The sequence below is a fragment of the Lacerta agilis genome, chromosome 16, assembly GCF_009819535.1.
Source record: "Lacerta agilis isolate rLacAgi1 chromosome 16, rLacAgi1.pri, whole genome shotgun sequence".
NCBI classification, from domain to species: Eukaryota; Metazoa; Chordata; class Lepidosauria; order Squamata; family Lacertidae; genus Lacerta; species Lacerta agilis.
In genome coordinates, this window is record NC_046327.1 from 20,262,191 (window position 1) to 20,323,138 (window position 60,948).

The window sequence follows — 60,948 nt, forward strand, 5'->3', positions numbered from 1 at the left end:
CGCTCCGGCGGGAAGGTAAACAGCGTTTCCGTGCACTGCTCTGGTTCACCAGAAGTGGTTTAGTCATGCTGGCCACATGACCCAGAAGCTGTCTGCAGACAAACGCCGGCTCCCTCGGCCTATAGAGTGAGATGAGCGCGCAACCCCAGAGTCGTCCGCATCTGGACCTAATGGCCAGGGGTACCTTTACCTTTACCTTTTTAATAAGCAGTTCTTAGGTTCTTAGCTTCAACGGAGCAAGAAATGGGACACAATACGGCCTTTAGGCCATAGTTTTAAAGTGAGGCCATGACACAGAAGAGAGGCTATGCCCCACTGTCAAATATAATGAACAACCCTCTGTTTCGGGTGGCAAGGAGACTTATTTTGAAGGCTGTGCTTCAAAACCATGTATTTTTGCATTTTATAGTGTGGTAGTTGCACATGTGTTGCATGCTGAACAGATCCAAGCCTTGGAATCTCCTGTTAAGTGTTCTCATGGAAGAAATCTGGGAAAAACCTCAAAAGTTCAGGCAGCTACAGCCCAGCAGGCAGACCATGCCTGGGCTAAACAACCAACCTGGTGTTCGGAGTGAGCACATGCCATACATTTGTACACCACTGACCCCTACTGGAAAGGATCCGGGAGGAGATCATCGGTATCAGACAAATGAACACATGCCATAGCTATATTATTGCAGGCGTAAGTTCATGGGGAGAGGCCTATGGGAAGGGTTGTAACTACCCCCACATTGTAAATTTGAAGGGGGGAAAGTTACAAAAAGAATGTAATTGGGATCAGGGAAATGATGAGATGTAAAAAGGCAGGGGTGCAATGAAAAGGAGATAAATAGGAGTAAGATGAGGAAATAAGAGAAGAAAACATGTCTATGGCCTTGTGGCAGGCGGCACGTGATGCACTGGGGCGGGAATCTGTGTTGCTGTTCATTTGAAAAGATGGCGCTGCAGATATCGCTTGCAAGTTGCGCTCTGAGGGGCACAAAAATGCTTTCTCTCACAGGAGCCATTGAAGTGAATGGGAACTGCGCAAGAGCACAGACTGAGGGGGGTAGATAGACTCTTCCTTAGGCCTTGGAGAGCTAAAAGTGTGGACCATTATCAGATTATGTGTCTGCCTTGGTAAAATATCTTCATCCATAAATGTACAAGCTCTTGCACAGCCCCTGTTCATTTAAACAGGCCCTGTGCAGGAGAACTTCCTGATAGATAGTGTCCCATGTTACATTACGAAAAGCCTGCCCCCTTGCATTTTTGTTCTCGGCCTGCAAGATATATTCAGGTGGTCCTGTTTCATGGGAAGAGAATTATGTTTGTCTTCCTCAGCTGTTGTCTCACTGTGTGATCTTGCTTAGCACAGAAGTAGGTGCCTGTGTCTGCTGGCTGGGCTCCCTCACAGATCAGAGACAGCCGCTTATTCTGTGTCCCAGGGCTCTTGAAACGGTCTTTAAATTCCTTCTCAACATCAGAATTCCCTGTTGAATAAATCACCAGCTGAAGCTGTGCATGCGTCTTCCGTTCTTGCTTGTACCAGTACATGTTAACATAATTGGAATTTTTTTGGGAACAGTCTAAGGTTACATTGTCCCCTTTCTTGACGACCATGTCTTGAGACTGATCAAGAGCAGAACCTAATAGGACAAAAATACAAAATAAAAGAGTTGAAAGATTTGATTGTGAATTAGAAGTATAAAGGGAGAATTGAGTGGCATAAGGTTCCCCCAAATACATGGATCCATTTGTGCACTGCAAATCTTTGTGTCTAAGTTGTGCTTTTGTTATCACAACATTGTAGAAAGTACAAAAAAGTGATACAAGTGATTATTCAGAAGAGGCTGGAATTAAGAACTTCTGTTAACTCCTTTCCAGCTTTGATGCTTTCGATATCTATAAGGCAAATATCTGCAAGCATATCATTCATATATATATATATATATATATATATATATATATATATATATATATATATCTCATATCATTCATATATATATATATATATATATATATACACACACACACACACACACACACACACACACACACACACACACAGTGATATTCTCTGTGGGTTAGGACTGAATGATACCAACACCACTTTCTTGTTTTAAAAAGAGAGGGAGAAGGAAACAGGAAGAGAAAAACAGACAGAGACAAAGAAAACGAGAGAACAGCAGAGAGCACAGAGGTCAGAGAAGGGTGGACAAGGGCTGGAAACATACAACAATTTTCTCAGAGAATTGACATTGGAAGCATTCCGCATGGCATGTGCATTTATCCTGCCTTGTCACTCTTCACCCATTTGAGATCAGTATGTACAGGTGAAACTCGAAAGATTAGAATATTGTGGAAAAGTCCATTTATGTAAGCAATTGTTTTCATTAGCTACTGGAGTTTAATATATGAGTTAGACTCCTGACATGCAAAGCGAGATATGTCAAGCCTTTGCTTGTTATAATTGTGATGATTATGGCGTACAGCTGATGAAAACCCCAAAGTTGAAATTGTTAATTTGGGGTTCTCATCAGCTGTACGCCATACTCATCACAATTATAACAAATAAAGGCTTGACATATGTCGCTTTGCATGTCATGAGTCTATCTCATATATTAGTTTCACCTTTTAAGTTGAATTACTGAAAGAAATGAACCTCTCCACAATATTCTAATTTTTCGAGTTTCACCTGTACAGCAACTCCCTTTAAAGCTATTGTATTTCTTCAGTCATTCCAGCAAGTGGAGGATTAAAACTGAGCCCAGGGTTTCCGGTGAGCATTAGAAACGAGACCCGATCTGGAAAAGTCTGGCTTTATATCATGGTGACTGGACACTTACCTGATGAGAGCAGTAGAGCGACAAGGAGATGGAAGCTCATTGGTGACAAGGAGTGTCTCTGCAGACATTGCGTGACTGAGCCAACTGGAGTCATAGCAACATCCTTGACACCCATCAAAGACCTAATGCAGCAAAACACAGGTGGGAGAACAGGAAGTCATGTGGCAAAGGAAGAGGAAACCACCAGATGACTGTGAATGCCTGAGTGCCTGAACCAGTAGAGTACCACAGTAACTTTCTGAACAGATCATAGGGTCTGAAGGGCTCATTCCCCCCCCCCCCAGTGCTTTGGCTTCTTGTTCTTCTCCAACCTCCATACCTTTTTCTCTGAGCAATAGGAGCTCACGGTTGGCAGGACGGCTTTTATTTTACTGATATCATAATGTCTCTATAAAAAATGTAGGTGCAGCCACACTTTGAATACTGTGAAATGTTCTGGTTGGCCCACCTCAACAAGGCAGATGGTTGCACAGCTGGAAAAGGTTCAGATAAAGGCCCAACAAAATGATGGGTGGGCTGGAGCATGGGTAGGCAAACTAAGGCCTAGGGGCCGAATGTGGCCCAATCGCCTTCCCAATCTGGCCCACAGACGGTCTGGGAATCAGCGTGTTTTTACAGGATTATAATGTGACCTTTTATTTAAAATACATCTCTGGGTTATTTGTGGGGCATAGGAATACATTATTCTTATTTTTTTTTTAAAAAAAAAATATAGTCCAGCCCCCCACAAGGTCTGAGGGATAGTGCACCGACCCCCTGCTGAAAAAGTTTGCTGACCCCTGGGCTGGAGCAACTCCCCTTGGAAGAAAGGTTACATTGGGGGCCATTTAGTTGAGACCTGTGGTTCCCAGCCTTTTTGATATGCCAACCCACCAGTTCAAATTTACGTGTTATGGTGACCCATTGTTTTATTGTCACGTGAATTTTGGATTTTTTGCTCTTCAGCCATCAATTATGTGCATTTCAGCTGCAAGTTTGCCTATTTTACAACCATAGCGTGAAACATCCAAGGAAAAGTAATAAATTGCCACATATAGGGAGTAGTTTTGAGTACCGGTAACTATTGTAACTTCCCTCTGATGTGCAGACTCTGCCATTGACACTTACGCATCAGAGGAGAGCTGTCATAGCCTCCCTACGTGAGCACCTTGTGGCTGATCCAGGTGTATAGCTCAGTTGGTTAGAGTGTGGTGCTGATAATGCCAAGGTTGCAGGTTCAGTCCCCGTATGGGGTGGCTGCATAGTCCTGCATTGCAGGGGGTTGGAGTAGATGATCCTCAGGATTCCTTCCAACTCTACAATTCTATGATAATTGCTGGATCTGTAACAAGAGAGCAGTTTCCAAGTATTCAAAAGTAGGCCTCGAGCCTTTCTTGTGTTCTGTTGCAAATGTCAACACAGCATTATTGTCATATGCCAACAAAACAAATAGTCGTAAGAGGTAGTCATCATATCAGTGAAATATTAAAAGCAATGATTGTTTGGGGTTTGTTCATAAAGCCCTGTGTAGAACCAAAGGTGAACTGTCCCAGAAGCTCTGCAAACACCATCTTGGTAGTCAAGATAACCACACAATTAATTGGCAGTTGTAGCAATGAGCTCATATATTCACTTGCTTTGATAGAGGCTAATGGGCTTGCTTTGATGCTATCCTTATCTGCGGGCTTGAGGGGCTGGGCTCTGAGCCCAGGAAGGGGAATCTTATCTGCAAGATTTGGGTATTTGCCACCTATGCCCTCATCTGGTCAGGTGGAGCAATGGGAAGTCCTGGCCAAAGTGCCATATGCTGTTTTTTATATAAAGAATGTATGAATGTTTGCTTGAGTGAGGGCAAGCCATATACTTGCTGCAGTGTCTGTCCCATGTCTGTAAAGGCTGGGAGACCTGGCAGACTATCTGTTGTAAGTCTACACCTTTCTTTTAATAAAGCACCAGAAGTGATCACTCACTCCCACAAGCCCTCCTTTGGGCCTGCGGTTCAGAACAAGCCCACAACCCATTCACACAGGCTTTGCAACCTACAGGTTGGGAAAAGCTGGTTTTAGACCCACCATCTGAGCACCTCATTCATTCTGAAGAGTGCAGCACCTCCTAGTGGACAAACACACCTACAGCCACCAACTGGCATCTTTCCTGGAGCAAAAGTTAATCAAGTCTGCAAAACGCCTCCTCATTTTAATTGCAGGTTGTGCATTTTTCCTATCTAGCAACTAGGGATGGAGGAGAAATAAAATTCAGTGCACATTTGAAGTGGAAACTTATTGAAATCACACTTAAAAGGGGGGGCTGAAACGCAGCTATCATTATTGAAATTTTCACTTACCTGAATTTTGCAATGCTGCTCCGCAACTAAACATTTACAAAAATGTATATAGTAGGGGAGAGTGTGCATAAACATGAACATATTAGGAGAAATAGCTAACAAAAGTGCACTGTATTAGGGGAAGTTGCTTGCAAAAATGTGGACACTCATCAAAACTTCATATAAGAATGTATTTATTTGAAGACATTTGTGCTAAAATGCTGGTGAATTTTCACGAGGAATTTTTATGTAAATGCAAATTGCTGCAAAAATTAGGGAACTGAATTTAAGCTTGGAAAAAAGAAAGACTGAGAGAACTGAAAGGGGTAGACCCTTCCATCCCTACTAGCAACAATGTTTTCTCTCTACACCCCCCCCCCATATATTTGCTTGCTCACTGCCTTATGTAAACTGCTTGGGTTTCTGTGTATTAAGCAGCGTATACATAGTATTAATGAATAAATGCTACCTTGAGACTTTTCATTTATTCTCCATAATGGTATTATGTTACTTATATTCCACTTTTCCTTCGAGTTGCTCAGGGTGGGCGACAAGATCGACTCCCCCTTGAAAATTTATGTGATTTAAATTAATGTGATCTGAAAGTACTTAATGCTGACAGGATCATGCCTTTGGGTTGTTAAAGTTATGTAAATGCCTGTACTGGACATCTGAATAAAATAGCCAATTCATTTTAGCTTCTGTTCTTTGAGATCCACCAGGGCAACAGGTATTTCAGGAATGTCCAGGTTGTCTAACACAGTGTTTTTCAACCACTGTTCCGTGGCACACTAGTGTGCCGCGAGATGTTGCCTGGTGTGCCGTGGGAAAAATTGAAAAATGACTTTATATATAGTCAATATAGGCACAGAGTTAATTTTTTTAACATTTTCTAATGGTGGTGTGCCTCGATATTTTTTTCATGAAACAAGTGTGCCTTTGCCCAAAAAAGGTTGAAAAACACTGGTCTAACACACACACACCCGCCCCAGTTTCTGTTCCATCCTTTCCTCTGCCTGCCCACCTACCTCACTATCAGTTCCTGTCACTTTATTCCCTTTCACAATGAACTGACTAAAGCGGCTGTCACTCACAACCACTGGCTCCTCCCCATCTGCGTCAGGGCACGTGCCACTCTCCCCTTAATGACACGGATTCTCAATGCATCCATTGTCACGCAAGCAGAGTTATATTTCGTTGTTTTTCTTCACTCTCCGTTCTGTGCCAGGTCTTAAGTCTTCCACAAGTGCCTTTTTATTATTTATCTCCTTTAATACATCTTAATCTCTCCCTGTTGTCACATAGACATCTTCCTCTTCCTGAAGGCATCTCAAATGCCATTAAAACACCAGAATGGAGACAATGAGCCTTGCTCAAGGTTTCCGTTTTCCAAGAACCATGTTATCCTTATCTCTTCTTAAGTCATTACTGCCTGTTATTCTTCAGTATTCTCCCTTTCCAACATATCAAAAGCAGCCCCCCAATCCAATGCATGCTTTCCTCTGTGGTGTAGCTTTTCTGCACCTGAATTGAGACAAAAGAATAATATGACCAAGAAGGAGAGAATTTGCTGGGCCTGGGGGTTCATGTGTGATCAAGGAGTATTCCACCTGGTTGCTCAGTACATAGCAAACATTATCCTGCCTTCCATTCTTCTGGCCAATGCTTACAAAGGCACTGGGATGAACTGACAACCACTTGAGCACATGGCACCATTTTTTCATATCGAGGTAAGCTTGTATCGATATTGTATCACTATTACTTAATGAATTTCATATCTTCAAACATATTAGACTACTTGTATTTAGGAGTTCGCTTTTGGCTCTTTCTCACTCATTTATATTGGCTCCTCCACACTCATGCTCATGCAACACACAGGCACACAGTGTGTACCCTTAAGTCCAAACATGGCCACATGCCCCTAATATTATTTGGCTTTCCTTAGCCCCTCTGAAATAATGAGCAAAGGAAGCTAAACATCTAATGTGTTGGTGAAGCTCTCAACTTCACAAAAACAGGACAGAATGCCAAATCCATGGACTAGCGAAGTCCTTGCGGGTCTATCATCTAAGTAAATAAAATCCGAGATAAATCCGAGATGATGTGAGCCAATTGAAATCCTTTCCTAGGACACAGATTAAGTGTCCTCTTCTCAGTTTTCTCCTTTTCCAGCAGATTAGTCTGATCAGCCTGTGATGGCTCAGTTAAGAATTAGTCAGTGAACAAGCACACATTCTGCATGCTAGCGATTGAGGGGGCAGGGCTGAGGAGGGAGCTTTGATTGCATTATGTAATGAGACCCAACGAACAAAGGGAAGCACAGGCCATTCACTGCACCAAAGCAATTGGCTATCAAGGGCCAATTTTCCTATCAACTAGTATTCAAATCCTGGAAGCTTTGCATCCTTTGGTGGTGCTTCCTGCCCCAAAGGCAAGATAATTTTTCTCTAATTTATATTATAATTAATATGCATGATACATATATTAATATGTTGTTGTCTTGAATAACTGTACTGACATATACTTCATAGTGTGAAGATATGCCATGAATAGAACAGTTTCTAGGTTTCCAATAGAAAACCTACAAAGCAAAGAGAACAGGTATGTGGTCATGATCCAGGATAGCTCAGTTACCTCTGCAGTCACTAGAGCTTTACACAATCAAATACTTTCAGAAGGTGTTTTATATGTTTTGCACAATGTCTGTGCAAGGAGAAACACACACACGCCCAACCTGCAAAAAGGGGGAAGGGGTAATAGCACCAGCAACAAATATCTATTGGGAAAGGTGCCATTTCATTATGTAAAATGATGCACTTATCCCACCTTCTGAATCTGATACGGAGAATAAAAATCACTGCCCCTCCTCTCTGGCACTGTTCCCAGCAAGTCCCAGCTTTTCATATAAACCGGGTCTCCACAGTGTAAGTAAGGTGCTAGCTAGCTTGAGGGAGATCTCACTGAGGGAGAGAGAAGAAAGGGTGCCCTCCACTCTCAAGAAGATGAGCCACCCATGTATGAAAAGCCTGCTGTTCCTCTTGTCCACCTTGTGCCTCTGCTCCAGCCATTCCCCAGTTCCTCCACTGCGTTTCTCGGCGTTTCTCGACCCCACACACCAGATCTACCTGCGGTGGGACCATGAAGACAATAACAGCTTGATTACTTTTGAGCTGGAAGCCAAGACAACGGGATGGGTGGCTTTTGGCTTCACTGTTCACGGAGAGATAACCAGGGCAGACTTTGTGATTGGCGGAGTCCTTCCCGACGGCAGCATCTATTTCTCAGTAAGATGAAAATAATATGAGCTGTTGCTTCCTCTTTGCGAGGAGCTTGCATCTGCACATAGCGGGGTAGGGAGAGGGAGGCTGCTGTCATTGTGACGGAAGTTACAAATGGATCTAGAGGTGATGATTTCACGGGACTAAGAGAACCTGTTGTGTAGGCTTCCTAACATAACAGACCCATTGAACACCAGTTCAGCTTGCAGGTGGGGCCACACTTTGCTGCCCAGTTGAAGGTAAAGGGATGGTGTAGCACTAGAAAATGGAGTGTGCAACCTGTGCCATCTGAGCATGCTATGATGAGGATGGGGGCGGGAATAATTAAGCCCTGTCCATCTGACTGGGTTGCCCCAACCACTCTGGGAAGCTTACAACAAAAATACAGGAAAAACAGCAGCAGCAGCAGCAGCAACAACAACAACAAACATTATAAGCTTCCCAAAACAGGGCTGCCTTCAGATGTATACGAAAAATCATATAGGTGTTCTAACTCTTTGACATCAGCTGAAAGGACATTCCACAGGGTAGGTATGACTGCTGAGAAGGCTCTCTGCCTGGTCCCCCATAGTGTCACTTCTTGCAGTGAGAGAACTGCTAGAAGGCCCTCAGAGCTGGACCTCTGTGTCCAAGTTGAACGATTGGGGTGGAGATGCTGCTTCAGGTATACAGGGCTGAGGCCGCTTTGGGCTTTAAAGGTCAGCACCTGCGCTTGAAAACTGGTACTGAATGTCTGAGCTGCCTCCATTCAATAGCCTTGTGTTTGGGTAATACAGTGGTACCTCTGGTTACGTACTTAATTCGTTCTGGAGGTCTGTTCTTAACCTGAAACCGTTCTTAACCTGAGGTACCACTTTAGCTAATGGGGCCTCCCGCTGCCGCCGCGCCTCCGCTGCCTGATTTCTGTTCTCACCCTGAAGCAAAGTTCTTAACCCAAGGTACTATTTCTTGGTTAGCGGAGTCTGTAACCTGAAGCATCTGTAACCTGAAGCATCTGTAACCTGAGGTACCACTGTACATATGTCCTATCTGTAGTGGCTTGTTAGTATTGCAGTAAAATGGTATGCATACATAGATGTTCCAGAGCATGGATATACAGATTGACTAGCTCTCAAAACAGGGAAGGTTGTCTGTACAGTGTTTCAGGTGAGTCTGGTAGGCATTTTTCTTACTTTCCTAGCCTCCATATTTTACTCATGGTCCAGCACACTATGCCTTGTCATAGAGCATTGATCTGAAAATGGTCATTTTTCACTATTGCTGCTGCCCTTTGGAATGCCCCTTACTCTGCCACACATGAAGCATCGTTAATTACTGGCTTCAGGCGGGCTTTCCTGGATTCCTGTTTTTAGCTCTGTTTTTATTTCTGCATCTTTTGCACACTGCTCAGAAATTCTTAAAGTATTCCATAGTTTAGAAATACTTCTAAAGAAGATACAGTATGCCTCTCAGCTAGGGATGACAATAAATTGTGCCCCAGAATAAAAATTGAGATGGATTTGGAATTAGCATGGACATGCAAATTAGTGACCAAAGGCTACCCCCCCCCCAAAAAAAAAAATGTGTTACTGATGAGGAATTTGAATGCAGGTGTCCCTAGTTTACATCCACCAGACTACACTGGCTCTTTTGACTTCCTGTGTTTCCAAAAGTTTGCTCTCCCTGTTTCACTCAGGACTGGCATGGTGTGGATGAAGAAACTGTATTGGAGGACGAAAGCCAAGACTACGAGCTGCTGTCTTTAACCCAGGATGAGACAACCACCACCATGGCATTCAGGCGATATTTCCATACCTGCGATGAGCATGACCTGGACATCACGGTAACCAAAGCAGCCATATCCAGCTACACTTCACATCGAAGTTCAACAGGCTTTAGAGCGGATCGTGTCCTAGCACTTTTAAAAGTCTCGTTTGCTAAAATGCAAGAGACTGAAGTGGGTGCTTTGCTCTCCCAATAAAATCAGTGGCACTTAAAAAAACACGACCTAAAATATTCATGCAATGGTACTTAGAGGAAAAAGTTTGTAACATGAGGTTCCTAGGTTGGGTGGGTCTCTGGGGAAAAAATGGAATGACCCCACATATTCCCCTCTCCTCCCCCCCCCAGGCTGTTCTGGGGGGCGCATAGGAAGGAGAGAAGAGGGAAGCCCTGTTGTGCAAGCAGAAGTCTTTTCGTAGAGCTTCCACTGGTGGGGCTGCTTAGGCGAATCCCACCAAAAATATAGCAAATGAGCGGATTTTACTTTCTTTATCTTCTTTTTTAAACATCTTTATTGAAAATTCAAAAAAAAGTACATAATTATATGTGCACTAAACATGGTGAGACGTAAATAAAAGAGAAAGAAAGAAAGAAACAGCATCCATGGAAGAGGGAAAATAAAGGGGGGAGGGGAGGAACCCCAAAACTGTATATTTTACAAAGTTGTTATTGTACCTCGCCAGATCTTAACCTATTACAATATTTGTAAGAATGGATTCCAAATGCCATTGAATTTGTCCATTGCAAGTCTGTGTTGATATGCAAGTTGTTCATATGTTGCGACTTTGTATAAGTCTTCAATCCAATCGTAGAAGGGAGCCGCATTTTTATTTTTTCCAATTCATCAGTATCAGTCTTTTTGCCCTGGTCAGGGCGAGGAGAGTACACTCGTACTGTCTTTTAGTTGCCAGCTTACCTGCAACAATATGATAATGGAGGGAAGATTTTTCTTTTTAACTTTTCCTTGCACAGGGTGACACACTACGACTGATTGCTGGCTACGGTACGGATGACACAATTGACTTCTTCAAAGGGAGAATAATCCACAAATCTCTCTTCTTGATGCTGCTGTCAACTGAAGATGAATTGCACTCACCCAGTGTCTATAAGGTGTATGACCTGAAGCTCAACGATGTGAGTAGTACCTCCCTAGCTGCCTTACAGCAAAGTGGGTGGATCTTGTTGGATGTTTCTATTCAGCATCAAAAAGTCTCAGTGTTTCCCATTAAGACAGATTTCATTCATTTATTCAAACTAGTGATCGTGTTATTGACACGGGCGTTTATTTTACACTGTTTGCTTTTCAGCGTACGTATTATTGCAGCTTGAGGTAAAAATACAAATTTGCAAATCACTTAGACAAATAATAACATTGTATTGCAAATAAAATATATTGACATTGGTTTCTTCCACGTGATTAAACTCATTTTAACCATTTCAGAAGAGTGGGTGATTGTACCCAACAAAGCTCCTTCCTTCACTGTTCAAATCGCCCTCTGCAACATTTTTTTTTATTTCTCGCACTGTTCCTTTTTGCTTAAAGCAAAGGAAATTCAGTTGCTCAACTTTAAGAGAGTTAGGCACTCATCTTCCCCTAGAGCCTTCTCAGCACTAAATGTTGTCCAACAACATTAAACATATTTGCAAAACCTTAAAAAAAATTCAAACTGATGAGTAAGCTTTTCCTATAGCAGCAATTTCCCCAAAGCATTTCTGGCAAGGTAACATTTTAAACCTAAATGTGTGAGTTAGAAAACCTCCTGATTTTATAGTGGAACAGTTTCTGAGGATGTGCTGCTAAACCTTAACACGAAGCATACAGAAAACAGAACACCAGAACAAAGAGATAGAGAGAGAGGGAGAGAAAAGGAGACCTCTGGGATACAATATTCACCCAGCAGATTTCCCAGACGTATGGCAGCCCTATCTCATCTGAGTATTACAACCATTGAATACAACCCAATGTATTCAACCATTCTGGTGGGTGGGGAGACTGGTCTCCCACTGACCCAGAAGATGAGCATTGTTGCATCCTGCTAGTGCAATGGGTTCAAGAATACTGTAGTCATTTGCTCAAAGGAAATCAAGTATTCTCATGATCAAACTCTTAATAGCAGGATATCATAATAGGGTGTCAGCAACATACAAGCACTCTTCAAACTTGAGCTTCCTTTTTAATTTAAAAACTGGTGTACTCATGTACCTGAGCGTTATGGATATGCAAGAATTTGTCTCTCTGTGTTGGACAATATTGCTACCCTCCTGTCCAGTATGGTGGTCCTCGCTTTTCTCTAAAAAAGGTTGACACCAAGCGGTCCACAACCTGCCATCCCTTCAGTCGCAACCTCCAATCTGCTGCCCAAGGCAAATTGAGTTATCCTACCTCATGTTAGAGATGCGGGTGGAGCTGTGGATTAAACCACAGAGCCTAGGGCTTGCCGATCAGAAGGTCGGCGATTTGAATCCTCATGGCGGGGTGAGTTCCCATTGCTCGGTCCCTGCTCCTGCCAACCTAGCAGTTCGAAAGCACATCAAAGTGCAAGTAGATAAATAGGTACCACTCTGGTGGGAAGGTAAACAGCGTTTCCGTGCACTGCTCTGGTTCGCCAGAAGCGGCTTAGTCATGCTGGCCACATGACCCGGAAGCTGTCTGCGGACAAATGCCGGCTCCCTCGGCCTATAGAGTGAGATGAGCGCCGCAACCCCAGAGTCACCCACGACTGGACCTAATGGTCAGGGGTCCCTTTACCTTTACCTTTTACCTCATGTTAGGGCCAGCCTCCGCTTTTTTATTGTCATAGAAAATTCCAGGAGCTGGCAACCCTACAATGCTCAGCGTTGCTTTGACTTTGTTTTGCAGTTCCCTATCCCAGAGGATGACACCACCTATGCCTGCACTTTCATACCATTGCCAATCGTCAAGGAAAAACATCACATCTACAAGGTAACTGTGGAAAGGAAGCATAGAAAGGTTTCAGCCGAAGACCTCACTGTAAGCCGTTTTTTAGGAGGAGAAAATGATGGTTTGGGGTGATGGTGGGGGTCACATCAATACTAAAAAAACGATGCACTCCATCCAACGGAGGGGATGGCACTAAGCCAGAGTGCAGTAATGAAGGGGGGTGTTTTAAATTCGCTTGAAAATTCCCCAGGGACCACTTAATAAACTTTTGCTGTTGTTTGATAACTCCAATGCACATACGTAATTCATATTTTATTAACATTTCTTCTTCAGCACTGGGATCACAGACCCCCACCCCCTGCCCACAAGTGTCCCTGTTTTGCAGGGACAGTCCTATATTAAAAAGGTAAAAGCTGGCACTGTGGTCTAAACCACTGAGCCTCTTGGGCTTGCCGATCAGAAGGTCGGCGGTTCGAATCCTCATGGCGGAGTAAGCTCCCGTTGCTCTGCCCCAGCTCCTGCCAACCTAGCAGTTTGAAAGCACACCAGTGCAAGTAGATAAACAGGTGCTGCTGCGGCAGGAAGGTAAACGGCGTTTCTGTGTGCTCTGGTTTCCGTCACGGTGTTACGTTGCGCCAGAAGCAGTTTAGTCCTGCTGGCCACATGACCCGGAAAGTTGTCTGTGGACAAACACCGGCTCCTTCAGCCTGAAAGCGAGATGAGCACTGCAACCCCATAGTTACCTTTACTTTTACCTTCTATGCTTCCTGAATTTACAGAAGTCATCCCGGTTAATGAAGTAGTCACTGTTTTTCCTTCTTTCTTTGTCTACAGTTTGAGGCCATGATCACTCCTCGGAACGAAACCATGGTGCACCACATCCTGGTATATGCATGCGGCAACGCCAGCGTGCTGCCGACCGGGGTCAGCGACTGCTACGGAGCGGATCCTGATTTTGCCCTATGCTCCCAGATAGTCGTGGGCTGGGCTGTAGGAGGAGGGGTGAGTATGTAGGAACTTCCCAGGCCAGGAGAACTGCTTTTTCACCTGTGGTCAAACTACTGCAGTGAAGTTCAAAACTGATCTCTGAGAGAGTTTTGGTGTTGTGGGGTTTTTTTTAATCGGGTTCCAAGGTTTCATTGTTTCTGGGTTCGTTTCCCTGGGGCTAAATTCTCATGAGCATGTGCCACTGAAGTGAATGGGAAGCTCAGCAAAGGTGTCTGCTCCAATCTAGATAGTGGGCTGGGGTTTGTAGCTTTCTGAATAAAGGGCCTTCTAAAAAAAATTCAGCTCCCATAACAAGCTACCATTCACTGGTGCCATACGAGTGTTTTAAATATTTGGTATAGAAGATGTGATCACTATTGATCCCTGCCAGAGGTTTTACGGCCTTATGTGTCTACCCAACAGTAAGTCCCATTGAATTAAATGAGACTTATAGACCCTCCAAGTGTCCCTATTTTCCAGGGACAGTGCTGGATTTATAGAAGCCTTCTCGGTTTCTGATTTGATTCCAGAATGTCCCACTTTTCCTTAGGGACCTATCTTCATTGGAAAAATGTTGAAGGGTATGGAGTTATGTGACCCCCCCAAGCCAAGGAGATAAGTAACCTTTAGAAGACATATGAAGGCAGTCCTGTATAGGGAAGGTTCCCACCCCCAAGGTTTAATTGATGTTTAATGTTTTATTATGTTTTTATATATATTGGAAGCCATCCACAGTGGCTGGGGCAACCCAATCAGATGGGTGAGGTATTATTATTATTATTATTATTATTATTATTATTATTATTAGTGGTGGTAGTAGTAGTAGTAAATAGGATGCCCCTATTTTCTTTGGAGAAATGTTGTAGGGTATGGACTTACTCACAGGTAAATGGGTTTAGGACTGCTGTCTCACTGAATTTGTAATATTACTGACTTCTGTGCAACATCCGGCTCAGAGGCCAAGAGAACAGGGGACGCAACAGTCAACTGATCATTTTTTAATAGCTGTCTTTCTTCTCTCCCACCACCCAACTAGAGCTACATGTTCCCAGATGAAACTGGAATCTCCTTAGGTACGCCAATTGATCCCCAGTGGATCCGGTTAGAAGTCCACTACAGCAATTTTAATGGAATTCCAGGTGAGTAAAACACACACATCGACTGGGTAAGAGAAGGTGATGTGTTGATGAGGGGCAGGGAACAGGACCAGAGCATGGGGAGAGAAATGCTTTACTGGGGTAGGGGGGTGGGGAGAGACTAAGGGACTACAGCATAGGCTTCCGGCCTATTTCCAGGAGGGGGAAAATTGAGGCTAAATTGTAGGTGATGCTTGAGGATGTTTATGAAACTTATCTGAGGATCTCAGGGGTGGGACAACTTGTACCGAAAGTTCCAGGAGTTGTAGTTTGACAGATATTTGCCTCTCTCAAGAACTAGGTGTCTCAGGGTTCCTTAATTCCTGCTGGTGTTTCCTTTGCAGAGGAAAGAAGAGCTAGTGGGAGGAGTATGGCGGCAGTCCTAGACATATAAAGAGTGATGGACACAAGAGGGCCAGCTTCTTTGGAGGCCTTTTTTTTTTTTTTTTGGTCTTACTGGATTAGAAGTGTCTGTGGAGAAATGTTAGGGCACCTGTTATTATGCACCAGGAGACCCGGACAACAGGATATGTTGGTGTTGGGGACTGTGGCCAGTGGAAGCCCTGGAACTCAGACGTTTTGGCTCCCAAACGCCACAAACCCCGAAGTGATTGTTCCGGTTTGAGAACGTTCTTTCGGAACCTGAACGTCCAACAGGGCTTCCGCGGCTTCTGATTGGCTGTAGGAGCTTCCTGCAGCCAATCAGAAGACACAATTTGGTTTTTGAACGGATTCTGTTCAACTTCCAAGTTACGACTATACTTGGAAAATGCTTCTGGAGTTATCTGAATGGCGCTTCTATAAATATTGATATTTCTTCACATCCATTAGTAAATATTCACCACTATGAGGAACGTAGCAGGATAGTGGTGAGGTAGGCCCCATTTGTAACATTGGTAAGAACTGAGGGTCCGTCTATGCCAGCAATATTTACCAGCCAGATGCCTCTGGAAGTTTGCAAGTAGGACATTAAGTCCTGTTTGTCTGTTGTCCTTTTTGAATGTACAAGTAGATGTATATTATATTGATTATTGGAAGCCCCCAAAAATTTCACTCACGTGGTAAAGTGGCCTCTCACCATGGGCTTATCCACTCTTCTGTTTGCCCCACCGCTTTCCCCTGGGAAAACCAGTGGTTTAGCGCTAAATCAGACCAAACAGCAATTGAGTTCTCCACAGAGCAGGATTTCTGGGGGAAAGCAGCAGGGCAAAGGCAAAACTGCTCAGACCCATGCCTACAAAGCAGAAAACAGTTTGGACTCATGCTTTTCTAGGCATGGAACAAGGTGAAGTGTGAACAAACCCTGTTTTCAGTTGTACGGAAACTTGTACAGAACCAGTTGCTCAGCTGAGGGTTTTCTTTCCTAAGGCTTGATTGACAACTCGGGGATACGACTCTATTATACTTCGGAGCTGCGTCCTTATGACATGGGGGTTCTACAGACAGGATTCTTCACATTTCCAATCCATTTCCTCCCCCCTGGAGCCGAGTCCTTCATGTCCTACGGTGTCTGCAATACCAGTCAGTTTGATGATGTAAGTTCCAGAGTATTCCACAGCCCTTCCCCCGCCCCAGTTCAGTAACGAATGCTAGCGCTGAGCGTTGATACTTCATACTCAGGCTACTATTTCAAAGACATGCTCTTATTGCATTCTATATAAAAGCTCTACAAAGAGCAGGTCAGGGTTAAGGTTAGACTACCCGTTCCATGGGAGACACATGGACATTTCCCCGGCAGAAAAGCAGCCATGGGGACCAACAGGCTGAGGAGGGGAACTGCAGGGAACGGGGCTGCCCTAGCAGTAGGGATGAAGACAGGGCTCAGCCTCCAGCTGTAAAAATGTCTTGCACTGGCAACTGCAGGCGAGAAGTGCTTGTTCCTCACTGTGGAGAGAAGTTGAAGCTAGGCCAAATTCTTGAGCTTTTTGTGGGGGGTTGACAATGTTGTTCTCCAGGCCTTGCTCCTGCATCTTTTACGTAGCCTACCTAACTCATGAAAATTAAACGGGTGGCACTTTCCTTGAAACGGAGAAAGATGGAAATTTTATCTGCTAAATTCCTGCATGGCTGACTGTTAAAGAAGTCTGAAGAAGTGTGCATGCACACGAAAGCTCATACCAATAACAAACTTAGTTGGTCTCTAAGGTGCTACTGGAATGATTTTTTTAATTTTTTATTTTGTTTCGACTATGGCAGACCAACACAGCTACCTACCTGTTAAAAGCAAGGCCTGCTTTTATATTAAGAGAGAGGGAGAGAGAGAGATGAAATCTCAATGTTTATGTGGTGGCCTCTTGTATCCCCTGCCAAACTGTTGAGTCAGTTTGGACATGGCAAATAGCAGGCCATGCTATTCCTTTTAGTTGTTGGCCCAAGAGCAGCTGATCACAGCTGGCTTCCATTAGGCACAGTGAAGTGACCACCTCAGAGCGGGGCTGTTGAGGGTGCGGAACAGTGGCAACCATGCAGCTCTTCTCCCTGAACCCCCTGGCTATACCCAGGAGTTTGTTGGCAGTTTGAGGACAGAGCTGCTGCATGCATCACACGGCCTGACCTCCACTCCCTTAGCTGCCCTTTGGTTCTCTGGTGCACTACAGAACCTTATCCATTGTTGGTATTGAAATATGATTCAACTGCCAGTCCAGTCAGTATCTGGCAGGGTGACAGGGACGGGCGCCATCTTGTTCTTCACCTCAGGCAACCAGATGTCTTGGGTTGACCCCGTAGCTCAGAGGTTTTCAACCTTTTTGAGTTCACGGCTCCCTTAACCAACCAGTTTCTTTCTGCGGCACCCCTGTGGGGCTCAGGAGCCCAGTTATGTCACCCCTTGCCTGCAGAGCTGGCTGCCTCTCACGCTTTTTCAATCACCCTCCCTTGAGGAGTGTTCCCTCAGCCTCCTCTCCTCTCCCCTCTCCTTGGGTGTCCTCCAGGAAGCTGCTGCTGCCACCCCTGGTCTATGAACTGCCCCACCTCAAAGAGAGATGCCCCCCAGAGGCACCATTTGCCTGCGGAGCTTATAGTCAAGGCTGCTGCAACAAACAGCTGTGCAAGCTTTTGGGAGGCAGAGACACCAGAGGGCATCAGAGGAGGGAGGGAAGGAAAAAAGGGCATTCATGGCATCCCATGGTGCCACGGCACACTGGTTGAAAACCACTGCTGTAGCTAATAAGCAGCAAATTGCCACCGTGGCTGTTCTGCTGCTGAAATTTGGCTACCAGAACATTCCACAGATGTCTGATGATTTCCTGAGTTGTTTGCCAGGGCAAGTGTTCAAAGCATAGTGGCCAGTTCAGCAGCGAAGGAAGCCGTTCCAGCGGCTGGGGCAGCGCAGGGGCGGGGCAAGCTGCCTATAGGGGTGAGGTGAGGGCGGGGCAAGCGGCCCATAGGGGCGGGGTGCATTGTGGGGCCTCCAGAGTCTGCCTGCCTCCTCTCACTCAACCGCCCTACAGTTGGGGGGGAGGCAGCGGGCGGACCGTTTGGGCAGAAGGGAACCTGTGTGCACCCAAGCCACCCCGTCTCTCCCAGGAGAGATGCGTGGCTCGGGCATGCTGCAGGCTCCACAGTGAGTGCCACCCGGCTTTTTGTCCACACCCACCGCACCCCTCTTCCTCCGCCCCTGGGCCAGATGCCATTCATGGGCTTTTGCCTCCCATTTTTGGATTGCAGATGAATGGAGTTCCAGTGCCTGATATGCATGTCTTCGGTTACTTGCTTCATACCCACTTGGCTGGGGTGGGAGTGAGAGGAGTCCAGTACCGGTAAGAAATCCCAGTGTCTATGTGGGACACACTAGTTTTTTGGTGTGTGTGTTTTTTTAACTTCTATTGATTAGTTTTTATTTAAAACATTTTTTGTGATACAAAACAAACAAATAAGCAAGGAAAGGTACCGTATTTTTCGCTCCATAGGACGCACTGGACCATAGGCCGCACCTCATTTTTAGAGGAGGAAACAAGAAAAAAAATATTTTTTTCTGGTTTTCCTCCTCTAAAAGCCCTGTTTTGTTTTGTTTTGCTTTTTTTTGAGGATCAGCTAAAGGTTTTGCAGCTTTTTTTGCAAAGGGAAAAGCCCTGGCTTTTTTGAGGATCAGCTAAAAGTTTTGCAGCTTTTTTGCAAAGGCAAAAGCCCTTTTTTAGGATCAGCTAAAAGTTTTGCAGCTTTTTTTGCAAAGGGAAAAGCCCTGGGGGTTTTTTGGGGGGGGGTTGAGGATCAGCTAAAGGTTTTGCAGCTTTTTTTGCAAAGGGGGAAAAGCAAAGCTCCTTTTGCAAAGGGGGAAAAGCAAAGCTCATTTTGCAAAGGGGGAAAAGCAAAGAGGAAAAGCCCCATTTTTATGGGGTTTAACTCACATTTCTGAAAAATCTTAAGGAAAGGGAGCCTTTCTACTGTTGCCAGACAGATAATCTAATCAGCCAGTCACATGTCCTGGGGGAAAAAACAACCTCCCTCTGCAGCACATTCAACAAAGGAGGGCGGGGCTGAAAGGGAGCCGGGACTTATCTCTCTCCCGATCTCTTGCTGATCAGCTGCTGAGCGGGCTCCTTTCAACACTCCCTTTTCTCTTTGTAAATTTAATAGCACAATCTGCTTTTGGCCCCTGGGCAATTCAGCTCCAGGGACCACCATTCGCTCCATAAGACGCACAGGTATTTCCCCTTACTTTTTAGGAGGAAAAAAGTGCGTCTTATGGAGCGAAAAATACGGTATATACAGTGGTGCCCCTCTAGACGAATGCCTCGCTAGACGAAAAACTCGCTAGACGAAAGGCATTCGCTAGCGGAAGGCTGCCCCGCATGACGAAAAAGTCAATGGGGCTGCCTCGCAAGACGGAAAAAAAAAAAAATTTCGATGCGAAAACCGCTATTCTGCCTTGGTGCTTCGCTAGACGAAAAATTCACTATACGAAGACACTCGCAGAACGAATTATTTTCGTCTAGCGAGGTACCACTGTATAGCGTCCACTTTCCGTTCATAGCCTTTTTCACAATTCGGTTCACATTCGGTGTGAGACACTATTGCCCTAGAGGCCTAGACATTGCGGGGAAAAGAGAGCGGGGATAGAGAGGGAAGGATTTTAAAAATATATATTTATTTGATTTTTTCAACTTAAAATTTTAGAGAGATATACTGTATCAAACATAAATCATAAAAACATGATTCCAAGGAATCTCCTGGACTTCCATCCTCCCCTATGTGGGTCCTATTATTAATCAGTTCCTCCGCGTCTTTTATGATAATCCAAACCCGTTACTTCTTCCATTATGCCCAGGATGAACCTTAGACTACAAGTGCTATTCCAATCCTACTAACAATTTTAACTGTTTACAGTGGTTTTTAAGATAAATTATAAATTTTCCCCATTCTTTATTAAAGTTTTGGTCTTCCTGATTTCTGACTCTTCCGGTCATTTTAGCAATTTCAGCTTAGTCCATTAACTTCATCTGCCATTCTTCTCTAGTCGGGACTTTATTTTCTTTCCATCTCTGGGTCAATGACATCCATGCAGCCGAGGTCGCATACATAAATAGTCTTTTTTTGCTCCTTTGGGATTTCGGTACCTAGAATTCCTAAAAGGAAGGCTTCAGGCTTTTTAAACAAAGGTTATTTTAAACATTTTTTTTCAACTCATTATATATAATTTCCCAAAATCCTTTTACCGCCTTACATTTCTACCACATATGATAAAAGGTGCCTTCTTTTTCCTTACATTTCCAGTGTACATTTGAGCATGTTTTATACATTTTTGCTAATTTATTAGGAGTTAAATACCATCAGTACATCATTTTCGTATAATTTTCTTTCGCCGTATAACGATCTTTTCATTCTGTTGCATGACGGTGCATGGTTTTTGTGTCAGGGTCCCACAGGTAGCTCCTTTATTTATATAGTTCTTTGTTTTTTGTTAGCATTGTGCGAGATTGGAGGGTCCGGTACTTAATGACAAGCTGTGAAGCTGCCCCAATGACATAGGGAGAGTGGAGAGAGGGTACCTGGTTTTAAAAGTTCCACTGCAGCGATTTAGTCCGCTTAGCTTAGTTCCAGTACTGGAGCTCAGTTGAGGGGGGAAGCGTCTGAGGTGATTAGCTGGGGAGAGATCAGATGAGTTCAGCACCTTGACTGAGGTGTAGCATGGACCACCCCCAGTTTTCAAAAGAAAGCCCCATTATTCTGCAACAAATGAAGGCCTGTGTACTCATGGGGTGTGTAGGTAAAGGTAAAGGACCCCTGGACAGTTAAGTCCAGTCAAAGGCAACTGTGGGGTGCGGCACTCATCTTGCTTTCAGGCCAAGGGAACGGTGTTTGTCCAAAGATAGCTTTCTGGGTCATGTGGCCAGCATGACTAAACCATTTCTGGCGCAAAGGGACATTGTGACGGAAACCAGAGCGCACGGAAACGCCGTTTACCTTCCCGCCACAGTAGTATCTATTTATCTACTTGCACTGGCATGCTTTCAAACTGCTAGGTTGGCAGGAGCTGGGATAGAGTAATGGGAGCTCACCCCATTGCAGGGATTCGAACCGCTGAGCTTCTGATTGGCAAGCCCAAGAGGCTCAGTGTGTAACAGGTGGGGGACAGGAACGCAGCCAGAAAACTCAGTTCACTGTTCATACTGAAGACTGAAACACAACCAGCAGATGTCATTTCACTTAGTAATATTAGCTCTTAGAAATGTTTGTCAGGAAGGCATTAGATCAGATCCTGATGGCATCCCAGATACAGTTTTCTCTCAGCAGCATTTCAAGTTTATCTGTCTCTCCTGTTTCTTTGTCTCCACACCCCCACCCCACTCCCAGGAATGGAGAGCAGGTGACAGTCATTTGTGAAGACAATAAGTACGATTTCAATCTCCAGGAGACCAGAGCCTTGAAGAAGGAGGTCATTTTCAAATCAGTATGTCATCCCAGTGTTTCCCTTTGGACCACGGTTTGGTGATAAGAAACCATTTTCGGCAGCGACCCTCTGCTGCTATAGATTTGACCTCGCATCCTCTTGTGTTTTACAGGGGGATGAGTTCCTGGTGGAGTGTCACTATCAAACCAAAGACCGGACAGAGCTGACCTTCGTAAGTCCTTGACTGAAAACCACCTAAGCCAGGGGTCAGCAAACTTTTTCAGCAGGGGGCCGGTCCATTGTCCCTCAGACCTTGTGGGGGGCCAGACTATATTTTTTTGGGGGGGGTGAACAAATTCCTGTGCCCCACAAATAACCCAGAGATGCATTTTAAATAAAAGCACACATTCTACTCATGTAAAAACACGCTGATTCCCGGACCGTCCGTGGGCCAGATTTAGAAGGTGATTGGGCCGGATCCGGGCCCCAGGCCTTAGTTTGCCTACCCATGACCTAAGCATTTGGGGGAAGGTGGTTTCGGGAGAGGGCAACTTTTGCTAAATCCAATCTCGCTGTCCCCAGAATATCCAAATATTTTAGTAACAGCTTACAGGGCCACCAATGGTTTTTGGGTGCGGTGGAAGGAGGGGAAAGTACAGGCCAGTATCAGTGGAGTTGGAGGGTGAGATATGGGGCAGAGTGCACAGAACAAGGGGTGAGATGAGGATTTGTGAACATGATGTGGGGGGGGGGGGTTGGGAGTCCCACAAGTCTCTTACTGATTCCCACCTGCCAAGGAATTGACCCAGAGCTCTCTACCATGCAGGAGCCTCTGACACTTTGTTCCTACTCTGCAAGGGGACAGGACTGTAGTAGTGCCTGCCTGTTACGCTTCCTGAACACCACTGTCCCAACTCTGGCTGTGCTGATACCTGGAGCCAGCAAGAGCTGCTGTTGTGCTGTGGCCCCCCAAAAAACCCCTCTCTCTTTTTACAATTTTTAAATTGGTTTTTGCAGTTTACATTTGTATTCAAATCATAATCATAATCATATACATAAAGAATTCCCTGAATCCTTGGACTTCCCTCTGCCCCTCCATGGGTTCCATTGACATTCCGTTTTCAACTGCATCTTATAAGATTCTCCATTTTCTTAAAATTCCCTATTTTCCCATAGTTCTTGTTACATTACAAGTGTTGTTACAGTCCTGCCAAAGTTTTTAATTGTTTACAATGTTCTCCGAGGTAACTTATAAATTTTTCCCATTCCTTAGTCAAAATTTCTGTCTTCTTGATTTCTGATCTTCCCGGTCATTTTTGCCATTTCGGCGTAAATCCATCATCTTTATCAGCGATTCTTCTCTGGCCAACACTTTGCCTTCTTTCTGTCTCTGGCCCAAAAGTATCCACGGTGCTGTCGTCGCGCGTGTAAATAGTCTTTTCTCCGCCTTTGTTATATCTGCACCTAAAATCCCTAATAGGAAAACTTCCGGTTTTTCAAAACTCTTGCATCTTAAGATGGAGAGCCAGTGTGGTGTAGTGGTTAAGAGCAGTAGACTCGTTATCTGGGGAACCGGGTTCGCGTCTCCGCTCCTCCACATGCAGCTGCTGGGTGACCTTGGGCTAGTCACACTTCTCTGAAGTCTCTCAGCTCCACTCACCTCACAGAGTGTTTGTTGTGGGGGAGGAAGGGAAAGGAGAATGTGAGCCGCTTTGAGACTCCTTCGGGTAGTGAAAAGCGGGAGATCAAATCCAAACTCTTCTTAAATGAATTTCGCCTTTGTTTTCCCTCAGGGCGGACCAAGTACTCTGAACGAAATGTGCCTGGCTTTCCTCTTCTACTATCCTCGAAACAACATCTCCAGCTGCATGGGATACCCAAACATTCAACAGGTGGCCCAGGAGCTGGGCCAACAGGCAGCAGAGTGAGTGTTTCTGAGAAAGGTGCCTGAATACCATGGCAGGACACAGACAGCATCCGAGCCGCAATCATGTTGCAGGATGGAGGCAGGCAGACCGTTCTAAGGCAGCGGTTGCCAATCCACAGTTTTTTGTGGGGGATAAACAGGCCTCCCTAAGTGGATTCCCCCCCCCCCGATCCAATCCATTTTGGCAGCGGTGTCCAAAAAGTAAAAAAAATAGGGCACAGCCCTACCACCCTAATGGGGAGTTTTATTTGTTTTAGATAGATAGATAGATAGATAGATAGATAGATAGATAGATAGATTTATTGTTACGGTTCTCAATTGAATTTATATACCTCCCTATATCCGGAGGTCTCAGGGCGGTTCACATAAAAGATCACAGTTTATAAAATCATAATAAGAACAATAACCCAATAACAAACCCCCCCCAAAAGAGCCATATTTTGAAAGGGTATAGGATGTCCATCAGGTCAACCAAAGGCCTGGTTACAAAGGAACATTTTTGCCTGGTGCCTAAAGGTGCATAATGAAGGCGCCAGGCGAACTTCCCTGGGGAGAACATTCCACAGATGGGGAGCCACCGCAGAGAAGTCCCGTTCTTGTGTTGCCACCCTCTGGACCTCTCAAGGAGGAGGCACACGAAGGAAGGCCTCAGAAGATGATCTCAGGGTTTGGGTAGGTTCATATGGAAAGAGGCAGTCCTTGAAGTATTGCAGTCCTGAGCTGTTTAAGGCTTTATAGGTCAAAACCAGTACTTTGAATTGGGCCCGCCCTCATTCATCAGATCTATCATGTGATGGTGTGGGGAACAAGTGGTAATCTCCGTCATCAGCTGATCCACAGAGATCGGGGTGGCTGTGTGCCCCTGGGTGTGACCGACTTGGGAAGGCGGCTGTGTAGATTATCCACACTCAATACAAGCATGCGCCCCCTGGCGGGTTGCCTGGGGTAATTTGGGTCATTGTCAGGCCAAAAAAAAGGTTAGCCACTCATCCCTGTTCCGCTGTGATGGAAGAAGTTTGAGGCACACATTGGTTGCCTTCCCGGGTAGAGAATGTGCGTTTAAAGCTCAAACCACATTCATCCTCCTTCGGAAGGCCCATACGTCTTCATCCTTCCAAGGTCAGCCTCTCTTTCCATGCTGCCAACTTCCTATGGCTTGGCACAGCCCCTGTGAAGCATTAATCTTATTTTCCTGTGTTGCTCCTCAATTTCTCCCCTCCAGTGCAATGGAAGGAATGATGGCTATAAACATGGTGGAATGGGACCAAGAGACCATCAAGAAAGCAGAGAAGGCTTGCAAGGAGGCCGATCAGATTGTGATCCTCAAAACAATTGATGTAAGCAAGGTTTTTTGGGAATTCTTTTGTATTTGGTGTTAACATCAGCTGGAAAAATCAGAAAGGGGATCCAAAGTTTCTCTGGTTTCCTTGCAGTTCCATCCTTTGGCCAGGGCTTGATGGTGGCAGCATAGGCTGACTCCCTGTCTTACACCATTCTGCTCCTAGGATCAGGTCCTGCTCTTGGTTCATTCAAGTCCCGAGTCTGACACTGACCCATAAGGAACAAATGACACATTATGTTGGTGAAGGAGCTGTGTCTTTAAGTGCGGGGGGAGGTGGGATTAAACAAATGGCTAATGCAAGAGGGCTTGATCCAGATCAGGACCCTACACTGGGGGAAATAGAGGTGGTTTAACCATTGGTCCCCTCACAACTGCAATTTCCACAGTGGGGGGAAAGCTCCTGTTGAAGCAAATGGGAAGTTTTTCCAAGGCAAACTCCAGACACAGGCCCCATGTAATATTTGGACCACAGTAAAGGCTTAAACCTCCCCTACCCTCACACGAGAGTGTGAATCAAAATCTTAGGGGGGTGTCCAGCAATGCATGAGAGGACTTCCACTCACACAGTGGGACATGCTTTTCCTACCCTCACACGAGAGTGTGAATCAAAATCTTAGGGGGGTGTCCAGCAATGCATGAGAGGACTTCCACTCACACAGTGGGACATGCTTTTCCTCTCTCACTCACCCACCCTCCCCAAATCTGCTCCATAGGGTGCCCCAACCCTCCCAAGCTGATTTTTAGGGTGGGTGGGTGGCTGGGGAGGTCCAAGAACATCAGTGTTGTTCAGTTGTTGCTACAACTGCACAACCTTGCCTGAAAGTAGATTTGTGGTGGGTGGGAGAACAGAACTGTGAAATGGTCCCTGGAGCTTGTTCCTTTAGCAGCTCGTTTTTCAACCTACCATAGAATCATAGAATTGTAGAGATGGAAGGGACCTCAAGGGTCCTCTAGTCCAACCCCCTGCAATGCAGGAATTTCAGCTAAAGCATCCATGACCAACCTCTGCTTAAAAACCTCCAAAGCAAGGAGAGTCCACCACCTCCCGAGGGAGACCGTTCCTCATAATTTTCCATTTCAAACTATGTCTTATCTCTCCAAGGAAGAAGCAATACCAACCTCACTCACAAGTACAGCAACAAAATAGGTGTAGATCCTTAAAGTTTTTTTCTTTCTTGACCTCCAGGAGGTGGTGAGAAATGAGACTGGCTTTGTCCGAGATATTGTTGAGCTTGAACCAGAGCCCTGCAAGGACATTTCCAGATCCCCGCCTGGTCCTCCACTGGAAAGGAAAGCCAAGCACCAGGCGACTCCGCCCACTGTGACCTCCAAGGCTCTCAGCCCAATGGGCAACTTTCCTTTTGCTGGCCTGCTCTTCATACCTCTGACTTTCACTTGGCTTCTTGCCCCTTCTCAAAGTAGACTGTGAACGTCAGTTGCCAATGAGTAGTTACTGGCTGTCATTCACGTGCTAAAGCTTCTCCGGCTGCTCTTACTCTATTTCTTTTCTTAAATCTCAGTGGTGTGCCGCATGGGCACCTATCCCCGGACAAGCCTTTGGTACCGTGTGAATAAAGTGCAAAGCTGGAGCAGGTCACTCAGGGCTGGAGAGAAATCCAAACAGGTCGACCTTGAATTTCAAGATGGCCAATTGTGGGTGCTGGTGGTGGTTGTTTTTAAATCACTTTGAATCCACACTATCCTGCTAACAGGAACAGTGCGTACCTCCCCCTCTGTAGAGAGAGAGACCCTCCCAGTCTCCCTATTTTCCCGGGACAGTCCTGGATTTACAGAAGCCATCCCATTTCTGATTTGATCTGCTTTTCCTTAGGATGTCCCTATTTTCATTGGAGAAACGTTGAAGGGTATGTAGAGATACAGCAGCTCCAATTCCCCAGATAAACCACGGGGCAAGGAAGGGAGAAGAAGGGTCCTTAATTTCCTGTAGCCACCCCTAAATTTTAGAGCATCTCCTCCCCCTGTGGTCTGGCAAAGGAGAATCCACTGATGGTATGGCTGGAGAGGTTTACCTCTGTATTCCCATAGCAATATGATAGCTTTTTCGGGGGGGGGGGCTTGTTTTTAATAAACCTTCCTAATGATGGTGGTGGTGGGTTATCCCAACCCTCAGCAAAGCAAAAAGCAAAACCCTTACCTTTGAGAAGGGAATGATGGTAACTACCAGGGCTTTTTTTTTTCCTTCCAGCCAGAGCTCACCAGAGTTCTGGCACCTCTCAGGTGGGCGCCATTGCCATTCTAAGAAAACGAGGGAGGTGTTCATGGTGAGTTCTGGCACCTTTTTTCTCTCTAGAAAAATAGCTCTGGTAACTACCAACAAAACAGGTTTTCTAGATATAAGAGAGGCTTTCCCGACTTCTTGGTCACTGGAAATGATTATCGTTGTCTGCAAGGAAGCATGGGATTTGAAGATTTCTCTACCTGTTGAATTGGATCAAAAGGAGGCAGGAAGAACCTAAATATCTCACGCTGGCAGGCAGGGAATGATAGATGGAGCACTGGAATATTTCTTTCTTCTGGATCAGATCAGGAAACAAAATATCTCACACTCCATATCTCACGCTCCCTGGCCCTCTTCATGGTGGCAGACCCCCAGTTATAGAGCCCTCTCCCACTGCAGATGCAGCAGAACCAAAGCTTGAGCACCTTCAGAAACACTGTAAGCAGTCCAGGCTTGTCCTTGGGATCTAGCAGTAATTTATGAGAAGCTGAAGAAGCGTCATTGAGATACGTACATGAAATCCTGATTTGTGCAAGTTATGCATATAAATCAGGGTTTCCCACACTTGGGGCCTCCAGCTGTTTTTTGACTACAGTTCCCATTATTCCTAGCTAGCGGGACCAGTGATCAGGGATGATGGGGATTGTAGTCCAAAAAGACAGCTGGAGACCCAAGTGTGGGAAACCCTGATCTAAATACACATCTTCGATTCTCATTGAAATGAAAGATTTTGAAAACTGAATAGAGTTTGGATGATTTGGAATAGAAAGCATATGGGTTTTTTATTTTAAAAATTATAATTATGATTTTGCAGTTTGATTGGAAGTAATCTATTTATTTTTAAATTGCCATTGGAATCATTTTCATTTCTGATTTATTTGCTTAATTAAAAAAAACCAATCACATTCTAAGGTTAAATGAGATAATAATAGCTAAAATACCTGATTAAAAGCATTTGTCCTGAAATTTTGTGTTTGAAAAAAATTGTTCCTCACTCCATGGACTTACATCTTGCTAGTAAGAGTAAAGTTCACCAAGAACACCTTTGCTACTTAAGCATTTCTTAAAATTTATGTCAATTATTGTTCTCACCAGTGCTTACACAATCAATATGTTCTAATCACTGTCTGCTGTACTTTGCAGAGATTCCTAATTATCCAACAAACAAAAATTGACCTTTGTATTCTACTGAGTAAACAATTTCTGATTAATAAACTCTCATCAGTTATTTTTAAAAGGTTGAGGAAATGCAATTATGACAGAGTATCAAAACATTAATCTGATTAAATCTCTTTTGTAATGATGGAAATGATGCAAATAAACAAATTTTTCATCTTGACATTTCTATCACACCAATGTTTCTGTCTCCTTTAAATTTTCAACTGTTAGTTTCACAGAGCTTTGAAATGACTTACTGGTTTATGGCCAGGCTTCCCCAACCTGGTGCCCTCAATACATTTCAACACCTACCAATATTCTATTGGGGCATATTTAAAGTCTTCCTGGTAATATATAAAAAGCCCTAGCATAACTTTGGGTCAGCCTAGTTGAGGGACCACCTTGTTCCGGAACTACAGTGGAGCTGTTTGTTGCTTGGGATTCATTTTCCAAACCTATAACCATTTTCACACTCAGAATAGCATCTTTGAAACTCTGAAACAATGGTGGAGGAAACCTACAATTATTCATCTCATGCCAAAACCTGTGCCACATTACGATTCAGTCATTTTCACACGTGCAATGCAGCCAACAGTGATTTGTCCGAAGTCATGAGCAGACAAAGGGAAGCAGCAGTGGCTTGTTTTCCTGTGATGTGAGTCTGTTTTCCTCCCAGCTTTATAGTTTCCATGACAAACAGACATATTTTTATCCATTATTCCTTATTCCTCCTACTTAAAGAATAAAGTTTTTTTAAATAGTTGCAAACTTACACAAGTAATAAGTGTGTTGATGATGCTACACCTAATGTCCAAGCAATGTCATCCATGGCCAGATTTTTCTACAAACCTAAACAAGCCTTTCTATCAGCACTGGGTTGCCATATTAACCAGAAAATTCCGCTAATGTCTGCACAGTGGGGCTAATAGTAAATATAATACTAAATGTCCAGCATCTCATCTGTTCCCTGCTGCGCAGCGGTCACTTCCTTGTTGCCTCCTAGACGATAATTTCGAAAGCCTGCTCATCCGCTACTACCGATCAACCAAAAAAGGCCCAACAGCTTTTGGGACGATTGCCCCCCAATAGCTGAGCAGCTGTGTTTGGATTTCCTTAGGTTACTGCTGCACACAGGAAATGATTTGTGCAGCTGATTGCTTCAGTTTTGGATTACTTGCAACCAGAATTAAACCTTGTGCCACCAAGGTAGCAAGTTGAAAGATCAGACACAGAAAATACTGATAAGTCCAGTTGGGAAAGGTTTCCATTCTGATTATTATCTCGCAGACAAACAAGGAAGTATAGCATACAAGAAGAGACAGCACTGACTTGGCTGCATTTAGATGAACCTCCAGGCGAGGGTTGTGGAAAATGGTTGCATTATGTTCCAGGTTTCTGGCATGCCTGAAAAGAGAATTGAGAACTGGCACAGAAGAGGCAATCACCATCACTAGGGGAACAGAGCAGCCCAGGATGACGAGGAGGACTTTGTAAGGCATAGTCATATGCACCAGTATCATTTTTTGCTTTTTGTAGTCGTCTGTAAAATTAAAGTCAGAGGGAAGGCTGAGGAAAGTCTGATTGCTCAGATTGTCGGATGCTTGGAACACTGTTGTAAAAGTCCAGGTGACAAGGAGTGTTGCTCCGGAGGAAGCCAGCACAGAACCAAGGAGGAACCAACGCACAAGGCTAGAAAATTGTAGTTTCACCCTCAGCAAAAATGACTGCTTGAAGTTGACAATCTTCATGCAGTAGAAAACACTGAGCCAGGCAGTGAACCAGAAGCTCAAAAAGCTTGCGGCAATATCGAGGATAAACGTGATTTTTTGCACCATGTAAAACTTTCTGTAGAACTCCTTCCAGATGAGTGAAATGAAATAGTCCAGAATTAGTGAGGTGGAGAAGCAAAGGTTGGACATTCCCAGGCTGACCAGAATTTCATCACTGGGCATCAGACTTCTGCCTTTCATCCAGTCGGTAACATTCACACCAACAATAAGCCCATTGGTGATAAAAACCAAAATACAAAGAGTACCTGAAACAATGAAGTAAAAGGTTATAAATAGAGTGATGTGATCCACCTGGTTTTCAGACTTGGTGGATCCTGTAGAGGTGGTATCAGCAGCAGCAGCAGATAAATGGGATCTTGTTTGCTCTGGAAATGGTTAGTGCAAAGGCTTTAATTGAATTCAATCAATTACGTGGGATTGGGTGAAATAGGCATAACTCAGACCAATCAGTCAAACAAAGCCATAGGTCATGGGTACTGCCAAACAAAGTCATCCTTCACTGGGATAAGTAACTTTGTATGTTGTTTGTTCATGTTAGTTACAAAAGTCCTCCAAGTGGCAGCCAAGTCCATTGGTTTAGCAGTCTCCTTCAAAACCTCAAGATGATGGCTTAATTTTACTGAGACAGCTAAGAACAAAGTTTCTTATACAGTGGAACCTCGGTTGTTGAACGTCTCCATTGACGCACATTTCGGCTATTGAACGGCGAAAACCTGGAAGTAACTGCTTCGGTTTTCGAATGATTTTCCAAAGCTGAACGTGCCTTGCGGCTTCCGTTTTTAATTTCCCTATTGTATTGAGGCTTCCGCTTTCAGTTTTCGAATGTTTCAGAAGGCGAACCATCTTCCGGAATGGATTACATTTGAAAACCGAGGTTCCACTGTACCATCAGTTTACATTAATGACATAAACATCCTTCCATCCCCATGTTACAACCTGTCTAGCTGCAACTAAAAGGAAACTCACTAAAGGTTTTATTATAGAGAGGTCAGCACTAATTCCTGAGAAAATAGAGAGAAGACGCCACTTGAGGTTTAGGACTGGGGAAGGGTCAATAATGATCCCAGGTTCCTTAGGAATTTGTTCCCAAAAGTAGCCACATGGGGCAACCCTAGCATATGTGCCAATAACACCCACATCCCCTTCAACATTTCCAAAAATTCTTTTCTGAATCTGTGCTAGTCTCACAAGTGTATAGTACCCTTTATGGACTGTTTTCAGGAAATTATCTCAAATACGTGTCAATAAAGAAGAAAAGAGCTTAGCGTACCAGATTTCATCCCAATCAATTTTGTCAAGGGTCTCATTCCCAACTCTGCTCCCCACACCAATTGTAAACTACAGAAAGAGGGGAACTGCAAGGCTAGCAACATTGAATGTAAATGAGAAACGAGCCCTTCCATATAATATTAGAATGAAGATAATTTGTGATGATGCCCAAGAGATAAAGAGTACCTGAAACAATGAGGTAAAAGATTGCAGATAGAGGGAGGTGATTCATCTGGTCTTCAGACATGGTGGATCCCACAGAAATGATAGCTGTACTCGTGGGAGATACAGGGAATCTTGTTCACTCTGAAAATGGTTAGAGAGGAGGCTTTAATTTGTTGAAAATGAGCAAATGACCAATGCAAATGATCAGAGTTCTCCGATTATTGTTTCTCTAAATGGCACCTGTGGCAACCAAGCAAAAAAAACATGTTTTGTAGAAATGTAACACAATACCTTGGTCACTTTCCTGATATTTCAGGGCAGTCAACAAGCCATCATGATTTTATTTTTAGCAGAATAATTCCTTCATTCCAAATTTTCCACAAAGGGTGTAAAATTTCATCTTGAGGCCATTTCATCTGGAAGGCAGAGAAAAAAAACATTTAATGACTTCTTTGAGGGAATGGTCTTCCCGATCCCATCCAACGTGGAGGTAAGAAGGGGAGAAGACTATATGTCATGATGCTCCTGTTTCAAATTCAGAATTTTGATATCAATTTTATTTATCATTTAACATTAATTATTTAGGAGATATATGCCCCACCTTTCAATCAACCGATTCTCTCTTTTTTTTTTTTAGAAGATTTTATTATTTTTCCATAAAACAACACAAAAACAACATTAAACATACATAAACACAATAAAAACATAATACACAGTGAACAATATAAAACCCAACAATACCCTACGAAAAAAGAAAATATACAAACCTTGCTAACTATTTATCTTTGTTTCTCTACTTTTTTTAACTTCTTAAGGGGGACTTCCCCTGATCCCTCCTCTGTCTTCAAATACAAATATACTCTTTAGGTAGCTTCATTTCTTTTTCCATTAACTCCTACTCAATATCCTAATGTTCTTCAACTTTATCTAAATTAATATATTTATTGACTTATATTCTATATCTTGTCACCTTCTTATACAAATAAATCTAACATATCAAAGTTTCTTCTTATACCATTATAACTAGCCTTAAACTTCTAAAGCCGATTCTTTTATGTATTTCTGCACAAATATTCAAACATTCAATTTAACATGCTTAACTAAATAGTCCTTAAATTTCTTCCAATCTTGCGACACCTTCTCCTCCCTCTGGTCTCGGATCAATCAACCGATTCTCAAAGTAGTTTACAACAAGTTGTAAGCTCCTCCCGCACCTTTGGGCTGGGAGAATACCTAACACATACATTCACAAGTTACTGTGACTTACTAATGAAGCGAGAGCACAGTTCCCTTCAGTGAGGGACTGAGAAAGCAAACACCTTGCAGCTATTGGGGCCAAGCTGGTCTTCCCTTTGCCGTGATGTTCTTCCATATGACACCAGGGGATTCAAAGTTCAAACTGCCGGGGGCAAGCAGAGGCTCCTTGGTAGTAAACGCCAGCAGCAGTGTCTTACCTCTGATCTTAGTGCTGTAGTGTCACAGCACTAAGATCAGAAATAATCCTCTGCCTGCTGGCTTTTTAAAGATCAGGCCAGAGGCTTATCTCCAATCTTAGTGCTGTGGTGGTTAACACTAAGATTGGAGATGAGAAACCCTTTCCATTAGCAATAAAGGCTTAGCACTGAACAACAGATCACAGAATCTTTCAATATATGGTGTCAGGTGACTGCCAGGTGGATGTGGTTTGCCCCAGAAGGAGATACCCAGAAAAATAATTATTTCAGAACCCAGCAAGATGAATATCAAGTTTGGTGTGTTTCCCTGCAGGGTTGTTTTTATCATCTACACTGAACTTCATGAGTTGTTTTGGCTACTTGCAATCTGCTTTAAAAGTTCCTCAGTACTTTGCGTAAACTTTGCTTTCCTAATTGCCTAGGTGTGGTCAAACTGGGACATGAAGATGCAAAGAGCAGAAGGATTCTGTTTCCAGTTTTCCATAACCATTCTCATAAGGCACTTAAGCAAATAACTGTTGTCAAAACAGAACAGGGCTTATAATCAAATGAAGAGGTACACAGGAAAATCTCTGGAGATCGGTTAGGGTTTCTATTGCGATGGAAAAATGTCTTAGGATAATCACACTGCATTTTAACTTTTATTATTTATCATTATTTAATTGTCTATGTAATAGAAAGTTTGTGCTGGAACTTTGTTTTAAAAGTTATCAAGACCAGTGGCTTATCAGATAAATTTGTTGATGATGGTGACAGGACAGGAGATTAACGTTTCCCATTACTTTGGGGTATTTGTGGGGAACTTCTCAGTGGGTTTTTCCCTTTGGGTTAGATCTGGTTGACTCCCATCCTATATCCCTATATCCCTAAGTCCTATATCCACCACATGAGCATGGATGCTACACACTGCTTCATGGTGGTGTTGCTTCTGCCCTAATAGGGAAAACCTTTAACCACCCCTTTGACAAGCAAGTCCAACTGATCCGAAACACAGCAGGCAGATACCATTTGGAATTTATATTAAATGAGTTTTAAAACAACTGCATTGGTTGCCAGTTCTTTTCCAGACCCAACTTGAAGGTGATTGTGCTACTGCTGAAAGCCCTAAATGACAGAGGGCCCAAATGTGCGAAATATCACCCCTCCCTATAGGCAGTGCTATTTTTCTAGAAAAAGAGGTGCTGGAGCTCACCATGGACACCTCCCTTATTCTCTTAGAATGGCAATGGTGCCCAACTGGCCAGATTTTCACTTTTTGAAATATGGCAACCCTGCTTACTGCTGAAGGATGCGGGTGGCGCTGTGGGTTAAACCACAGAGCCTAGGACTTGCTGATCAGAAGGTCAGCGGTTCGAATCCCTGCAGCGGGGTGACCTCTCATTGCTCGGTCCCAGCTCCTGCCCACCTAGCAGTTTGAAAGCACGTCAAAGTGCAAGTAGATAAACAGGTACCACTCCAGCGGGAAGGTAAATGGCATTTCCGTGCGCTGCTCTGGTTCACCAGAAGCGGCTTAGTCATGCTGGCCACATGACCCAGAAGCTGTACGCCGGCTCCCTCAGCCAGTAACGCGAGATGAGCGCCGCAACCCCAGAGTCGGACACGACTGGACCTAATGGTCAGGGGTCCCTTTACCTTTACTTACTGCTGAGTTTTTATGTTTTCATCATTTTTGTGTTTTGTTTTGATTTAAATTTCTTCTGTTTTTGGTCTGACTCTGGTCCTTTTCTCTCTTCCCCAAAGATTTTATTAAGGTTCGCACAATATAGTAAAATAATATCTTGAACGGATAGAATAAAAAAGGCAAAAAGGAAAGGGAAGAGAAAAGAACACAAAAAGATCGAGAGTACAAAGAAGAAAAGAGGAAGCAGAGAGGAAAAAGAACATTAAGAATAACAACAATAGTAATCATAATAAACCACAAAATTATATCCAGCCCTCTATCATAATTATATCTTAATCTTCAATCCACATACAAAGCAGTGAATCTTCCCAGCTCTCACCTGAAGACTCTTCCCCCTCCCTCAGCCTCACATCCTTAGAGAAATTCTCTCTGGCCTGTCTCCCACCCTTCCATCACCTCTCTGTATGTCGTTTTCTGATTAATACCATTAGCTCAGTGGGGCAAAGCCTTGAACCTATTTTAGCACTATGCCACTGCAAACACTGTACTTTCCCCACCAACACATATATACGCACACATTGAGTTGCTCAACAGAAACACTGGTCTGTAAGAGGGGAAGTTCAGCCAGCGCATTTCTAAGAAGGTTGCTTGGTGTACACATCCCTCCGAGTCATCAGAAGCGCCAGGAAACATTTAACTCATAATTCTCCAAGCAGACGCAAGACACCCGTGAAAGGAGTGAGAAGGAGCGTAACTGACCCCCGTTAGGGTCAGCCACCTCTTCAGGAATAACAAAGGAAGAAGACTGAAACAAAGCCCTGTTTTCATTCTGGTAAGCTTATTTTCTTTGTGCGATGCTGTCCAAGGCCTTGCAAGACCTCAGCAGTTGCGTCGGGGCCCTGAGGTGTTGGTGCTGAGCATGTGCAACAGAAATTTTGTGGGTGCTCAGGCACCCAGAGCCCTCTATAGTCTGGTGCCTTTTAATCACGGGCATTTTTACATTTCAGATGTAGCCAGTGCTGGAGACATACCTGAAGATTCCAACTTGTGTGCCATACACAGAGGTTTCCTCCTAAGTTTCTTGTGGCTAGCCTGCTGGGGAAAATGAAGTGGAATTGCATAGTTCCACTCATGATTCTCTTAGTTATTAAGCTAATAGGCACTTCACTGTTCCTTCTCTATGGTGAGTATCATGCTGAATGTGAACTTTCAATAAAGTCTGCTTCTGCTGACCTGACTGCCATTTGCAAAGAGTTAGTTTGCTCTTATTATTATTGCAAACCTTCGTTGAGGATTTTAAAAAATAAAATCAAACCGTTATTATATAGACAAAGAACATAAACAGCTTGCAATTTGAAAGCAACATTGCAAATCAAAATTGGAATCACAGGATAGTGCAGTTTACCTATAAACTGCCCTCCAAATGCTGTTGGAGTACAACTCCCACAATCTCTGTCCATTGGTCATGCTGGCTAAGGCTGGTGGGAGTTGTAGTCCAGCAACATTTGGAGAGCACCACACCAGCTACTCCTAAACCAGGGGTGGGGAATCATTATTGGCTAGCAGGTCCATATCATTGTCTTCCCATCCTCTGTGAGGGGATGACATCAGGTGAATCTGCACTTTGAAGTACTGATTGTTGGGACTTCAAACCACAGCACAGCAGTTTGAAAGCCCCTTTAGGGCTTAAACTATAACATTATCCAGAATTAAGGAGGGCTTGGCCTTTTAGTTCTGCCACCATATAATTCTTTTCTGGTGAAAATCCTCCGTCCTCAAACTGACATGGGGAAAATATTCAAGTGCCATAGGCCTGGACTTTGAGATCTGTTCTCTTATAGATAAAATGGAGGTTCTAATATGTATTAGATGCCCAGGAAACTAATGTGGGGAATAGCCAGTGCTATTTTTCTAGAAAAGGGGGTGCTGGAACTCACTGTGAATGCCTCCCTTGTTCTCTTAGAATGGCAATGGCATTTTTCTGACATCTGCATTTTTCATCTGTCATTTTCTTACTACCAACAATTTGAACCTTTCTTAATTTCATCTCTAAACATATTTATGTCAGAAAAATGAAGCATTGTAGTCAGCAGTGGAAGTCATCTATAGAGAGATTAACTGTTTTCTTTTTGTATTTAAAATTAGAAGTTCTCTGCTAGAAACCTTCTACCTTTTCTATTTTTTTTCATTTTCTTCGCTTTTTCTTCTCTCTTCTCCTTACTTTTCTTTTGTCCTTTATTCTCGTATGTATTATTAATATGCAATAAAATTTAAAAAAATTTAAAAAGAAAAAGAATGGCAATGGCACCCACCTGAGAGGTGCCGGAACTGAGTTCCAGTGAGTTCTGGCTGAAAAAAGCCGTGAGCACAGCAATGTGATTTTTAAATTACTGAAATTAAAAAGTAAAATGAGAAAAAACATTCTGGCCAACTCTTGATTCTGTAATATGCTGCTGTTTGAGGAATTATCTCCACTGGCCGATAAAGAAACCTTGCCCTAGCCCTGATGGGTTGTACCAAATTGTTTTGTCCTGTGGTTGCCTCTGATCAAACAGCTTTTTGAAAAAGATAAAGAAATGTACCAAAACAGTTTGGAAAATGGTAAAAGGGGTGAGTGTGACTGCACCAGGAATGAAAATAAGCTCCTCTTAACTGTCTTTTGAGATTAATGCAAACTGTCATCAGATTGCATTAAGAAATGATGACAGGATTTTCTGGGTGAAAATAACCCATCATCTCTGAACTTCTCCTCTGCTTGAACTTCTTTTGACTCTCCACAGAGTGTCACTCATTCTCAGGCAGAGCCAGTCCTACCATTAGACAGAGTGGGGCAACTTCTTTTGGAAGCGGGCACTGGGGGTGAGGAGCAATGCCCAAGTGTTAAGAGGACGGTTCTGTGGGTTCCACATGGTCTGCCCTGGGTACCCTAACTTAGGCTTCAGTTGGGTGATGGAGGCCATTGTCCCATTGCTACCCCTGAACTAAGGCTGCATAGAACACCATACACTTAAAGCACACTACTACCCTTAAAGAACCACTGGAAGTGTAGTTTGTTAAGGGTGTAGCTCTGTGAGAGCTAAACTACATTTCCCAGGATTCTTGGGAGTGTGGAAGCCATGTGTTTTAAATATATGTCGTGTACACTGCCTAAGATTCAACTACCAGTCCAGTCGGCTTCTGTATGTGAAACTGTGGGTGGGGGTGGCCAGTGCTTTTTTTCTGTGGGGACGCAGGGGTACTCATACCCCTAAACATTTTGTGAATCTTCGTACTTTTGTCCATTTACTGTATTTATTTCCCCCCCCCCCCGATTTGAACTATAAAATGGTGGTTTTCTTGAGTCAAAATGAGATTACCCCTAAACAAAAAAATTTTTAGGAAAAAAAGCACTCGGGGTGGCCATCTTGACCTTTGCCTCAGACAGCAAAATTTCTTGAGCCTTCCCTGTTCTCATATGTGTGGAGACACAGTTTCTGAGGAGTGGGACGAAAGCAAGGCGATTTTATCAACAGCACAGAGTTGTTACTTAACTTTGGCCCACATTGCACAACAAACCCATGGCAGCGAAAGTCCTGCTTCCTGAAAAACAGAAGTCTTCATGACTTCATTAACCAAATGTCTGGTGTTTCCAAAGGAAGCGCAGGACAGGCTGTTGCCACTGGTGGTTTATCATGTGATTTGTCAGTGGGCTACCAGCTTCTGCCTCTGAGTGTCACTTTGTGAGGAGGATCCGGCCCCCCTGCCAGAGGATATTTACTTACGAACACATGTTTGTTTCTTTCCTGCAACTTCAGGAAAAATAATTTTTTAAAAAAATGCTCCCAGAGTGAGTGATTTTCCAATCATTAATAAAACAATTTAAACACTAGAAGAAGAATATCGCCAATGAGTAAAAGCAGTAAGAATAAAACAACAGAGTATCAGCAACTGAGATGAGGTGTAACAATTTAACTGACTTTTAGGGTGGAGAAAAGGAAATAAAAAGCACCACCTATTTCAGGAATAATACTGTACACAATTAAGCACACACAATTTTAAAATTGCCTGTCTTTCGCACTGTGAAACATGCTTGGAAATATTGGCTTTGGTTATTACACCATTTCACAGATGAAATGTTTTATTTTATTTAAAAAAAATACATACCTGTACATGCTTACAATAGGCTTCAGGTATCTAGAGGGTCGGGGCAGGGGGTAGTTAATGAAGGGAGGGGACAACAGCACACAGCATAGACAATGTTTGTAGACAATGGCCATCACGATACAGTATGAGCACAAATCACACAACTGCAAAACAAAAGGCATTGCATATACCAGACTAGGACAAATATACAATATTGATTCAAGAGTACTTTCCCATATCATGTGGGCAATGGTGAGGACCAGCAAATATGGAGCAGATTCACACCAGACATCCAACATACATTTAAATCCTGTGACTTCTCCCCCACCCACCCCCACACGTATCCTGGGAACTGCAGTTTCCCCCTCACAATACTACAGTTTCAGGTACCCTTAACAAACGAAGGTTCCCAGGATTCTTTGAGGGTAGTCTTTAAATTGTGCTTTAAATATATGGTGTGTATCTGCCGGAAAGTCCCCTGTATGACTGAGTGTTTGCCCTAAAGCATGTCCTATCATCCTCTGTAACTTGCTGGGGTTCTTTGGCCAAGGTGGAAAGCATTCACTGAAAGCAGAAAATCTGAAATGCACTGCTCTGAAACATCCTTGGGTGGATCTACACACAGAGGAAAACACGCTATAAATAAGTCATAAATTAAATTGTTCTAAAAGAAAAAAACGCTATGTAAGATCTCATAGAAAACGTTTGTGCTCTACAGTGCCATCTAGTGTTGCATGTTTATAATGCATTTAACATGCTGTTTTTTTACTAACGTAGTTCAGTCCCTCGTCTTGCTCTGTTAAGGTAATAAATGTACTGAGCTCACAGGTTCTTATGGGTCTTTTGCATTCAGCTTCACCGATCTTCTTTCAAGATGTCCCTGTTCTCACCCCAACAGGAGTAAAAGTTGGTATGTAATGAAAACAGCTCATGGGGGAAATGGGAATTTCTGCTCCTTTGTATATATTAAATCCAGTTGCCTCCTGTTTCTCCCAACTTCTACAGACTGCCCCATAAGATGGGTACTTTATGCTGGCAAATGCTACTTCTTTTCTGCCCAGGAAAAAAGATGGGACGAGAGCCAGGAGAATTGCGCTCAATTAAATTCTCATCTTGTCGTTGTCAACAACAAAGCAGAATTGGTGAGAAGACAGGATTGCTTTGCAAAGCAACAAAAAAAATAGGCATGGTGTTCTGTGAAATACTGATCGCATTATTGGCCTGCTTTCATAAAGTAGTGCACTGTTGCTAACTTTTCAGGGCTAGACAAGACATGATGCCATTTGCACAACTAACATGAATGGCATGAATAGTTTAGGTTTGTTTGTTTTTAAAGGCGTTCCCTGTGAAGAAAAGGGTTTGGCTGTTAAACCGTGCTGAGAATGGGGAATAGGGGTCTCCTAACAACACTCAGCACCTTTCAGAAACTGCAGCTCCCAGAATTATTTGAGGAAAGCCATGACTGTTTAAAGTGGTATCATGGTGCTTTAAATGTGCGGTGTGCACAAAGTCCAACATTTTTCTAGTGAGAATAGGGATGTCCTATTCCATAATAATAAATTTACCGTATTTGTCAGTGTATAAGACTAAGTTTCCCCCCCTAAAAAATGATGTCCAAAATTGGGGGGCGTTTTATACACGGATAGATCTCACTCCATTTTCTTAAATAGGAGTCCCCAGAAATAGAGAGCGTCTTATACATGGGAGCGTCTTATAGACGGGAAAATACAGTGCTATTTGAAACCCCTCCCAGTCAATGCTCCAGCCACTCTGGGCGGCTTCTAACATATATAAAAACATAATAAAACATTAAACATTTTTTTTTAACTTTTTTATACAAGGCTGCCTTCAGATGGCTCAGAGGTCAGATAACTCCATACCCTCCAACATTTTTTCAATAAAAAGCAGGACATTCTGGGTTCAAATCAGAAACTGGGACGGCTTCTGTAAAATAGGGACACTAGGTGTGGATGTGGCTTGTGGAAAACCACACTACGCTGCTTGCCCAAGGACCCCCAAAACCAGAAGTTGTCCTTGCTAAAGACAAGAACCACTACTTCCCCCCGCCCATTACTGCAATGCATGCCCATATCAGAGCTCTTGGATTTCACTGTGTTTTCTCTTATTCTGCAAATGCCTCCTATCCAGATGTTCTTATTGAATAGAACAAACCATTTCGAGTATTTCATTGGCTTGACACAGCAAGGTTCCAAGGGATCGTGGAGATGGATTGACAACACAGCATATGACCCTGACGTGTATGTTTATTATCATTCTGGTCATTTGTTGTTTGTCACAAAGTGATGGGGAGGAAAGCCTCTGTTACTCAGCTTTCTTTCCCCATTACAGTGATACCTCGGTTCTCGAACATAATCCATTCCGGAAGACCGTTCAAGTTCTGAAACGTTTGAAAACTGAAGCGCAAAGGGCTGTCTGCAAATGGAATTGAGAAAATTGGGGGGGGGGAATGCAGTGGAAGCCGTTTGACTTCCGAGGCGTGTTCAAAAACGGAAGCATTTACTTCTGGGTTTTTGGTGTTCAGGTTCCGAAACGTTCATCAATGGAGACGTTCGATAACCAAGGTACCACTGTTGCAATATGTGGACAATAACACTCACCCACCTTACGTGGCTGTTACAAGGATTACGATGAAGCACAAGAGACTTTCAGCTTTAAAAAAAAATGGCGGAGTGGAGGATAGGTCTCATAACGTCGTCTCTGAGGATCCTGTCCATATGTGTGTATGCAACAGGGAAATTATCATGCCCATTCTAATAATATACAGTGATACCTCAGGTTACAAACGCTTTGGATTACAAATGCTTCAGATTACAAACTCCGCTAACCCGGAAGTAGTTGCTCCGGGTTGCGATCTTTGCCCCAGGATGAGAACAGAAATCGTGTGCCAGCAGTGGGAGGCCCCATTAGTGAAAGCGTGCCTCAGGTTAAGAACGGTTTTGGGTTAAGAACGGACCTCCAGAACGAATTAAGTTCATAACCTGAAGTACCACTTCTAAGTACTTAGGCATTTGGGAGAGATGCTGGGTGCATCTACTGAACACTGCAAACGATATCACGGCCAGTGTTCATCAGGGCCGGCCCAAGACATTTTGGCACCTGAGGCAAACCACAAAATGGTGTCTCCCCTCCCCACCAGGGAAGAAGGAGTGAGTAAAGATCTGCATCAGGAACAAGCGAGAAAAAAAGATCTCTATTGAGATCCGCTGCCCCTGTGGGTCCTGCCACCTGAGGCAGTCGCCACCAACTTGCCTCATGAGTGTGCCGGCCCTGCAGGTGGTAACAATTTTTGTTCAGACACAATAGGATACAGGTGCTGTAGGCCACATTATTAAAGTTACCAGTTTTGGACTTCCAAAATCCTGGCACCTAGGTGGGACCAGGGGCAGTAAAAGGCCCCACATTTTAAAAAAACCAAAACAAAACAAAACATATATTTATTTCCCCCCCCCCCCCCAATTTGGCTGGGTTGCCCCAGCCATGTTGCTCTGCCATCACCTGCCCTGCCTTCCTTGGCTCAGCAAGTTCTATTCAGGGTGGCAGTGAAAGGGACCACACAGACAGGAGCGCTGCAGTCTCACAAGCAGCGGCTGAGGCTAACAACTTGAAATATAGAATCGTAGAGATGGAAGAGACCACGAGGGCCATCTAGTCCAAAACCCTGCAATGAAGGAATCTTTTGCCCAGCTTGGGGCTCGATCCCACGGCCCCGAGATTCAGAGCCTCATGTTCTACCGACTGAACCTGCTAATTTTCACTTCTCTTCCCTTCACAGATTGAATATCAAAAGTAGAATTGATGACTGTGCTGTGCTTGGATTACACATGGTCACTTCAGCACCTTGCTCTGTAGTAAACCGCTGGATTTGTGAGGAGAAGGCATAGGAGCTCTCCTCTGTATGGGAGATTCTCAGCAATGTGGGATTAAGGTTTTTCACTCTGCTAAGGAACTAAGGGCCTGATTCTGCTCTTGTTATGCATAACCAGGAACCCTGGAAAGGGAGGCATGTTCTCTCACACATGAAGACTTTTATCCAGCCAAATATATGAGTGGCCCAATAAACACTGCAAATACCGTATTTTTCCGTGTATAACACGCCCCCGTGTATAAGACGCCCCTTGTGGGAATATGTTTTATAGTTGCCTTTGCACCTGTTTATTTATGTTTATTTATGTTTACTTTGTGAAATCCTTCCGCCCTTGGAAGGAAGGGTAAAAGGATCCGACAGGCAACTCACTGCATGGATCCCTCCGCGGTTAAAAAAAGGCGCTCTAGTTTTAAATAAGGTAACGGTCATTAGTCTGTTTCCCGCTTAAACTTAGCACAGTAACAGGATTGTAATTGGTTGATATGCTTGTTATGACGTTGGTTGACCCTTCAATAAATAGCCGCCACTCCCTGTTGTGGTGTGGAGAAAGCGTGAGGCAAGCCGAGTAAGATCATTGTTGCGTGGCAAGCATAGAGAGAAAGAGAAACTGAAACCAACCACGCAGGGTAGCGGAAGGCTTCTTCACCAGACTGCAGTCTCCTTGTGTTTATTTCATTTTCGTTTTAAAACCTTTTATTTGACCGTCTAGTTTTTGGCCATCGCTTAGTTTAGTTCTTCTTCCTCTCCGGAACCTTTGGAACTCACATACGCTCGCAGAAAACTTCAGAGGCAACTACGACTTTCCGAACTCACAAGCTAAACCTTCAGATCGTAGCCAGCGGACCCTTTTCACGGCGCAGTGGGAGAGGGAACTCCAGCATTACCGGCCGTCCCATCTGCTGGCTACCCCCCACAGCCCCTTATTTTGAGGGACTCCAAATTAAGAAAATGGGGGGAGATTGTCTGTCCCCTTGCCAGCAGAAGCCGCCAATTGCCTGCCCAATTGCCGCAGCGACAGCCAGTCAACACCAGCCCTTGCCACAGCCACCAATAACACGCCCAATAGCCGCTGACAATCTCCGACTCGCAGCAGCAGCCAATCCCATGTCCCCCCTATGCACTATCCATGTATAAGATGGGCTCCCAATTTTTAACATAATTTTTAATGGAAAAAACTCATCTTATACATGGACAAGTACGGTATACTTCCAGTTGCACTTCTGCATTGAAATAAACGAGCCACAAGTGTGTAAACTGGCTTGTGTCTTTCAATCTTCCTTCCCAGACTGGAAGATCAGTGATTCCAGAACTATGCACTGTATGTTCTAGTGGGTCATGCAAAAGTTACTACTGTGCTGGGGGGGGGGGAATCAATTCATTGTCATGGGATTCATCAGAGGAACACTGGACAAGGGGGCGTAGATCCTGCATGCCTTGTTGGTGGCCACATGACTGATCTTGCCACACTGGAAGGCTCAAACAATTTCCCCTGTTGCTTGTTGGTCAGATGACCTCTCTTGCCTTGCCACATGTGAAAGATACTTTCTTCTACTCAGAAAAGAGGCTTCAGGGAGTTTAGAGAACAAGACTATATCCCTTTCCTGAGCCCAGTCATGCAATAAAACCTCAATATCCACATCTCCTAACCACTCAACGTAGAACTTCCTTTATTTCAGGACAGAACATTTTCTTCAGCTGTCGGAAGGGGGGGTCCTTCATTTGTCCAAAAACCGCTACTGTTTTGGAAGGTTACCAAATAATAGCATGTTTTGCTAACACAGCAAGCCAAGCATTGGAATGCAACTTGTATCTGAACTGAAGAGATCAACAATTATATGACCGTAGACACCTCAAGTTTTTAATGTTGTTTTTAATGATGTTTTGAAGGAAGCCCTGTATTGGGAAGTTTTTAATGTTTGATGTTTTGCTGTGTTCTTTTATATTCTGTTGGAAGCTTCCCACGGTACAAAATTATTATTATTATTATTATTATTATTATTATTATTATTATTATTATCTACATACACATAATTTCCATGCTGGTTGGCCTTGCTAGAAGAAATTGTTGGTTTATTCAGCCTCTTATTTATATTGGAATGCGGGAGATGGGAGGCAAAAGAGGAAACATGGCTTTCTCCTTTAGGAAGCTGTGTTATATGGAGTCAAGCCATTGGTCCAGCTAGATCAGTGTTGTTTTCACTGATTAGCAGTGGCTTTCAAGGGTTTCAGAGAGAGGACCTTTCCAGCCAAACTTGGAGATGTTGGGGACTGACCCTGGGACCCTCCACCTGCAAAGCATGTTCTGCAGCCCTTCCTCAAACTGACTCAGCCTTTAATGGACTCTGCTTTTCATTACAAGCCAGACTTGACAAATTTCCATTTTCTACACAAGACATGGGAGTCCATCTCCTTCTGCCTAACCCCCAATACTTAAGAAATTAATATCAAAGAATCCTTGATCACACAAGAAACATCCTACCCATGTGTCTGAAATTTCTTTTTAAACTCTTTTTAATGTTGAATTTTAAATTGTGGCCACCCTCCCTGGGAACCACTGGTGGAAAACCACTGGAACCACTGCTGGAAAACCACCCTCCCTGGGAACTACTTGGGGGTGTTGATCTCGAGACCAGATGTCCTTAAGGGGGCAGTGTATCACTAATTCACCTGAAATCAACACATCTGAAGACCATGGAAACATACTGCATATCAAAACACATGGAAGGGTGAGCGGGAATGTACCCCCATCCCTGCACAGACAAACCCTCCACCAAACACAGAGATGGAGTGGCAGGGGCAGTTCTGATTTCTCTTCTGTGTGTTTGGCATGTGTTTGCGTGTCAATGACTGCCGAATCTCCGGTTGTGCTAATTAAAGCATATCCAACAATGCATACTGCTTGGATAAGCAGTCTGAGGATATGTGTGGTTGCAGAAGGGAAAGAAGCATGCTAGTGTTTTGTGCTGGCGGCAAAGCGTCAGCTTAGGGAACTTCCAGATCGGCTGTTCCTTGAGGATTCCTGCTTATATTTTTGCACAAAACTAGCAGGGGAGTGATATGACATCACCTGTTCGTCGAGCAATCACCAGCTCGGTGTTCTGCATACAATGTCGTTAGCCACTGGTCATTAACCTGCACATTCTGGTGCAACTTTCTGCCATTTTTCTTATCGGACTAATTGCATTTAGAAAAGCGATGGGCTAATTGCACCAGAAAGTGGAGGACAACTACCAAATTTTGTGCGAATGAACAGCATGTGGAAGCGCCCTTAAGTCACTGTCTGGTAGAGATGTCAGAGAATTCCAATGGAAATGGAAACAGGAGTGGGAAATGCCAGTACTGACTCATCTCGTGTTTGGAATGAAAATCGCTTCAGCAAATATGACCAGTATTTGCTGGTGTAGTTTTTGGTCCACAAATGATACATAATAATACATAACCAGACACTTCTCTCCCCCCCCCCCCCCCCCCCCCCCCCGATTTTCTTTGCCTCTCCTTTGCATTGAAATGAATGGCGTGGAATAATGTAATGACAATATAATGAATTATGCCAGATTTTGCCCTAGCTGATAATAGCAAGACAAATAGCCTCATTTTTGTTGGAAGCTGAATTGCAGTGCAATGGAAACATATGACAAATATGAAGTGGAACAAAATCAGTGCCTTTTGACATACCTACAGTCTGGGCACAGGATTCAAAAGCAAACAGGAAATTGGGCCTTCTGGATAAATGAAAGATTCAGTGAAAACAACAATATAAATAAGAATTTAAAGTGAACCTGACCAGCTGCAGCATGTGACCTGGACAAGTGGCAGGCTGTGCATACCTATATATGTCTACTGCTAGAAGAAATTGTTGGTTTATTCAGCCTCTTATTTATATTGGAATGAGGGAGATGGGAGGCAAAAGTGGAAAAATGGCTTCGGTCTTTAGGAAGCTGTGTTATATGGAGTCAAGCCATTATTTTATCATGTACAGCGCTTGGAAATTTTTCTGATTAAGCTATATATATATAGCTTAATCAGAATAATGGCTTGACTCCATATAACACAGCTTCCTAAAGACCGAACCCATTTTTCCACTTTTGCCTCCCATCTCCCTCATTCCAATATAAATAAGAGGCACACATATATATATACACACACACACATACATACATACACACACATATACTCTAAATAAACAGATTTGTCGTGGCGAAGTCTTGAATAACTTCAAGAAGCTATGAGCTATGCCGTGCAGGGCCACCCATGACAGACAGGTCATAGCTGAGAGTTTAGACTAAATGTGATCCACCTGGAGAAGGAACTGGCAAACCACTCCAGTATTTTGCCAATAAAACTCCATGGACATAAGGAGAAGCTTTGAGAAGAAAGTTATAGTTTCCAAGGCATGCTCTGGTTCATGGGGTCACGGAGAGTCGAACACGACTAAGATGACTAAACAACAACAAATAAACAAATTTCCCCTTTTTAATACAATAATAATCTTTAAACATTGCGTGTTGCTTTCCTGTGCCCACAGTGTTTTTTCCTGCATTATCTAGCTGCAATTAGGGGTGTGGGTGGGATGCCATTATGTTTTCATTTAAGGAACTGAAACCCAGGCATCTTTGGAAATCTTTTCCTGCAAGAGTGCTTGTCATTCTTCCCTCTTCCAGAGGCTAGTCCCCTAAACGTCCCCCTGGTGCTGTCTTCCCAAAGCCCGAGAAGCTTCTGACCAACTTAGGGAGGAAGGCACAATTTCCCTTGCCTCTGGCCCTAACTGTTCCCCTATGAAAAATTTCACTGCACACCACTGGTGATGTCATCAAGTTGTTGGGTTTCAGACACATTGAAGAGAGACACAGGGAGCTGACCTGCTTCACGCAAGATTTTAATGGTGCTTGTGTCTCCCACCACTAGAAAACAGATGTCATATCTGAAGAAGTGTGCATGCACATGAATGCTCATACCAAGAACAAACTTAGTTGGTCTCTAAGGTGCTACTGGAAGGAATATTTTATTTTATTTTGATTATGGCAGACCAACATGGCTACCTACCTGTAACATGCCCTCCAACGTTCCTCAGAAACTGTGAACCTGCTATCTATGCCCAACCTGTATCTATGTATCTATGTTTAAATAAACCATATTTCACACAAAAGGCTTAGTAAACCACCAGTTGCCTCATTCCAAAAGAAAGAAAAGCTAGGCCTATGCTGGACTCTTGGATTTTTCATGGCTCAAAGGAATTGCAGAGCACACAACACTAGGCCAAAGCCTCTAAGATTCAAAATAACCATTCTGGTTCTGCTTACACATTTCTGATATTATCAGTTCAAAATTGTAAAATAGAAAAGCACCCATCAGTGTGTGGACTTGGAGACAGGTTTAAAGAAGTTTTAGTTATTAGGAAATCATAATGCTTTCCCATTCATTGCTTTGAAGCCCAACCTGAGGGAAGGGTTATAGCATCTTCTCTGCATGGAGAAGGCTCTCCCAGATAGAGCTGAGAATGTCCAAGAATAAAAGTCCATGGTTCTGTCTTCTTCCTTGTTACATCACTGCATGGTGCTGTTTCAGATGAACTACTCAAGATTCTTCTCACAGATACAGAGGTGTTCTTGGTGGCATGACACTGGTTTCAGTTCTCCTGCTGCAATAGTTGCACATTCATCTGCCTCCGCTTTTGGTCTCATAGCAAAGCTGTAAAAACAGAGTGCAGCAGAACCGTGAAGTTGACCGTGTTTGCTACAACTAAGTATAATGGCTGGTCGTTGGCTAAGGCCCTGATCAACAACTCCTTTCCTAAGAAGGCTAACTTTGATGGAGAAGCAGAGGAAGGGGTTGTGTGGATCAAAGCCCCAGATCTTGCCCACCCAAAATGGCTAATTCCAAGTGTTGCTTCTCCATGCTCATGTTGCTTCTCAGGCTAGTTCTTCGGGGAACCAGATGGCACAAGTAAATGGACAAGAGGTGCCTTATTGGCCAACTTGTTAACTCCCTTAGCTTAAAAACTCCCTAGGAACGTCTAAAACTCCCTGGAGATGTTGTCCTCAGCTTTTTCAGACTCAGGTCCCACCTTCACTCCCAACCTGACTAATCAATAGCCTCCTCATAGTTAAACGAAATTGAATAAGCCATCAACGAAACCATGGCTTCAGATGATGCTTTGATGGCAGCAAATTAGTGAAGCCACCAGAAAACGTTCAGACAAACAAACAAACAAACAAACAAACCATAATTTAATAAACTATGCAGACAAGGACAACATATTAGAAAACACTTGTGTTCTTCTAGAAGATCACTAAGCAAAGAAAGAAACACACAGTTTTTAAATCTGTGCAGTACAGGATGTGTCATAGGGTAAAATAGGTAAATGACTCTAGGGTGGTTAAGTCCAGTCAAAGGTGTCTATGGGGTGTGGCGCTCATCTCACTTTCAGGCCGAGGGAGTTGGTGTTTGTCCACAGACAGCTTTCTGGGTCATGAGGGTCATAACTAAACTGCTTCTGGCGCAATGGGACACCGTGATGGAAGCCAGAGTGCACTGAAACGGCGTTTACCTTCCCGCCGCAGTGGTACCTATTTATCTACTCACACTGGTGTGCTTTCAAAATGCTAGGTTGGCAGGACCTGGGACAGAGCAACAGGAGCTCACCCCTTCACGGGGATTTGAACTGCTGATTGGAAGAGGGAATGAATCCGGCATATGGCTAGCGGAATTCAGCCATGATTAATAACAGGGCAGGGATTCTGGCAGAGATTCTTGATGTGACACTAGGACCCGATTTACATGTAATGTTAAACCAAAGTATGACTTAGCACAATTGCACAAGCATGTGGGCCTCCGGAGCAGAGTTCATGGTCGCTTTGCTGCACTGCTGGGGGCTAACCCATCATTTGGTTTAGTATGTGATCCAGACTCTGTCACATGGTTTGTCTTTTTCAAGGCAGGACCATGTGGGATAGCCAGCTTCATATAACCAACATGAATGAAGGGGTTAATTCCAAAGAGTAAGCTGTCCTGCCTAGGTCACTTCCCCTCACCTTGGGAGGAAGCCCTGTTGGGACTTAGCATTACATGTGAACTGAGCCTAGAGATGTTACGGCAGTGTCCTTGTTTTCATCTGTGAGATGTTGAAGAATATATCTTCGAGAGTAATGCAGAAGAGGGCATTCTGGCAGATGCAGCTTGCCATGCAGGCACGATAAAAGTTGCATTTGCTGAAATTACCACTTCTTGACAACAGCTCAATATGCAGGATACCGTTTTGGCATCAGGTCATCCTGAGCATCATTTTATCTGAAGGTATTCCGGCACTATATACAACAGAGAAATTTCCAGAAACAGAGCCAGTGAGTGAAGATGATACCCCATGGAGGATGTAACCCACCCACCATAAGAAGGGTGAAAGAGAATATCACACATACAGGTTATTCCTGAGTTCTGTGCCGTCGGTCCATAGCCATTTGTTTTGAGCCACTGCATATGTCAGTCCAATGAAATAAGCACCCATTGTAGTTTTCTTCTGAATAAACTCCTGGCAAGAAAAGAATGAATGAATGAATGAATGAATGAATGGGGAAAATCAGGGCAGAGGAAATCACAACTGGCAAGGACGGCCAGATGAAAAGGATGCTATTTGCCAGCTCCCACTAGGGCAGAAGAATCTATTTGTGCCTTCAATGACAATGATGCATTCAGACCACATGAAAACGATACCACACTTTTCGTCAATCTAGTAGCTTCCAGATGCTTTTGGCTACACCTCCAGCCAGCAGAAAACATCTGGAGGCCACCACACTGTTGAAGATTGTCTTAAAGGTTGTTCCCAGGACACTTGACAAACTACAATTCCCATGATTCTTCAGGGAAATTAATGTATTTTAAATGTGACTTGGATGTGCTTTACAGGTATGGTGTGAATTCTGTGCAAGATGTTCTCAACTCTCCTTATCCCTGGTTAAAGAAATTTAACTCCAGTGGCACATTTTTTTCCCCTCATCAAAGTGGGCTCAATCTTACCAGTTCTTTTCTATCATTGATGATCACCAGGTCCGAGCTCCATTGCATGCAATCATATCGGCAGTGGAACCAAACCTCCTTGGCTTCAGTAAACCAATATTCACTCCCTCCGTTTCTTTCCCATGTAGGAGGCTTCTGAGGAATCAGGACTGCAGCATGAGAAAAGGAGATGAACACATAAAGAACTCAATATTAATACAGTGGTACCTCAGGTTAAGAACTTAATTCGTTCTCGAGGTCCGTTCTTAACCTGAAACTGTTCTTATCCTGAGGTACTACTTTAGCTAATGGGGCCTCCCGTTGCCGCTGCACAATTTCTGTTCCCATCCTGAAGCAAAGTTCTTAACCCGAGGTACTATTTCTGGGTTAGTGGAGTCTGTAACCTGAAGCGTCCAACTCTAGAAAGGAATGATGACTCACAAACTGTCACCACCAGAGCGGATTTTGCCCCCATTCAAATGCCATCTCAGGTGTCTGCTTGCTGCTTTCCTAGACCCCAGTCTGGCATTCTTGATCTTGCTGAGACTGCATGCATGCCTCTAGTGAGGGGCAGGAGGGGCAATTTTGTGTATGTCTCTCTTCCTTCAGTGAGTGGATGGAGACAAGGTCTACAAGGTTCTTAGGCCTCCAGCTGGATATACTGAAGGTTAAATTGGAAAAAGGCATTGTCGTTTAGGAGTATTGGTTTAGTTACATATTTATCTAACTGTCAAAGAACTGTGTTCCTTTACTTTCTGCCCCCCCAGTATGTTCAGTGAACATGAATTGGCAAGGAGTCCCATCCAAAGGCAGCCCTGTTTAGGGAAGTTCTTAATGACTGATATTTTAATGTACTTTTAATCTTTTGTTGGAAGCTGCCCAGAGTGGCTGGGGAAACCCAGTCAGATTGGCGGGGTTTAAATAATAAATTGTTGTTGTTGTTGTTGTTGTCCCTATTACAACTGTGTTCCCTGGACCCACTCGCAACCTCTGCATGTTCATAATTAAACCACATCCACATCATACAATTAAAGCAGTATCGACCGACTTTAAACCATTGTGGCTTCCAGCATATACAAAAACATAATAAAACATTTTTTTAAAACTTCACTATGCAGGGCTGCCTTCAGATGTCTTCTGAAGCTTGTGAAATATACTCGGAGTCCTGTAGTGGTTTCATGCTCTTTATTGCAGCTTGTTGAACAGTGAACAGTGACTGAAACTTTCCCCCCAAAATGTCTGCTATATATACACAATGGGCCCCGCCTGATTGGCTAATTACGGGCTGCTCCTGTAGGCCAATCAGGTTGCGGATTCACTTCATCCAGGAGCCTGATTGGCTGCTCCTGTAGGCCAATCAGTTCAGTACATAACAGGTTGTACAGTTACTACTATTCCCAGAGATGTGGATTTTCATATGTTACTGGTGCCACAAAAGAACCGCCTACAGGGACTTGCCAGAACATTCTGGGTGCCAGAATGATGCAGCTTCAAGATTATTATTGTGACTGTGTGTGTGTGTGTGTGTGTGTGTGTGTGTGTGTGTGTGCCTGCCTGCCTGCCTGCCTGCCTTCCTGCCTGCCTGCCTGTTTTCCATCTCCTCAATCTGTACATTTAAAAATAAACAATTTATTATGAAAAGCATTAAAAGTCTCCCATGGATTCTCCTGACTAGAAAATACATCCATAACAACTCTCTTTTTTTTACAGCACAATATAATTAATACTACTGGTTTCTGTTTCCAAATAATCAAATGAGATGATACCTGTGGTTGCAATTGTAACTCTTACTTCAGGCAGGTTCGTAGTAGTCAGCGGTTCTGAAAACGAATACATTTTTGGCCTCTATTAATCAACTTTGAAAAGGTGCACAACTGTAGTATTCTTCCATTTAGATTTGGGGGCAATTTTGGTAGGTATTTCCAAAAACACTTTGGGTTCAATCTGGACTGAGTTAATTATTCATTTTTTCATTTCATTTCTATACTGCTTTATATTTTTAAGGGGAGGGAATCTCAAAGCAGTTTACAACCTACATTAAAACAGCAAATAAAAAATTTCCAAATAATACCTTACTGAAGAAAATCAAATATAAAGTATATATTTAAATACAATTAAAAATACAATTAACATTCATTCAAACATAATTAACAGGAAATGAAAAAATTATCCTAAACAGTTTTTTTAAGAAAAACAAAACACTACAGAGGAGGTCAACTGCAGAATGCATGTTTAGCAGAGCAAAGTTAACAAAAAAAAATCTTAAACATTTCAAAAGAAAGCATTACTAAGTGAAGTCAAATATAAAAGGCACATAATTGTAATTAGTTCCCCGTGAAGTTGATCCGACTTATATCATGATTAACTTTTCAAACTATTTTTTAAAAAAATTGATTTCAATACTGTAGAGCCTAAACGCATCATGACTTCAAGCTAGAGCTGCAAAGATCCCTGCAAATCAGGTCTTCCCTCAAAGAGGGCACGTGTTGCGATGCGACCTGGCAACCAAACCCTTGTGTTGTGGGTGAGAACGTTTGGATAGCCACAACACCCTATTGGTAGGTCCCTCGATGCTGGGTGTAATATGACCAATGGGATGCTAGCTAAATGGATCGAGGGACCTACATAAGCCTATGCACGTGTCCCTGAGTTTCCTCTTTGGGCCAGTGCATTGGAACACCCGCCCACCTCTCCCTATATTTAGGGCTTGTGCTTGACCTTGCTATGCCATCGTGTGTCATTGGGACAGAGGCACGGCAGGAATTTTCCCCATTTGGCTGATTGGCTGTTACCATTTGGGTTTCGCCACAACTTGTAAGGTTGCGGATAGGCTCTAGTTCAAGTGATAGGGATGGGAGAACGCTCTCGCCATCCCTATGCGAAGGGTATTCCGTTAAAGGAATCCAGGACTCAATGGTTTGGTCAACCCTGAGAGGGGTTGTGCCCGTGCCTGAGTCCAGGGGGACATCTGGGTGGTGCACTAGCCAGACCTCAGCTTTCCGCTGTTCCAGGTGTTTACTCTAGGCTGACCTATGCTGGTACCCTGGGTCAGCGCTACCTGCAACGGTGCAGAGAGCTAGTCAAACCAGAGCCTATGCAACCACTCACTTGCTGTAATCAATAAAGTTGTGCCCTAAATTCTGCCAAAAACCAAACCAAAAATTTGAGTCGTGGGCAGGAATCCCGTAAAAGAAATGGAGTGGCCCTCATAGTCAACAAAAGAGTGGCGAAAGCTGTACTGGGATGCAACTTCAAAAATGATAGAATGATCTCGATACGAATCCAAGGCAGTCCTTTTAACATCACAGTAATCCAAGTTTATGCACCAACTACCAGTGCTGAAGAAACCGAAATTGATCAATTCTATGAAGACTTACAACACCTTATAGAAATGACACCAAAGAAGGATGTTCTTCTCATTATAGGGGATTGGAATGCTAAAGTAGGAAGTCAAGAGATAAAAGGAACAACTGGCAAGTTTGGCCTTGGAGATCAAAATGAAGCAGGGCAAAGGCTAATAGAGTTCTGTCAAGAGAACAAGCTGGTCATCACAAACACTCTTTTCCAACAACACAAGAGACGACTCTACACATGGACATCACCAGATGGGCAACATCGAAATCAGATTGATTATATTCTCTGCAGCCAAAGATGGAGAAGCTCTATACACTCAGCAAAAACAAGACCTGGAGCTGACTGTGGCTCAGATCATCAGCTTCTTATAGCAAAATTCCAGCTTAAACTGAAGAAAGTAGGAAAAACCACTGGGCCAGTAAGATTCAATCTAAATCAAATTCCTTATGAATACACAGTTGAAGTGAAGAACAGGTTCAAGGATTTAGATTTGGTGGATAGAGTACCTGAAGAACTGTGGATGGAGGCTCGTAACATTATACAGGAGACAGCAACGAAAACTATCCCAATGAAAAAGAAATGCAAGAAAGCAAAGTGGCTGACCAATGAGGCCTTACAAATAGCGGGGGAGAGAAGACAAGCAAAATGCGAAGGAGATCGTGAAAGATACAGGAAATTGAATGCAGATTTCCAAACAATAGCAAGGAGAGACAAGAGGGCCTTTCTAAACGAGCAATGCAAAGAAATAGAGGAAAATAACAGAATGGGAAAAACCAGAGATTTATTCAAGAAAATTGGAGATATGAAAGGAACATTTCGTACAAAGATTACCACAATTAAGGACAAAAGTGGAAAGGACCTAACAGAAGCAGAAGACATCAAGAAGAGGTGGCAAGAATACACAGAGGAATTATACCAGAAAGATATGGAGGTCTCATACACTCCAGGAAATGTGGTTGCTGACCTTGAGCCAGACATCCTGGAGAGTGAAGTCAAATGGGCCTTAGAAAGCCTTGCTAACAACAAGGCCAGTGGAAGTGATGATATTCCAGCTGAACTATTTAAAATTTTAAAAGAGGATGCTGTTAAGGTGCTGCACTCAATATGCCAGCAAGTTTGGAAAACTCAGCAGTGGCCAGAGGATTGGAGAAGATCAGTCTACATCCCAATCCCAAAAAAGGGCAGTGCCAAAGAATGCTCCAACTACCGCACAATTGCACTCATTTCACACGCTAGCAAGGTTATGCTTAAAATTCTACAAGGCAGGCTTAAGCAGTATGTGGACCGAGAACTCCCAGAAGTGCAAGCTGGATTTCGAAGGGGCAGAGGAACCAGAGACCAAATTGCAAACATGCGCTGGATTATGGAGAAAGCCAGAGAGTTCCAGAAAAACATCTACTTCTGCTTCATTGATTATGCAAAAGCATTTGACTGTGTCAACCACAGCAAACTATGGCAAGTTCTTAAAGAAATGGGAGTGCCGGATCACCTCATTTGCCTCCTGAGAAATCTCTATGTGGGACAAGAAGCTACAGTTAGAACTGGATATGGAACAACTGATTGGTTCAAAATTGGGAAAGGAGTACGACAAGGCTGTATATTGTCTCCCTGCTTATTTAACTTATATGCAGAATACATCATGCGAAAGGCTGGACTGGATGAATCCCCAACTGGAATTAAGATTGCCGGAAAAAATATCAACAACCTCAGATATGCTGATGATACTACCTTGATGGCAGAAAGTGAGGAAGAATTGAAGAACCTTTTAATGAGGGTGAAAGAAGAGAGCGCAAAATATGGTCTGAAGCTCAACATCAAAAAAACTAAGATCATGGCCACTGGTTCCATCACCTCCTGGCAAATAGAAGGGGAAGAAATGGAGGCAGTGAGAGATTTCACTTTCTTGGGTTCCATGATCACTGCAGATGGTGACAGCAGTCATGAAATCAGAAGACGTCTGCTTCTTGGGAGAAAAGCAATGACAAACCTAGACAGCATCTTAAAGAGCAAAGACATCACCTTGCCGACAAAAGTCCGTATAGTTAAAGCTATGGTTTTCCCAGTAGTAATGTACGGAAGTGAGAGCTGGACCATAAAGAAGGCTGATCGCCGTAGAATTGATGCTTTTGAATTATGGTGCTGGAGGAGACTCTTGAGAGTCCCGTGGACTGCAAGAAGATCAAACCTATCCATTCTCAAAGAAATCAGCCCTGAGTACTCACTAGAAGGACAGATCCTGAAGTTGAGGCTCCAGTACTTTGGCCACCTCATGAGAAGAGAAGAATCCCTAGAAAAGACCCTGATGTTGGGAAAGATGGAGGGCACAAGGAGAAGGGGACGACAGAGGATGAGATGGTTGGACAGTGTTCTTGAAGCTACTAACATGAGTTTGGCCAAACTGCGAGAGGCAGTGAAGGATAGGCGTGCCTGGCGTGCTCTGGTCCATGGGGTCACGAAGAGTCGGACACGACTGAACAACTGAACAACAACAAAAAAAGGTCTAAAAACACAAAGAGAGAGAGAGAGCTTTCAGTCAACACCTAATCCTAATGCCCCCCTTGCATCAGGGATCAGCACTACTTTTAAGGTCCTGAGTGGGACTAATTCCAGAGGGACTTGCATCATGAACAGAATGATGTCTCAGATTTGGTAGCAAATCAAGTTTGGCTACTTTATGATGTCACCAAATTCAAAAGAGGACAATGCTTCCTGGTGTAGTACCATGGCTGAGCCTTGCCAATTAGGGTGCGCATAGTGTGTGACATCACAACATTATGTAGTCAATCAGGGTTGGATATGTGACCACATTACTGATTCACTGCAAAATAAAGTCAAATAAGAGTGACAGCAAATCAGGACAAAATAGAAAATTCTATCAGGACTATATCATCTATCAGGACAAATCAGGACTATATCATCATTGATCGATGAGTGTTGGGGAAACGATGGAAAAAATTGCATTTTTCAGCAAGAATGTTTGCAAAACCCATACACCCACCCTTCATTATTTAACAAGCTCAGAGATTCCCCAGAGAACTATTGTAGTGTTACCTGTATGATTCTCCTCAGGAATGAAGCTGAAGTTTCCCCTAGGGAAGATCTGTGGAACTGAAAACAAGAACATTTGGAATGGCGTCTGTCTGATGAGCATCCCTTAACATGGCTGCTAAAATTCAGTATGCATGCAATCATATTTCCTTGTCGGCTAGGAGAGCTAGTCCATCATAAGCACTAAGAGCAGATGATAAGACCCTTAGTGGCCTTAAGCGAGCCTCTGTTTCTGTCAGCCCCTTATCTGCACTATTGGGATAAAAATGGTCTATTTGATGGCTCTGAGGCATGACTGAGGGATGTGTACAAAGGCACTTTGAAGCACTCAGCTTGCCAGATCAGGACAAAGGCCTATCTGGCCCAGCATCCTGTTCTCATAGTGACTAACCAGATGAGTTTTGGAGGCCCCAAGCATGATGTGAGTGCAATAGCACACTCCTCGCTTGTGTTCCCTAGCAACCGCCATATAGCTTTTAGTCATTGTTAGCCTTATCTTACATGAAGCTGACTAAATCTCTTTTAAGGCCGTCCAGATTTGCGGCCATAATAGCATCTTGTAAAAAAAAACAATTTCCATAGTTTTATCTAGGCACCGTGTGAAGAAAGACTTCCTTTTTGTCTGTTCCGAATTTCCCACCATTCAGCTCCCTTAGATCACCCTGTGCTTCAATATTATGAGAGGGGGGGGGGAAACCTCTCCCTGTCTACTTCCTTTGTGATGCCTCCCCCACTTTTACCTTTTTCCAAGGTAAAAAGTCCATAATGTTTTAACATTTTCTCATGGGGGGGCTTGTTCTAGCCTATTGATCATGCTCCTTGACCCTTTTTGAGGTGTCAGGATCAGAACTGTACACAGTAGGCTATTGCGGGTGTGGGCTCACCACAGATTTGCTAAAAGGCATTATAATACTGGCAGTTTTAATTTTTATTCCTTTCCTAGTAATTGTGGGATGATGTCAGTCAAGTCCAACATTTTAAGGGAGGACCAACTGCCACTTTGTGTCAGTTAGTTTTGGTCTGTTGGTCAGATAGGCTGCTGCTGCTTAAAGATGTGTTAAGAGACTCACTAATATAGTTTATATCTTTTGTTTTGTAACCTAAATATGTACATGAATGAATCTGTCAGTAAATTACTTTGCTTTGCTTATTTATCATATTCATGTGCATCTTTATTTTGAGAGGGATATAGGGATTGACAATCAAGAAAGGACGAAAGACTCAAATGAGTCAGCAAGCCGTTTGCCGCTCTGCAGGTTTAAATAAGGAACGTTTGGCTCTGCAACTATGTTATATAAACGTTCCCACAATAATCTCCTATTCAACTTTTTCACAGCACTAAGGGGACATTGTCATTGACATAAACACATACAGAATACAATAAAAATGATGGATATGACAAGTGAAAATAAATATGAAAGTAGAAAGGCAGCCTTGAAACTAAACACTGACCAATACTTACTGAAAACAAGGAATAGGGATGTCCCTGTAAGCTTGACCAACAAGAGGATTATTCCAGGAGCAATATGTGCCCAACCCATGTTGGCTAATCTGAAAGAGTTCGGTAGTGTTTCATTAGCACCCAAAGATCATGGTTTATGTCACATGTAATAGCAAGCTTATTGCCCCATGTTGCATCAAATCCAATGAAAAATAAGTTGTGCATAAAACAAGCCCCATTGAAGCCAATGGGTTTTTTAGTCACACAATTACCTTAAGCATTAACAACTATAGCTGGATAGGATCAAAGGATCCTCAACAGACCAGCACTTTCAGATGTATTACAAAAGTAATATTGATTAAAGTGTAAATATAAATTAACCCCTTCTCCCGATGGACAGTATTTCAGGATTTAGATTACATTTCTTTAAAGCTCAATATATCCCACAAGTAGAATTAAGTATCCTCTGTTTAATATAATATTCAATCTACTACAACAGGTAAGGCTATTTCCCCCCTCTTACAATGTTCATTATTTTCTATGACCTATAATCAAAACAAATAACTGTATTTGTTGGATAGTATACCCTCCAAGTGTCCCGGTTTTCCTGGGACAGTCCCAGAATTACAGAAGCTGTCCCGATTCTGATTTGATCTTGGGATGTCCCGGTGTTCCATTTTCGTCCCCTCCATGTCTGAGAGAACAATTAAAAGTGGTATGTGTGTTGGTGCAAAAACAAAGTCCTGTTTATACTGAAAATAAAATACCTGCACTAAATGAAGGAAATTGTTAAACTGGCATTCAAAGCCCTTCCTGTAATTTTGAAGGAAAATGTCACAAATCCATTTTAACTTCTTTAATTGCAATGCACCAGAAGCCAGCCATTTCTTAGGAAATATGTGAAGTGTGTATTCCTTTATTGTAAATGGAGCCTTAACACTGTCTACTCAGAAGTAAGTCCCACTGTATTCAACTGAGTTTATCCCATGTAACTGGATAAAGACTGTTCAGCAATCCTAAGTATTTTTACTCAGAACAAAGTCCCACTGAGTTCAATAGGATTTACTCTCATGTATGTTTCTGATCATTCTCAGTTTCTATTATTATTATTATTATTATTATTATTATTATTATTATTATTATACCCCACCTTTTTCCTTGACAGGGACTCAAGGCAGCTTGCAGATTTTATTTCATTCCGTTTATCTGTAGTTGTACATAATCCCCTCCCTCACACATTTTTTTTTTTACAACAATCCTGTGAGGTAGGTTCAGCTGAGAGATAATGCCCTTATTTTCATCTGAGAAATGTTGGAAGCTATGAGATAGATCTCCTTTTCATTTTTTCTAAATTCATCTAACCCTTCTTCAGTTGACCCTATTTTCCCTTAAAATGACCAAACCATGGTTGTGTGTGTGTGTGTGTGTGTGTTGTATTTGATAGAAAATATACTCACGCTCTTCTTTAAAAAGAAAAGCAGATGAGAAGCAAATGTTACCTATTAGAAAGACTCTGTAGAGATGAGAAAGCTTTCCGTTTCAGTTCGTTAGAAGACAGCAGACGGTTTGATTTCCATTCCTTGTTTTGTCGATATTCTGTGTGATCCTGCCTTTAGCTCTCCGCTATGAGAGAGGGGAAATATTTCTTCTCCCTCCCTCTCTTGGTAAGCCAAAGTCCTGACCGACCAAAGTCTACCTCTTTTTCTTCCTCCTCTGTGCCAACATCCCAGTTATGACATACATCATTTTCTTCCTCTCTCTCTCTCTCTCTCTCTCTCGTGGCTTCCTGCTGACTGAGACCTTTGGAAATCAGACTAAAGTTTGGCTGGCTCACAATATTGCGTAACGCTGCGGATCGGATGTTTGAGGAACTAACACTTTCTGGTGGTTCTTCCCATCCTTCAGTGTATATTTCAGAAATATTTTGAATAAAGAAAAGTGAGTGTCTTACTTCGATTGTACACTCTGAAACAGGCTCCCCCAATCCAGAGGTTGGGCGTTTATTGTAACATAGACTAATCCTGATTAAATCAAATCCTATTCAAATCTAGCTGGATTTTTGGCTGCGTACATTTGGTCCCCCACCCTGCACTCAGCTCTCACCTGTGGCTCCTAGAAGC

The 60,948-nt window shown here is 43.4% G+C and overlaps 4 protein-coding genes and 1 gene segment (V, D, J or C); 2 read left to right on the plus strand and 3 right to left on the minus strand.

Moving 5' to 3' along the window:
• Positions 1–1,290: 1,290 nt before the first annotated feature.
• On the minus strand, positions 1,291–2,915 carry LOC117060481. The segment is given in 2 exon segments: positions 1,291–1,628; positions 2,829–2,915. Coding segments are annotated over 2 exon segments (378 nt in total).
• A 4,313-nt stretch (positions 2,916–7,228) lies between these two features.
• On the plus strand, positions 7,229–18,956 carry LOC117061127 (putative DBH-like monooxygenase protein 2). Its single transcript, XM_033173811.1, has 9 exons — positions 7,229–7,233; positions 8,195–8,414; positions 10,084–10,230; positions 11,142–11,303; positions 13,030–13,113; positions 13,906–14,073; positions 15,095–15,197; positions 16,563–16,729; positions 18,861–18,956. Exons 1-9 carry the CDS (start codon positions 7,229–7,231, stop codon positions 18,954–18,956), a joined length of 1,152 nt encoding a protein of 383 aa, XP_033029702.1.
• Positions 18,957–29,807: 10,851 nt separating this feature from the next.
• LOC117061128 (taste receptor type 2 member 40-like) lies at positions 29,808–31,995 on the minus strand. The gene is made up of 2 exons (XM_033173812.1): positions 31,935–31,995; positions 29,808–30,724 (listed from the first exon to the last, which is right to left on the minus strand). The coding sequence occupies exons 1-2, from the start codon at positions 31,993–31,995 to the stop codon at positions 29,808–29,810; spliced, it is 978 nt and encodes a 325-aa protein (XP_033029703.1).
• Positions 31,996–35,671: 3,676 nt separating this feature from the next.
• On the plus strand, positions 35,672–43,242 carry LOC117060839 (C-type lectin domain family 5 member A-like). The gene is made up of 6 exons (XM_033173400.1): positions 35,672–35,820; positions 35,996–36,171; positions 39,964–40,020; positions 40,116–40,252; positions 41,259–41,368; positions 42,904–43,242. Exons 2-6 carry the CDS (start codon positions 36,093–36,095, stop codon positions 43,010–43,012), a joined length of 492 nt encoding a protein of 163 aa, XP_033029291.1. The 5' UTR covers positions 35,672–35,820; positions 35,996–36,092; the 3' UTR covers positions 43,013–43,242.
• Positions 43,243–48,036: 4,794 nt separating this feature from the next.
• On the minus strand, positions 48,037–60,669 carry LOC117061256 (C-type lectin domain family 5 member A-like). Its single transcript, XM_033173973.1, has 7 exons — positions 60,328–60,669; positions 58,850–58,938; positions 57,391–57,447; positions 52,752–52,805; positions 51,007–51,155; positions 50,412–50,521; positions 48,037–48,684 (listed from the first exon to the last, which is right to left on the minus strand). The coding sequence occupies exons 2-7, from the start codon at positions 58,926–58,928 to the stop codon at positions 48,567–48,569; spliced, it is 567 nt and encodes a 188-aa protein (XP_033029864.1). The 5' UTR covers positions 58,929–58,938; positions 60,328–60,669; the 3' UTR covers positions 48,037–48,566.
• Between the last annotated feature and the right edge of the window lie 279 nt (positions 60,670–60,948).

Bases quoted from the DNA above. Each gene is read 5' to 3' on its own strand.
- LOC117061127 (XM_033173811.1), top strand. The intron at 11,304-13,029 runs GTGAGTAGTACC...TTTGTTTTGCAG, and splicing joins ATGACCTGAAGCTCAACGAT to TTCCCTATCCCAGAGGATGA. The intron at 14,074-15,094 runs GTGAGTATGTAG...CCACCCAACTAG, and splicing joins GCTGGGCTGTAGGAGGAGGG to AGCTACATGTTCCCAGATGA.
- LOC117060839 (XM_033173400.1), top strand. From the start codon at position 36,093: ATGAAGTGGAATTGCATAGTTCCACTCATGATTCTCTTAGTTATTAAG. The intron at 40,021-40,115 runs GTATGTAATGAA...CAACTTCTACAG, and splicing joins CCCAACAGGAGTAAAAGTTG to ACTGCCCCATAAGATGGGTA. The intron at 41,369-42,903 runs GTATGTTTATTA...TTCCCTTCACAG, and splicing joins ACAGCATATGACCCTGACGT to ATTGAATATCAAAAGTAGAA.
- LOC117061128 (XM_033173812.1), bottom strand. From the start codon at position 31,995: ATGTCTGAAGACCAGATGAATCACCTCCCTCTATCTGCAATCTTTTAC. The intron at 30,725-31,934 runs GTACTCTTTATC...TCATTGTTTCAG, and splicing joins CTTTTACCTCATTGTTTCAG to GTACTCTTTGTATTTTGGTT.
- LOC117061256 (XM_033173973.1), bottom strand. From the start codon at position 58,928: ATGGGTTGGGCACATATTGCTCCTGGAATAATCCTCTTGTTGGTCAAG. The intron at 52,806-57,390 runs GTAACACTACAA...ATTCGTTTTCAG, and splicing joins TCCTGAGGAGAATCATACAG to AACCGCTGACTACTACGAAC. The intron at 48,685-50,411 runs GTATGTGTGATA...CTGTTTTTACAG, and splicing joins ACAGAACTCAGGAATAACCT to CTTTGCTATGAGACCAAAAG.